Source organism: Semicossyphus pulcher, unplaced genomic scaffold, assembly GCF_022749685.1.
Source record: "Semicossyphus pulcher isolate SPU_LCO1_2020_fin unplaced genomic scaffold, fSemPul1.0.p SCAF_15, whole genome shotgun sequence".
NCBI lineage: Eukaryota > Metazoa > Chordata > Actinopteri > Labriformes > Labridae > Semicossyphus > Semicossyphus pulcher.
In genome coordinates this window covers 19232903-19304991 of record NW_027211659.1, presented here as the reverse complement: position 1 = coordinate 19304991, position 72089 = coordinate 19232903, and the positions used below count along the sequence as shown (strand labels likewise).

At 41.4% G+C, this 72089-nt stretch overlaps 1 protein-coding gene across 1 annotated transcript; it reads right to left on the bottom strand.

Moving 5' to 3' along the window:
* Positions 1 to 15264: 15264 nt before the first annotated feature.
* LOC138592806 (forkhead box protein D2-like) lies at positions 15265 to 71172 on the bottom strand. Its single transcript, XM_069663681.1, has 3 exons — positions 71033 to 71172; positions 31808 to 31909; positions 15265 to 15712 (listed from the first exon to the last, which is right to left on the bottom strand). The coding sequence occupies exons 1-3, from the start codon at positions 71047 to 71049 to the stop codon at positions 15340 to 15342; spliced, it is 492 nt and encodes a 163-aa protein (XP_069519782.1). The 5' UTR covers positions 71050 to 71172; the 3' UTR covers positions 15265 to 15339.
* Positions 71173 to 72089: the final 917 nt, after the last annotated feature.

Sequence of the window (72089 nt, the reverse complement as noted above, 5' to 3'; positions counted from 1 at the left end):
GGCCAAGCTGAGTTGACCTCCCTTGGTGAAAAAAAAAAGAATGATTAACCAATCAGGTGAGGCCATTGTCACGACACTGCTCCCCTGTGATTGGTCAGGATAGTATCAAGGGAAGCCGCAAAGTCGTTGGCATCACGCCAATCAAATCACAGTATGTCATCATCAACATCATTGAATGAAATAACGGAAGATTTGTTGATTTGTGTTGATAACTTGGTAGGCTAGCAAAATTATTAAGCGCAATGATGGAGGGTGGAGATTTGGAGTATTTAGTAAAATATAATTATACTAAACTGCCTCTCCAGCAGCAACTCCGAATTAAATCAGACAGCAGGCCAACACCAAAACTCGAGCTCCGTACTGAGAGGAAGAAAGGTTTTCGGACTTTCAATGAGTCCGCACTGAGTGGCTAGCTTGTAGCGCCAATCTTCAGCGGCTATTTTGCTGGCCCTGTCTCCTTTTTGACAAGGATTCCTGCTCTCTGAACAATCCCTGGGTTACCAAAGGGTTCACCAACCTTGCCAACCTGTCTCGGGCAATTGAAGGCACGGCAAATCCAAAAATCACATCGATTGTGCTGTGAAACAGAAGCTGTTTGGACGCGTCAGGATTAATGAGGCTCTGGATTTGGCAAAAAGTCTGAGCACAAATAGGGTGAGCAAAACGCATTTTTTTCCCTGTGTGCAGCTTAATAGTTACTGAACTGCCCAATTAGCATGTGTGTTATTTTTGATGTGATTATAGTCCTTATTGTGTCTTGCTTGCTTTGATTAAGCAGCATGTGAGTCCGCTGAAGTTGTTGTTTATTGTTGTTGTTTATGTGGAGAAAATGAGCACCACGGACAGTGGCCGTGACGGGCTGGGCGGTCTGAATACATGCACATGTCAGGTGTGCTGGTTATAGCCACTGGTACTGGGTTGTTGTGTTGCTGTATAATGAACATTTACATTTATTATTATATATATAAACGACAAGGAAAAGTGAAAAGCATTTGTGTATCTCACATAGAGCGTACAAGTCGTGTTTGACGTGGACGTAAAACTTAACGGCTTCTGATTGAGTGTGTGAATTAATTTGCATATTTCCAATATCATGTGTACTGTGCTTTAAGTAGCTGGTTGTGCTTTTGGGAGGGTGGTTGCTTAATGTGTGTGTGAGAGTGCGTGTGTGTGTGTGTGTGTGTGTAAGTGAGTGACTGACTGAGGGAGAGAGAGAGAGAGTGCACCGGTGATCAAAGTGTCTGTTAGATAACAAGTGTGTGTAAGTCCTGGTAAAATGATGCTGGGCGCTGTAATAGTTCATCTGACTACATGAAATGGCAACATATAAACTGCAACATACGATTTTCTGCCCCCACCCCCGTAGAACATACACAGTTTAGAGGTTGTGTTTCACTTGGCTTCCTCGGAAATTTTCCCCACGCCACGCCACTTATGCTTATTAGAAAGTAGTTTCTCAATGCTGTTCTATGTCGCTGAAGAAAAACTGGGAGCTGATTGTATGGTCTCACGGCAGTATATAGTCAGGATGAGACCGTGAGTGAGGCCCATCACGCAGGTGGGCGTGGACTAAAGTTTTTCAGTGCTGTGCAGTCGCGCGAGGGTTAAACCCACTAGCGATAGCCTTAAAGGGCGAAGCCTATATGAAATGGAACCCTGAAATGAGGGAAACCTCGGGTTTGCCGTTTCAGAAAGAGAGGTAACTTTAACTCTGAGTTGGTTACTATGGTAACTGTGTCTGTGAACCCAATGTTTCCCTCATTTCAGGGTTAACATACTCAGGGTTTTCACTAAACCCGCTTTCTGAAATGGACCCCTGGTCTCTGCAAAGCGTTGCCAGTAAACGGTAATCTACTATGGCTGAACATCTGGAAAGTGTGCTCCCACAATTACCATTTATCGCCACAAGGTGCTGCCATCCCCATGCATGAAAATCACAGAATCACTTCAGCAGAAGTTTATGTTTAAAAGCTGATATTGTAAAAAAGATAATTAAAACAATCTTTATTAATTTAATTACAACTATGAAATCAAAGTTGCTTGATGAATGCATACTTGCCATAAAATTATCTCTGAAAAAGAAGGTCCCTTTGATGATTCAGTTGCATGATCAATTTCTGTGGTACATTGTGATAATGTGATTGATAAAGTTGTTTTCAGAGACACTGACCAGTAAGTCGGTTGTTGTCTAATACTTTAATACAAATTCAGAAAAAGTACATCGAACAAGTACCTCAATATGGGTGAAGTTTGTGCTATGCAGCTGGAACCCATATCCCAAAGCTTTTGGCCGTAGGTGTGATCATTTTAGGAGTGCCCCCAATCCGTGCACCTCAAATACAGCGGCCTCCCTCCAGAGGCAGAGTGTCTGTGTCCCGCCCTTGTAAAAGGAATACAATATTCAATACATTTCTAATGTTTTGATCTCCTTCTCATTCTAAATTTGTTTCGCCAATAACAGAATAGATACCAATAACCGAGGTAGTGTTTTTTATTTGTAACTTAAAAAGGCTACAACAAATAATTAATTTTATAAAACAGTGGATAGCATACTTATTATAGGTTGATTTGGCGGAAGGGAGTTTTCTCCCGTCCCTGGGAAATCCGCCGGACTGTAGACAGCTGAAAAGGTGTGTTAATTTAAATACCGGTAATCCGGATACAGAAGAAACAAATTTCCCTGAATGTTTGCTAGTTACTATTTTATTTTCACAGTATAAGTAACTTACCTCAACGACCTCCGCCTCGACCGTCACAAGGTCCTTCATGTCCCTAGTGATCTGAAGTGGGCAGTGTTGCCAACTCCTCAGTAAGGAAAGTAGCTATTGGATGTCCTAAAAGTTGCTAAATGACACCATTGCCCAATTTGCATAATTGTCCATTTGCATGTAATTGTAATGGACACTGTAGAAGAGAGGAATAATGCAGTGGGAGAGACAGAAAGTGAGTAAAAAACACCCTGAATATGTTTAGAACTATAAATGAACTTCTTCTTTTGGTTCTTGGTTTGTTTGTTTTTTTTAATTTTGCCATTGAAATAGGCCATCACTTCCCACATAACTTCATGACTAATGCTTTGTCTAGACCCACATTACATAAATCAATTTTGTCCTGTATTGTTAAATGTTAGATTATCAATCATTTACATTCACATCCCCCTCTGTAAGCCAGGGCGGGATCAGCAGCGGCTTTGCACACGCGCGATTCATTTGCAGTGTGGACGCGGAGTGGTGTGGGTCTCCTCTCTGCTCTGACTGCAGCTGGGACTGATGCGTGAGGCTGCTGTGAGACTGACCGCCTGTGAGTGCTTTGGGACGGGGGAGGGGCTCACAGCAGCACCTGCTGCTCGTTGAGGACAGTAACTGTAGAACAATACGTGCTTTCTCGTCAGAGTCTCCAAAACACCAGAAAAGTCTCCAATAACACCAGAAAAAATGGCTAGATTTGTCTCTAGTCGCTTTTCACAAAAAAAAAAGTCGCCAAGAGGATTTGGAAAGTCGCCAGATTTAGTGAGAAAGTCACCAAGTTGCCAACACTGGAAGTGGGTCAGTGGGGAGTGGGGGTTCAGCAGGCGATCTGCTTCCTGCCTCAGCCTGCTCAGTTACAGCAACCGGACAGCTTGGGAAAAAGGACGCCTCCCTCTGCAATTGTAGTGTGTAGGAAGGAGAGTCCCCCCTCAGGGTGTGTCCCTTAAGGACATAGCTGCCGCTCTCTTTGACCTTACCCACAAACATCTCCATTAAAGTGACTTTCACCACTGAACTTGCGTCCTTCACTAAGGCTACAAAATTATTTTTTATTGTTAGTGGCTTCGCTTAATTCCCTGACAAGTCCCAGGCCACCACCTTGGGACTCTCCTGCATTTTATTAATGCAGTGGTGGAGGCTTAAAATATGCCGTTTTCGGCCTGGACAGCAACAAATCTGACATTCTGCAAATAATCATAAAGACAAATGAACACAGAGTGAGCTAGCCTGCTCTAAGGCAAAGTTAGACATTTCAGACAGAGTATTCAATGGTTATTTCTATTTATTGTTATTAGAAACGATTTACTGTTCTTTTCTTTGCAAATGCAGATTAGTAACCGAGTTAACAGTAAGCCCATTACAAAAATATCAGATTTTTTTTTTTTCAGTATAAAGTTTTCATTTTCTAAGCCTCTGGGACTTAATTCACACCGGTTTTACTTAAAATAAGTCAAAAAGTTGACATGTTTTCAGCACATGATGGTGTCTACTTTTTACATTTCTACTCCTTATACTTTCTTTTTTTTTTTTTTATCAAGTTTTTATTGAACTTTTCAAAGGCTTGGTACATGGCGAACCTAATATGTTTCTCCATACAGGAACAGGTAGTATATAATTAACAATTAACTCTGGCGACCGACTTAGCACATTTTTGTCTCAGAAAAACATAAAAAAGATAGGCAGCAAATACAAAAGAGAGTTGATACACAATAATATCACTTAATACGTACATGTACAGTATCTGTATACTCGCACACTAGTATATGCACTCATACCTTCATACATGCATATCTGCACACGCACACATACCTAACCTGCTTCTACATACATTATATAGACATGTTGCTGAGGTATACAGTATTGCAGTATCCCATTTGGGGGAAGCGAAACACAACAAGAAAACCAGAGTCCTAGTGGGGGTCATTATCTACTTTTATGTAGTCCCAAAACCTGTCCCAAGGGGTCACCCCCTCCCCTCTGTAATCACTTAATCTACTAAGCATACATTCATAAGATGCAGTTTCAGTCATTGCACAGACCCATTCTTTCACCTTTGGAGTTTCTGATGCCTTCCAATGTCTTAAAATGCCTCGACAAGCTGTTTTAGTACCCACCGAAATTATAGAGAAGTTACCATTAGTTATATTGGGTAACTGAGATTTATCCCCCAATAAGCAGAGCTCTGGATTTAAGGAGATTTCTGCTCCAAGCCAATTACTTAAAATATTTAGAATCTGAGTCCAGAAAGATCTGATTAAAACACATCCCCATATACAGTGGAGGAAGGTTCCAGTTTCTTCTTTGCATTTCCAACACAAATCATTACCCAGTAGTTTCATCCTATACAATCTAGATGGTGTGTAATAGTATCTATGTAATACATTATATTGCGTAAGTTTACCCCTTGCCTCTCTCACATATTTACCATAATCAGCCACAATTATTGCCCATCTGTCACTTTCAATCTCTCCATAGAGGTCCCTCTGCCAAATCATCTTTAACTGATTATAGTCATTGCCGAGAGAAGAATTAGCAATTTTGTAAAATTGTGAGGCTTTTCGTTTTCCGAGTGGAAGTTTCAAATAATCTGTCACCATATTATCAGTAATATTGTATGGCTTTAGAAAATGCAACCCCAAAAGTTATCTTTCCTCACCAAGTTAAATTTCTGTAACAGCTTGTCATCTGACAAAAACACACCACCGTCAAATAGGTCTTTGATGGTGCTTAAAGGGAACCCCGACCGTATGGACTAATAGGCATAAATATGCTTTAATGATTGTCTCATACTAAATTGTGTTGTTAAAAAAGCATGAAGAATTGTTATTTCTTTAAAAATCGCAAGTTACACATAATCTAACCTACGGGCACAGCCATTGTTTTACTAGCGCAATGCATGCTGGGTTGATGACGTCAATTGGTTGCGTTGAGCCCAGGTTGTGCCGAGCCGCCTATGTTTACTTGCTGGCTTTCAGGAGCGGGATACCATAACGATGCCACATTGCGCTGCTTTTGGGTGTAATTTTCAGTCGAAGGGAAACAAGGGGAGTGATGTCAGTCTACACAGCTTTCCAAGTGACAAGAAGAGAAGAAGAGAGTGGGAAATTGCTTGTGGACGTACCCAACTTCCAAAGGACCCGTGGCTATGTTCAAGTCACTTCTCCCCAGAGGCTTTTGATGCATTTAGCTGTCCTAAGCTGCTGAAAGAGCTCACAGGTGCTACTACTTCTAAACAGAGACTGAAGCCAAATGCTGTGCCTACAGTTTTCTTTCACAAACAGTCAAAAAGCCTTTGCGAAACGATTGAAGTCCGCTCGAGGAAACGTCAAAGGCAGGAGACGCTGGATGTACTTTTGCGAGGATGTAAACAACCCGCTCCTCCAGATGTAGCCTCTGATGGCGAACCATCGATCACGGAGGAAGCTGACGACGAGTCACCCAATCAGTCAACACAGAAGTCCGTAAGTGTCCAGTGTTCTCCAAATAAGTGTGATGCAGCAACTGAGACGGAAAAACAAACATCTGATGCAGCGGTGCAGTGGCCAGCTGATGCGCACCATCACACAACTACAGACCACGTTTATGCTGCTAATTGTGTGAATGAGCTGAAAAAACAGTTACAGGAGGACTGTCAGTCTCTGGATCTTTTCCTCTCAGATGATGACATTTTCAGTGAGGGCAGTCAGCCACAGTACAGACAGTCTGATCCGGACTATAACATAAGTTCAGAGCCTTCACAGAGCACTCAGGAATCACATGCTTCAGCGTACACGCATGAAGAAAAATTAGAGTTTGAGGAACAACTAAAACAGCTGCTTCAGCATTGTTTAAAGTGTGGCTCCTTAATAGTCAAGGAAGATGTGAAGGAACTGCAAAATGAAGGGTCTCAGCTGACATTACAGCTCACATGTACTAATGGCTGTAGTTACACATGGCAGTCCCAACCTACCCTGTATGGAACTAAAGGGGCTGGAAACCTGCTTTTAGCAGCATCAGTTTTCTTCAGTGGCATCCATTTTGCTAAGTTTCAACGGTTCTGCAATAACATGAATCTCAAAACAATCTATGGAGACACATACACAAGATTAAGGCAAAGGTTTGTGTTTCCTGTTATTGATAAAACCTGGGCCAAAGAGCAGAATGAACTGTTGACAAACATGAAATCACAAGAAGCTGAGGTTGTGCTGTGTGGAGATGGCCGGTGTGACTCTCCAGGTCACTCGGCTAAATATTGTACATACACTTTTGGATGTACAGAGTTAAAAGGTTGTTGACTTCAAGGTAATTAGCTGCACCCATGTTTCAAGCTCCAATACAATGGAAATTAAATGGTTTAAGGAAGCCCTCAAAACCATTGAGGAATCTGAAGTGAATGTCTCCACTATTGCCACTGGCAGACATCCACAAATCATCAAAGAAATGAAAGTATCCCATCAACAAAAACACCATGAATTTGATTCCTGGCATGTAGCGAAAGGTGCTTCAAAAAAGCTGACGGCTGCAGCTAAGCGGAGGGAATGTGAAGGCCTTGCAGAGTGGATTCCGTCCATCATTAACCATTTCTGGTGGAGTGCACAAACCTGTGAGGGGGATGCAGAGAAGTTGAAAGAGAAGTGGGTGTCTGTAATACACCATGTAACTAACTGACACCACTGGCCAGGGAACCGTCACTACCACCAATGTGCTCATGAGCCCCTTGATGAGACGAGCCTGAGGAGTAAGCTGTGGTTGAGGCCAGGATCTGAACCCCCAACGCACTGGTTAAGACAGTTAAGGACAAGCGCCTTTTGAAAGACCTGGGTCATCTGACAAAGTGCATCCACACAACATCACTAGAGCTATGTTTACATGTAGGATCCTTACATAAAGTTTCACAATAATATTATTAGGCAGTATTTTAATGGCACAATGTGACTCAGAATAATTCATTTGATTTTTGTTATAATTTAAAATTCTAATTTCTTTCAGGTGTACCACTCCATGTACCTCAAATACTTTCCGAAGAGAACACACTTTGGGTATGATGTGATGATCCATGCCTCCATGCTTGCTGCTCTAGATCACAACAACAATGTGAAAAGGGAACAGGTAGGTAAACTGCAATTACTCTCCTCGGTTAAGGCATGGTGTGTCACATTATTTTGTACTTACATTATTTGACATCTTTAACCCATTTTGATGTTTCTGTTTTTGCACAGGCTGTTTTTCAAGATGGAGAAAGTGTCGGTGAGCCTAAGTTTAAAATCTCCTGGAGCAAAGTCCATAAGAGGTTCAGGGCAAGACCAGTGGCTGTTGAGAAGGACTATGGCTACATGATGACTATGGTGGCCGACGTTCTTTCCTCTGTGTCAGAGTCACACCAGGACATGGACATGAGAGAGAATCAAGCACATATCATGGCTCCACAAGAGAGGCCATCCAGATCACAGATAATTGCTCAAACCCAGCAGTTTTCACATTTCAAGTAGACACAACAGCACAGTTTAGATCCACGTTGAGTTTTATTTTGAATTCCAGTCAAATAGGTCTATGTGACACACAGAAACATGAAACAGATCTGTAACATATATATTTTTTTCATATTGGCAAAACATTTTCTTTTAAACAATTAACATTTGAGGGGTCAGAGTTCTGTTTGATCTCAGAATGATTGAATAACCTCAGAACATGCAGTCTTCGTTTGTCTTCATTTTGAAGCTCATTTTGACTTGTTTCTTCAGTGTTTTCCTCCTTGCTTACGTCTCTCTCAGGTTCAAATTGGAAAGGTTGCACAGAAGACCTGGTTTTGCACCGTAGGGTAAAATGAATGGGACCGAGACCGGTGCAACCATATGACGTCACTACCCAGACAGCATTGCGACGTAAACAACAATGGCGGCCTACAAGTGAAAATATTTTTTCCAATTTTATACAAACTAAGATATCTTGAGAGATTTTAATACAGTTTTTATGTAGCTGGCACAAACATTGATCATATAGTACAATAACGTCTTGGTAGCCGGGGTTCCTTTTAAACCTCTAGAGTGCCACTGATTCCAATATACAGGTTTCTTCCCAATACAGACATCAGGATTATGAATCAAATCAAAATCAAATCAAATTTTATTTGTATAGCGCCAAATCATAACCAGGGTTATCTCAAGACACTTTACAGAAAGAGCAGGTCTAGACCGACTCTTTGTTAAGTTATTTAAAGAGGCCCAACATGAATCCACCATGAGTAGCACTTAGCAATTCGGCACATTGGCAAGGAAAAACTTCCTTTTAACAGGCAGAAACCTCAAGCAGAACCAGACTCATGTTGAACAGCCATCTGCCTTGACTGGATGGGCCGAAAATGGGATAGAAGGAGATGCAGGATAGAGACAGGCAAAGAGAGAAACAACAACATATGTTCTTGTTACATGAACAACAACAGACACATACTTATGGTTACAATGCCAATAATAGTGGTAGACTAGGGTGAAGATTAGCAAAATAAATAAATAAATAAATCAGCGAGAGAAGCAGAGTAATGATAAAGGCTGAGGTAATCGTAATTGAAACAGTTGAAGTCAACAGGTCTACTATTAGCATTAGCAGCAACAATAATGATAGCAGCAACAATAATGATACTATGGGGAGGCTTTGTAAGTAAGAAGAAGGATTTTTAATTCTATTCTAGATTTTACAGGAAGCCAGTGCAGAGAGGCTAATACAGGAGAGATGTGATCTCTCTTCCTAGTTCTTGTCAGCACACGTGCTGCAGCATTTTGTACCAGCTGCAGAGTTTTTAGTGACTTACTAGGGCAGCCTGATAGTAACGAGTTACAATAATCGAACCTGGAAGTAACGAATGCATGGACTAGTTTTTCTGCATCGTTTTGAGACAAGATGTGTCTGATTTTTGCTATGTTGCGGAGATGAAAGAAGGCTGTCCTTGATATTTGTTTTATGTGGGAGATGAAGGACATATTCTGATCAAATAGAACTCCCAGATTCCTAACAGTAGTGCTGGATGCCAGGCTGATGCCATCTAGGGCAGCTATATCATTAGAGAAAGAATCTCTAAGGTGTTTCGGGCCGAGCACAATAACTTCAGTTTTGTCTGAATTAAGTAGCAGAAAGTTTCTAGTCATCCAGATCTTTATGTCCTTAAGGCATGCTTCTAGTTTAGATAGCTGATTGGTTTCGTCTGGCTTCATAGATAAGTATAATTGAGTATCATCTGCATAACAATGAAAATTAATGGAGTGTTTCCTCATAGTATTACCCAGAGGAAGCATATATAAGGTAAAAATAATCGGTCCGAGCACAGAACCTTGTGGAACTCCATGACTAACTTTGGTTTGCATAGAGGACACATCATGAACATTAACAAACTGAGATCGATCTGATAAATAAGATTTAAACCAACTTAGTGCAGATCCTGTAATGCCAATTAAATGTTCTAATCTCTGTAACAGGATGTGATGGTCTATCGTGTCGAAAGCGGCACTAAGATCTAACAGGACGAGTACAGAGAGAAGTCCTCTGTCTGAAGCAGTAAGTAGATCATTTGAAACTTGCACAATTGCTGTCTCAGTGCTGTGGTGGACTCTAAATCCTGACTGAAAGTCCTCAAATAAACTGTTGTTATGAAGAAAGTCACATAATTGATTAGCGACTGCTTTCTCAAGGATCTTTGAGATAAAAGGAAGGTTAGATATAGGTCTATAGTTAGCTAAGGTGCCTGAATCTAGGGTAGGCTTTTTAAGAAGTGGCTTAATTACAGCTAGTTTAAAAGACTGGGGTACATAGCCCGTCGATAAAGACATATTGATCATATCTAGTAAAGAAGTGCTAATTGAGGGAAAGACTTCCTTAAGCAGCTTGGTTGGAATCGGGTCTAAAAGACAGGTTGATGGTTTAGACGAAGATATCAGAGAATTTAGCTCAGGAAGGTCAATTGGAGAAAAACAGTCAAGGTAAACATCAGGTTTTTGAGCAGTTTCCAAAGATACATCTGCACCAGTTAACGGCAGGAGGTTACAAATTTTGTCTCTAATCTTTAGGATTTTGTCATTAAAGAAGCTCATGAAATCGTCACTGCTGAGGCCTATAGGAATACTTGGCTCAGTGGAGCTGTGACTCTCTGTCAGCCTGGCTACAGTGCTGAAAAGGTACCTGGGATTGTGGCCATGAGCTAGAACAAGGTCGAGGGTGTGGTTAAAGCGGTGAGTAGGCTGGTTTACACTTTGAGTGAAACCAATAGAGTCCAAAAGGGACATAAATGCCATGCTAAGACTATCATTATCAACATCTACATGAATATTGAAGTCCCCTACAATAATTATTTTATCTGAACTCAGGACTAAATCTGATAAAAACTCTGAGAATTCAGTTAGAAAATCAGAGAATGCGCCAGGAGGGCGGTATACTATCACAAATAAAACAGGCTATAAAGTTTTCCAAGCTAGGTGTGACAAACTCAGAACAAGGCTTTCAAAAGAGCTGAAACTAAGTTTTGGTCTAGGGTTGATTAGAAGACTAGAACTGAAAATAGCTGCCACTCCACCACCTCGACCAGTGTCTTGAGGAATATTAGTATTAAGATGACTGGGAGGAGTGGATTCATTTAAGCTGACATATTCTTCCTGACACAGCCAAGTCTCAGTTAAAGAGAGGAAATCAATATGATAATCTGATATCAGATCGTTCACTAATATAGCTTTAGATGACAGGGATCTGATATTTAACAGACCACATTTAATTCTCATATTTTTTGGCATAACTTCGGTTGTTTTTCTATTAAATTTTTTTGATTTACTCCTTTTTTATTTGAGTTTGAATTAACTGTAATAAAAGGCCTGGGTTGGGGGGCAGACACAGTCTCTATAACATTAACATTGTGGCTGGGAAACTGCTCACAGGGAAGCTCAGAGGAGTGTGTAGGACTACAGCTCTGCCTCCTGGTCTCAACTCTGGTTTGTCAGGTTTTACGACTAACAAACTTAGCCATATTACGAGACAAAAGAGCTGCACCATCCAAAGTGGGATGAATGCCGTCTCTTCTGATAAGACCAGGCTTTCCCCAGAATGTCTGCCATTTATCTATGAAGCCCACATCGTTTGCTGGGCACCACCTCGACAGCCAGCGGTTGAATGATGACATGCGGCTATACATGTCATCACTCGTCAGATTGGGCAGGGGTCCAGAGAAAACTACGGAGTCCGACATCTACTTTGCAAATTCACACACCGACTCAACATTAATTTTAGTGACTTCCGATTGGCGTAACCGGGAGTCATTAACGCCGACATGAATTACAATCTTATCAAATTTACGATTATCCTTTTTCAGCAGTTTTAAATTTGACTCGATGTCGCCCGCTCTGGCCCCAGGAATACATTTCACTATGGCCGCTGGCTTCACTAACTTCACGTTTCTGACTATGGAGCTGCCAATAACCAGAGTTGGTTTCTCAGCGGGTGTGTCGCTGAGTGGGGAAAACTTGTTCGAAACGTGAAGTGGTTGGTGGTAAACCGTGTGCTTCGTCTTGCGGCTATGCTTCCCTCTGATAGTAACCCAGCCACTGCATCCCGGCTGCTCGGGAGTTGCCAGGGGAGAAGCTACGCTAGGTCGGCCTGCACCGGCTACTGGCCCTGGGGGCTTGCTGCTGACTACAGCAGCTAGCGATGCTTGTTTTTCCAAGGTGCGGAGCCGCGTCTCTAATTCCGTGATCCTCACCTCCATAGCTCCAAAAATACTACATTTCATACAAGTACCCTTATCCGTAAAGGAGGTCGAGGTAGAGCTAAACATCTGACACACCGAACAGGGCAGATCAGGAGAGCAGGAGGGAGAAGGAGAAGACGTTTCAATTGATTAAGCTAGCTGCTAAGCTAACGGCTAAGCGAGTATAAAGTTAAGGGTTTAGCAGATATGACGCTAATGCAACAACGAGAGTGCTTGATGAAAACTAGTGTCTGTTTAAGTACACAGCAGCTGAATAACCACAGTGATGATAATTACAGCAGATTAATCGATTTAGCTCGAGCTCTAGCAGCAGCTACAAACAGCACAAAACAACACAGTAGCAGCGAGAAAACAGGAAATGACGCAATACGCTCACCTGACGCAATACGCTCACACACCGCTATATATACCACAATGATTAGACCTTTTTTGTGATAATACCTCTATGGGTTGTGTATAAGAAATTAATAATCTTCAGGTCCGATTCAGTGGCTGGTTCAGATGAGTTTTATTCACTGCGCAGTGGAGAGAGATCATCACAGCAAGTTGTAGAAAACCTCTCTGACTAGAGTCCGGATTATATATCTTGGGTCACAGTAAACTAAGGGCTAACCAAAAGGGCTATGCTAATTGAGATCGAGCAACAAAGGGCAATACACAACCAAGATGAAAGAAGCTACGGTGTCATTCTCAGAGGGGGGTGCCTGGGGGACCAAACTAACAAGAGGGTTCAAGCTAGCTTCTCGAGGCTCATACAGTGGTCTTAGGGGTGAACAACTCACAGCCTGATGGCTAAACAAATGTATAGAAGGAAGTTAATCACAGGGGTTCCTTTGGAAACATCAAAACCTTGATTAACACTGATTTGATAGCAGGAAAGAAAAAGAATACACTCTGATGTTGTTCAGCTCTGAAGTTACAATTTGTTGAGACAATTTAACTAAAAGTAGAAAGGTGGAACGAATTGTGAAGAAAACCATAATTATTTAAGATGTTAACAAATACAGAATTAAAGCCATAAATTCTGTTTCCACAGTTGGAAAGGCAAGCAAATCTCCTTTTCTACCTCCATCCAACCTACTTTATCCTCTGTAGCTTGCCAGTACCTTGCTATTTTGGCCATCGCAAAAGCTTAATAATACAATCTAAGATCTGGGAGGCCCAGCCCTTCCTTCTCTTTATGTGCACATAACTTTCTAAGTTTAATTCGTGGTCTTTCCCCACCCCATAGGAATTGTTTTATTACATCATCTAGTTGTCTAAAAGTGGTGGATGGTATCTTAATTGGTAGCATCGTTGCCACGTAACTGAACTGTGGGGCAACTATCATTTTTATAACATTAATTTTTCCCCACAATGTTAGTTTTAATTTTCCCCACTTATCTTGGTTTGTTTTTATCTTTTGAAGTAAGGAGTTAAAGTTTAGTGCTACTATTTTGTCTATATCCTCAGAAAGTTTGAAGCCAAGATATTTTATCCCCTCTCGTACCTACCTAAAATTGAACTTCTCCACCATAGATGGAATACATGACTTGGAGAGTGGCATTGTCTCAGATTTGCTCCAGTTGATGGAATAGCCTGACATTTTTGAAAAGGATTGTATAGTGTCCATCAGATGTGGCAGTGAGGTTAAAGGCTCGGCTACTACTGTTAAAATATCATCAGCGTATAATAATAGTTTATGTTCATTGTCTCCTACCCTTACTCCTCTTATTCCAGAGTCTGCTCTAACAGACACTGCTAAAACCTCTAAAAAGATGATGAACAATGATGAGCTCAATGAACACCCCTGTCGAGTTCCCCGGGTCAGATTAAAGAAAGGAAAGATTATTCCATTTGTCATCACTGCTGCCTTAGGTTCTTTGTACAACATTTTTATCCATTTAATGAAGTTAGAGTTGAAGCCGAAATGAGATAGGGTGGAGAACAGAAATTGCCACTCCACCCTATCAAAGGCCTTCTCTGCGTCCAAAGAAATGGACGTTACAGGAACATTTTGGGATTGACTCAGCCACATTAAGTGTTACAGGAGTCTAACATTATCAGTTGAAGTTCTATTTTTCATGAAACCAACCTGATTGGGGTGAATGATACTTGGTAAAACCAATTGTAAATGTGTTGCTAAAATTTTTGTAAGAATCTTACAATCAAGATTAAGCAGACTTATAGGTCTAAAATTGGAGGGATCTGCTGCGTCTTTACCTGTTTTGGAATCACTGAGATTACGGCTTCATTAAAAGTTGGAGCTACACGACCCTTATCAAACATCTCTTGATATACCCTGCGTAATACTGGTATAAGCTGCAAAGGCTTTATAATATTCTGCTGGTAGTCCGTCATAACCCGGTGACTTCCCATTTTTCATTGAAGAAATTGCCTTCCTTATTTCCGCCTCGGTTATGGGGGATTCCAGTCCAGCTGCCTGAGGTTGGAGCTTGGGTATGTCTTTATTATGGAGAAACTGTTCTATATCTTCTTGTGTGGTGTTAGGAGATATGGAAGATGTGTATAACTTAATATTGTTGGAATATACTATTTATATCTTTAGCAGCGAAGAATTGTGCGTCCCCCTGTTTTATAACTGGTATGATATTCGCAAAGATTCTTTCCTTTAACCCTTGGATTCATGACCTACCAATACCTACACTCTTCCATGAGTGGGGTCAAAAATGACCCCAATTAGAATCAATGCGTTTTTGCAATAAACTTAAGAAATGTCTTTAATTTTGGTTAAAGATGATGATTTTCATTATATTTTGGTCAACAAAAGAGTGATTTCATTTTTGACATGTTCATTTATTACTTTTTATTCACATTTTATCACAAAACAATCAATCAATCAGGTATTATCAGTGATAAACAGCTTCCATGCATCTATTGGGGAGACAGTCTAAACCCAGGTGCAGGCCCTGACCGACTTCTCCGAATATTGTGGCTTGGTGTTTTAGCCTGGCTAGGAGGTAACTCTGCCCGGTAAGAGCCCTTGTGGCTCATTCTGTTGGACACAATATCCTTTTCCTCTTCCTCTGTGTCTGACTGATCTTCAGTGGGGGGAGGTTGATTTCCAGGCGGCCTGACATCTCTAGGTGGCCTGACATCTCCAGGTGGACAATAGTCTGGGTCCTCTACATCTGAGATTTCAGATCCTGAGTCAAACCCTCCGATGGGCTCTTCATCCCATCCGTCCAGGATCATTTGTCGGGCAAGGTCCTCAGGAATCCTAGCTGGCCTCCTAGCAGCCATGATACTTTAGATAAGAAAACATAAAAAGGACAATGTTTGAATGGCACACAAAACTATAAATCAATATGTAGCTATGTAAGTAAATGTCTGTGCATTTATAGGTAAGTAAATGTCTGTGCATTTATATGTAAGTAAATGCGCGAGCGCACACACACACACACACACACACACACATACACACATCATTAAATAATCAATAATCGTATAATAGGCTACCTAATGGGTTAGCTTTTATTACAAGGAAGTTATAAATATAGTAAGGGTCTCACTCTCTACACAACAAATACTGCTCTGTGTCTCTTTTTCACTCCCTTTCCACCTCCATTATTTTCATCTCATCCTCAACCTTTTCCGTCTCTCTCTCTTTTCTTCTCTCTTTCAGTTTAACAGAACCAAACACAAAGATCCCTTTTTACATTTCAATATACTACTCTGTAAGGACATTTCTGCTTGCATTTTACTTATTTCTGCCTTTTATTTCTTTTGAATAAAGTTTTTTGAGCAATTTTTAATAAAATAAGCCAAAGTAATTAATTGTTAAATCCTCTTCAATCCAGACCAGCAACAATTCTCCTCATAATTTCATATAAGACTTTTAAGTCTTAAACAGGTTAAATGGGTTTAAATTATTTACTGAGGCTGAGAGTGAATTGTGTTTCGAAGGTTTAAATGCTTAAGAAAGTAAAGTAATCACATTAAATCCAATTTTCCAATGGGTTTGCGTCTGACACCAGAATCTCTGAGTGTCCCTGAATGCCCCACTCAAATCTGCGCCACTGACAGGAGGTGGCGGTAATGCCCTGGAAACTGCTTGCAACCGAAGAAAAAGAAGGAGTCACTTGGGCATGCGCAATAGATCAGACGGAGACACGAGAGTGACGAGCGCTAGGACTGAAAATTGTTTGGCGGATTGCATAAACTGTACTTTGACTGTAGCATCATGTCTACTACTTCTGATGGTTATAGTGACAGGGAAATGGAGTGGATGTTGCCTCGGTCTGTGAGGCTGAAAAGGGCGCATAGAGAAAGACGGGAGAGAGCGAGAAGTAGGTCTAATGAGAGTGAGGCTTGGCCTTGTACTTACAAGAAATTAAGGGATAGCCCGAGAATGGGAATGCAAATGAATCAAATACAGACGTATGAATGGAAAGTAATGATTGATTTTAATCGTGATGGTGTACACTATCACCTGATCAAACTGACAATTGAGGATGAAATCGGGAAAATCAAGTTTGCAAGGTTTATGAGCAACAAATGAGTGCTAATACATGTAGTTAAGCAACAGCAACAGGAGAAGATTCTCCAGATGACATAACAGTTAGGGGAGAGAATGAAAGCTTATGTCCCTGGGACATTAGCTAAGCTGAGAGGAGATATCTCAGGAATACGCCTGAGAATGTCAATGGAAGACGTAAAGAACGAAGTTGAAGGAGGCAAAAGCAATTGAGGCCACCAGGATTAAGAGCAAACGAGATGGAGTTCTAAAAGATACACATTAGTAATTCTACTGTTTGAGAAATCTCTCCCTAAATCAGTACAGGTGGGATACATGAACTACACTGTAAAGGAATACATCCCCAAACCACTTAGGTGCTATGCATGCCAAAGAATGGGGCACACTGCCAAACAATGTAAAGGAAATCTAAGATGCTTAAGGTGTGGAGGTTAGCATGTGTATGGAAAATGTGGAAAGATGCTAAGGTGAAATGCTGTAACTGCGGGAGTGAATACAGTGCTGCATTTGTAGGCTGTGTATTGCAGAAAGAAGCCAGAAAAGCCCAAAGAATCAAAACAATGGAAAAAGTCTCATATGCTGACGCTTTAAGGAAAGTAAGAGGAGAGGGAGTAAATAACAGAAATGACAGGGAAAGGATTCAAAGAAATACAGAGCAGAAGGAAATTAATGCACAAGAAAATCAGGCCCAGATCCGTATGGATCCTGCTCCCATGACCAGTGCCTGTACACACAAATGCAAAATTGATGATAGAATAATGACAGTAAAGAAAGGGAACTTTGTGGCTTTTATCTGCCATACCATGAATGTCGCTGCACAGACGACAAAGAAAAATGATAAAATTAAGACGATAGTGGAGGCAGCTGGAAAGTTCCTTGACATGAAAGACATTTAAGCAGATCACATTCATGATCTGCTGACAACAACTGGAGTAGAAGATTTAAGATGAGGATTAAAGTATTAATCATGGTTTTGCACATACTCCAGTGGAACGCTAGGCTCATAGCCAATGGTCATGAACTTAAAAAGTATATTTATGAGCTAGAAGTAGTTCCTGGTGTGATCTGTGTGCAGGAAACCTGGTTGCGTCCTCATTTAGATTGTATAATCCCTGGGTTCAGCTCAATAAGGCATGACAGAGGAAATAAGCACAGTGGAGGGGGATGTGCCACATTCATCAAAGACGGGCTGTCATATCGGGAGATTTTCTTCCCCTGAAGAGGTAGAGTGTGTTATTGTTGAGCTCTGTAGTTCGGAGAAAGATGGTAACATTAAGGTTATCAATTTTTATAACCTGTATAAAACCTAACCAGCGACATGTTAAAGGAAACAGCAGGGACAGAATATAGAAGGGAAATATGGTGTGGGGATTTTAATGCGCATAACAGCTTAAGGGGCAGCAATCACACTGACAGTAATGGGAATGTTGTTGAGGATATGATGGATTACATTAGTCTGCCTTAATGATGGACAGGGTACACAAATTAATGTAAATGGAAACACAGTATCCTGTATAGATATTAAACTGGTGTCAGATAATTTAGCAAATGCTTGTGAATGGTCTGTCAAAGGGGACTATAATAATAATACATTTTATTTATAAGCGCCTTTCAGGACACTCAAGGTCGCTGTACAAAAAACACAAACAAGAGTAAAAACACCAACAAGAGTAAAACAAACCAGATAAAATACATTAAGAGTGGGTGAGGGACAGTGCTTAGAGTTGGGGAGAGTAGGTGAAGCGGAACAGATGAGTTTTGAGATTCGATTTAAAGATGGGGAGGGTGGTGCAGTTTCGGAGGTCAGGTGGTAGAGAATTCCAGAGCTGGGGAGCAGAGCGGCTGAAAGCTCTGGCCCCCATGGTGCTGAGGCGGGCAGGGGGTACCTATACTCTAGGTAGTGATCATTTCCCAGGTAGTCACTATCATAAATAAAAATGTATACAAAGAGGAGGGTCGCACATTTACAAGATGGTGTTTTAATAAAGCTGACTGGCAGAAATATAAGACATGTAGTGAGGAGACAGCATACCTGATAACAATAGAGGGTAGCGTAGAGGAATGTACGAGTCAAATAACTGAACAACATTTTAAATGCTGCAAATCAGAGTATCCCAAAAAGAACAACTAAGGGGGATAACAAGGTGGTTCCTTGGTGGAGTGAGGAGTGCAACAAAGTTATTAAAGAACGAAACAAGGCTTTCAGAGAGCTACGGAAAATTATGACACCTGAGAATCTTATAGATTATCAAAGGAAAAGGGCAGTGGCTCGTAGAACAATTAAAGAAACAAAAAAGAGGGCTTGGAGAGAATTCTGCTCAACCATAGGTAGAGAAGTTAAATTGAAAGATGTTTGGTCCATGTTTAAGCAAATGAGTGGGAAAAGGAAGTCAATTAAAATGCCAGCACTGATTAGTGGACAAAACATAGTTGTGTTAAATAAAGATAAGGCAGATATGCTAGGCAAGGCATTTGCAGCCGTGCATAGTGGTGAGCATCTTGACATCCCTCATAGACAGCAAAAGGAGGGGGTTCTCAGAGAGAATGTAGATGTTAGGGAGAAGAGGAAAGTCTTTACATCAACACTAGATACCGAGCTAACAATGGAAGAATTTAAAATAGCCTTAAAAGGTACTGGATATACAGCCCCAGGAGAGGATCAGTTATGTTATGCCATGTTCCGGCAGCTCCTAGATGCATCATTGAACAAAATATTAGAACTCTTTAATAAAATCTGGAGAGATGGGGTCATACCAAGCTGTTGGAAAAGAGCAATCATATTACCATTCAACAAGCCAGGGAAGGATCCTACTAATCCTAATAATTATAGACCCATAGACCTGACATCTCACATGTGTAAGTGGATGGAGAAAATAATAGTTAACAGATTGACATATATATTAGAACAGAAAGGGATGATTAGTAACTATCAGTGTGGATTTTGGAAAGGTCGATCCACAGTGGATGCTCTAGTCAGAGTTAGTAATGAGGTTGAAAAGACACTGAAAATGAAAGAGTTAATGGCAATTGTGTTTTTTGACATTGAAAAGGCATATGATTCAATGTGGAGGGAGGGGTTGCTTATTAAGCTAAAGCAAATGGGTGTTGGTGGGAGGATGGATAACTGGAACTGGATAATGGATTTTTTGACTGATAGGAAAATAAGAGTTAAGGTTGGAACAGATATCTCGAAAGATTTTTGCATTAAATCTGCATTATATGCAGATGATGGGGCCATATGGATGAGGGGAAGAAATGTGTCACATGTGATAGAAAACGTAAAGAAAGCCATAATTAAAGTAGAAAAATGGTCTCTTCTGGTTGACTACGAGATGGAGTAGTCACACTTTTCCATGCTCCCACCTCGTCTATTCCTACGTTTCTGTATAGTTCTACTGAAAGTTAAAAACTGCTGCTGACACTCATTTCCAAGCAATAGCAACTCCTCGCGCGAAAAACATGTCCAACAGATCAAAGAAAGAGGAACAAAAGAGAGAAGACTCGGCGGCTAGCGCTGTTATGGCTACGCTAACAACAATGCTAGCGGACCATAAGACTTCCCTCTTGTCAGAGTTTAAGGCTGCTTTCTCCAAACTCGAGGAAAGGCTGGATAACATCCAGTCCACACTTTTGGACCACCAACTTCGCTGGAGTTATCTGCCAACACGACCAGCCAGGAAGTGCTGGATATGGACACAAAGCTAACAACGGTGGCCGAAGAGAATGCTAAGCTAAAAGCCAAACTCATAGATTTGGAAAGTAGGTATCGCCGTAATAACATAAGAATTGTTGGCCTCCCTGAAAACATTGAACAGCCTTCTCTTCTAAACTTCTGGTTGAAGTCTTTGGTGAACAGTTGTTAACATCAGCCCCGGAGCTGGACCGAGCTCACTGCTCGCTAACAGCTAAGCCAGGCCCCAGTGAGAGACCCAGAGCAGTCGTGATATGCTTTCACAGATTTCAGATTCGGGAACTGGTGGTGCGAGAAGCTCGAAAGAGGCAAACTAAAGTATAATCCACGTTTTCCAGGACTACTGCCCGGAAATATTGGAGCATTGGTCCGTGTACCGGGACGTCATGAAAGAGCTCTACAACCTCGGCCTCAAACCAGCCCTCCACTACCCGGCTAAGCTACTCATCATGACCAAAGAAGGGAGAAGACAGCGGCTCGCATCTCTTAGAGAAGCCCAGGATTTCATCTAATCCTACCATCGGCGCAGCCCGGGCACTACGGATGACTGATTTCATTTGGTATGACTGTTTTGATACGATATTAAATGCTGACTACTCTACATTACGAGACCGGATAACTTCAGCTCGGCTGTTTGTTTGTAGCCGCTAATCACGGCTAGTGCTAGGCTAGATTTTAATCCAGGGGCCACACTGCAAGCATTAGCCTTGCAGACTGATAAACAGGCCTGACAAAAGTGCACATAATCCAAGTTTACTTAATGTGCCTAGTTATGTTTTAAATCTTTGTTTACTCTGCTTCCTTTTATAACTTTTTCATTTTATATATTATGCCAAAATTCTAATTTAGCCTGTCGTTGACGTCACTATCAGTATTACTATCTATTCAATAAGTAATACTATTCCTTTTGTTTTTCTTTTTCTTTTTTCTTTTCTTAATGAGTGCTCAGGACATCGTGCACCGTGTTTGTGGAGTTGTTATGTTCTCACTTTGGGTGCACTTAAAAACTGTTTTGGTTTTGAACTGAACTGTTATTTTGGGAGGTGGAAATGCTGGAAGTCAAGTGAAGACATCCATGCAGACACGAGGACAGTGCTCTGCTGTGAAATGGACACATACGATTCGATTTGGACATTTGGGTTTTCAGGTCAGGTTTTAAGGTTAAGTAAATGTTCACGTCGTTCCCCATACGTGACATTGTTGTTTACTGTTTATATGTGTGTGAGAGAGTGTGTGTGTGTGTGTGTGTGTGTGTGTGTGTGTGTGTCTGTGGGTTTGTCTGTATTTCCTCGTTTTTTTTTTTGTTTGTTTGATTGTTTGTTTTTTCTCTCTTCCCTGTCTTGCCCCCCCCCCCCTTCTCCCCCATCATTGCTTTCTGCAGCTGCCAGATACCCCACATCTGTCTTTTCCCCTACCTGCTTGCAGTAATACAGCCCACCCTGCTCACCTGTCTGGACATGACATGGTATGACTAACAACACCAGTAACACACTTAGATTTATCTCATGGAACGTGAGGGGGTTAGGCCGCGCTACCAAAATTGACAGGATAATGACTCATATGCAACATCTCAAAGGAGATATATTCTTCATTCAAGAGACCCATCTTCGCCACAGAGAGATACAACGATTAAAAAGAGGCTGGATCAGCCACATATTCCACTCGAAATTCAGTGAGAGGGACAGGGGCACAGCTATCCTGATTCGTAAAAATGTTCTGTTTGAACTTGACCAAACCATAGAACCCCCAGCTGGTCGTTTTGTTTGTTTCCAGCAAACTACAAAACTCTCCAGTTATACTCGCCAGTCTCCACGGTCCCAACTGGGATGACAGTTCGTTCATGACAAAATTATTTACATCTTTTCCGAACATTGAAAATCATCATATCATTACGGGTGGAGATTTTAATCTGATCCAAGTCCCTATACTGGATAGATCGTCCAACAAACCACTTCCTCTGTCCAAATCTGCTTAGGCGCTGAGTACTTTCACCAAACAGCTGGGACTTACAGACCCATGGAGGTATAAATTTCCTACTGCTAAACTTTTCTCGTTCTTCTCCCATGTACATCACACTTACACTTGTATAGACTTCTTCCTACTAGACAATAGACTACTCCCCAAAATCAACTCATGCGATTATCATAGTATTGTAATTTCAGATCATGCTCTGACGTCAGTCGATCTCTTCATGCACACTCAAAACAGACCCTTTAAAGAATGGCGATTCAACTCTGTTTTACTGGCAGAGGACCACTACAAGCAGTTCCTGCACGACCAAATTAAACTATTCTTTGAACTGAATGACTCGCCAGACATAGGAAGAGGAACGCTGTGGGAGGCGTCTAAAGCCTACATCAGAGGCCAACTCATTTCTTTTGTTTCAAATCTGAATAGGACCGAAACTGCCCACATTACTGACCTACTACAAAATATTAAAGATATAGATGATAAATATGCTTCAAAACCTGACCCTACCCTGTACAACGAACGCCTTAGGCTACAAACAGACCTTGACCTTGCATCGGTCAATAAAGCCAAATTACAAATACTTAGATCCAGACAACGCTTTTTTGAGTCTGGTGATAAGGCTGGGAAGCTCCTAGCCCAGCGGGTCAGAGCGGAGGCGTCCTCGAGACTAATTCCAACTATCCGTTCTAGCATGGGAGAGACTTATACCGATCCTACCAATATCAATGAAACATTTGCCTCATTCTATACTAATTTATAGACTTCGGACTGCCCCCCCTCCTTTAAATGATTTGTTTGATAATATGGCCTTCCCCCAAATAGACATTGAAGCTGCGAAGGACCTCGGCGGGCCCATTACTGTTGCGGAGATTCAAGAAGCCATCAAATCTATGCAGAGCAGTAAGTCGCCTGGCCCGGATGGCTTCAGTGCAGAATATTTTAAGACCTTCTCTGGTTGTTCTTGCTCCAGTGTTAAGAGACATGTACAATGAAGCGTTTTTACATCACCGTCTTCCAGAAACCTTGTCGAGGGCCACTATCTCTCTCATCTTAAAAAAAGAAAAATATCCCCTGCTCTGTAGTAGCTACAGACCAATTTCGCTCCTAAATGTAGATCTAAAAATTCTCTCCAAAGTTCTTGCCCTCCGCCTCCAGCGAGTAATGCCCTCCATCATCTCACTGGACCAAACAGGTTTTATGTCAGGCCAGCAGTCTTCTTACAATACCCAACGTCTTTTAAATATCATCCATTCATCAAGCCCTGAGATAGTGATTTCCCTCGATGCCGAAAAAGCTTTCGACCGGATTGAATGGAAATACCTATTTGAAGTAATGGCAAAGTTTGGTCTTAGCAAGGACTTCATTCTCTGGGTCAGACTATTGTATTCATCCCCGGTAGCGTCGGTGCAAAGAGATTACAACAGATTACCCCCCCCTCGGAAGAGGTACTAGACAGGGATGTCCATTGTCGCCGCACTTATTTGCCATCGCGATAGAACCCCTTGCTCTCTGGTTGCGCGCAGAGGAGGGCTTTAAAGGTATCACCCGGTTTAACACGCTACACAAGGTCTCGCTATACGCGGACGATCTGCTCTTGTACATATCTGATCCAGTTAACTCTCTTCCGGTGGTCCTTGATATCTTGGAACGGTTCGGTGCATTTTCTGGCTACAAACTCAATTATCAAAAGAGCGAGTTGTTTCCAATTAACTCACTAGCTAAACAGCTCCCACGTTCTTTAGCGCCATTTAAATGGGCTGAGAACGGGGTTCGTTATTTGGTTGTTTTCATTACTCCTTCCATGTCTGATATGCTCCGTGCAAACTTTGTACCTCTGGTTGAAAGGTCTGAGAGGGACTTTGACCGCTGGTCCGTTTTACCACTGTCCCTCGTTGGTCGGGTCAATTTAATTAAGATGATCGTCCTTCCAAAATTTCTTTATCTCTTTCAGCATATCCCCATACTCATTACTAAATCATTCTTTGATAAACTAGACAAATTAATATCAAAATTTTTATGGGGAGTCAAACCGGCTCGAATCCGTAAGTCAGTTTTACAATCTTCCAGGCGTGATGGAGGTCTAGCGCTACCTAATTTTAGGCGATACAATTGGGCGGCTAATGTGCAAAAACTCCTTTACTGGATGAGTGATGGATCCGATTCCCTTCCGGCCTGGGTGAACCTGGAGATGGCAACCCAACACTTCTCACTGCACTTCGCCTTATGCTCTTCACTCCCCCTCCCTTTAAAACTTGAGAGTGGAAATGCAATTGTGTCATCCTCACTAAAAATATGGGGCCAGCTCAGGAAAAACTTGGGCTTACAGGGCCCCCCCCGCTCTGACCCCTCTACTTAAAAACCATGTGTTTACACCTTCGAGCACGGACCCTACATTCAAAACCTGGCACAATCGTGGTATCACTGCTGTCAAAGACTTTTACAAAGAAGGAATCTTCTCCTCCTTCACTGAACTCTCCTCCAAATATAACTTACCAAACTCCCACCTTTTTCGTTTCTTCCAGGTTAGAGACTTTGTAAAGAAGCAGTTCCCCCATTTTCCAAACCACCCTCCCGAAACTTTGACTGATACCCTTTTAACTATGGACCCCAATCATAAAAAGTGCATCTCTGTGCTGTACAACTCCCTAGGCTCAACCACCACAAACTCTCTTGCAGTAATAAGAGCTTCATGGGAGAGCGAGTTGAACATTAACATAACAGATTGACTATGGGACTCTGCTCTAAACCTGGTCCACTCCTCCTCGATATGTGCCCGCCACAGCCTTATCCAATGCAAAGTTCTCCATAAAGTTCATTATACTAATGCAAAATTATCCCGAATTTACTCATCGATTAGTGATACCTGCAATAGATGCAAACAATCCCCAATCACTCTCTCTGTGGCAATAAAACGTGCCGTTGCCTATACGACCTTGTTGGCCAGGCGATTGATTCTGTTGGATTGGAAGCTGTCTCGCCCCCCATCACATGGCCGTTGGATTAAAGAAGTCCTCTACAATCTGAAACTTGAGAAACTCAGGTTTTCACTTAAGGGCTGTACTAAGACATTCCAAAGCTCATGGAGTCCTTTCCTGGCATACGTTAACTCTCTTGCCTTATCTCCAGACTCAGATTAAGTCTAAATTGCTCTACTAACCCCTTTACCTCTCTGTGCAAGCTGCTATCCCCCCCTTTCTTTTAGCTTTATTTATCTATTTATTCATTCTGTCTTTTTAAGTCCTGTGAATGTATGCATCCATGGGTTTTTGGGGGTTTTTTTTAAATATTATTTTTATTTTATTTTGTTATTATTATTATTATTATTTAATTATTATTATCTACTTATTAATTTATTTTTTCTGATGTGTGTGGGTATACCGGTTGCCTCTTACTACCATTTTGTTCTATCATTTTCGAGGATTGTCTGTCTCAATATTCTACTTCTTCTTAAGACATTCAACAAAACTCAGTTCAAAGTTTCTTCATAAACATACTGATTGATCCGAATTGAGTTGGATTCACTTTAGGCCTTCATCCAATCCAGTGTGGCACCTGGCCTTGAACCCATGCTTCCACTTCCTTTGTTCCATTTGCTGGGTTCATCCAAAGCTCCTTTTCATTCCTTTCATCCATCCAAGGTAGTTCTTTGACTAATGTATCAGCAATTTCCAGTTGACTTTTGGTCCCTTTGTTTCCTTTGGTGGCTGTGTTGGACTCAAGGTTTGACACGTGCAAATGAAAGATGAGGAGAAGAAATGTCTTCCAGTCGGTCCCAGTGACCATTTATTACAGAAATTTGCTCAACAGATAACTTGAAAACAAACAAAAATGACTTAATATAGTGTATAGCTATGGCCAAACGGTCAAAGAACTGTTGCCTCTCTCAGCCACCCCGGAAGCTGTGAACTCTGGGTAATTATAACTTTTCCCTTCTTGGGCTCCACCTCTGAGGTGTCCACCAGATGGGGTTAGATCCACCTATGGCCATACTACATCACTCACACACACAAAACACACACACTCTCACATACTAATGATAAAGAAACAAGAAAGCGTTAGAATAAACAAAAATCGAAATTTGGCTCCTACAAGATGTATAATATTGGGTGATACCACTTCATCCGTTTCTGAGGTGAATCCCTACATACAGTCGTTGGAAGACAGAAGACAGTTCCCCACTCAATAAACCTTGTATGAATTGAGGTCAGGATACAATATTTATTGAATTGGGGTTTAGAAATGACATTAATTTACAGTGACGTTATTAAAATCGGCATTTTTGTACTGGTTACTTATCAAGGAAAAATGTAGCTCGAGTACTTTCATTTAATGTGGTGTGCTCGCCTACACGCCCACTAGATGGCAGTATTGGAGTATAAGTGGCAACCTGTTGAATTTAGAATACATTGGAAGGGGGTTGATGCTCTGCATGCCCGGTGTACACTTGTTAAGATCTTTTCTGATTAATGCCGACATTTTTAGTGCAGCCAATGGGTATGTTTTTAATGTTATGGTCATGTGAATTATACATTGTGACTATTATGTAAAAAAAAAATCTAATTTAACTTTTATCTTTTCATGAACAGACTGTTAATTAGGAATCTGCTTTCTTGTGTCAGACATCACATTTGTGTTTAGAAAGAAATTCTTGTATAATTGAGACTGGATGAAAACGTGTGTTGTTAACCTTCTGGATGAGAATGAGAACTAGCAGAAAATGTGGAGTACAGTGTCTATGACTGGAAGCTGTGGACCTATAGCCACCCATGGGTTCTGGTCCAAAATGTTAGACATAATACTCTCTATTAGCCTATTTGAAAAATCCGTAGAAAATCAAATAAGCAATATGAGTGCCAACAAACAGCTTCAAGTGTGATCGGACACTGGTGCCGACAGGCAGAGCAAAGTATGTTATTTTGTTTGTTTTTATAATAATCATCGTCAGCAACATCAACAAGGTCAGTATAGTCATCATCAGCATCATCATCATGAATATCCTAATCCACATAATCCACATCCTTAATGTCATCATCATCAGCAGCATCAATATCATTAAGTACAGAGGTGTTCATGAAAGAGCTGGGTCAGGTAGGCAGGAGCCGTTTTTTTCGCCGTTTTGTAAGCAAGCAACAGGGTTTTGAATTTGATGCGAATTAAACGATTTCAACAACCACACAGATGACGACCTTAGTTGTTATGACAAATATGTATACCTGCACACATACATTTTATATATATGCATCTGTATACCCTTTTGTACACCAAGTGAGTGAAATAACTTTATCAATGCTCCCTCTGCCACAGGAACGTGTCTGTGTCCTGTGACGTGCAGAGATGCTCAGAGAGATCTTTCAGGCAGATAAATTCACACAACATACAAAACACAGGAAAGGCAACCATTGTCAATTAGTGTCCTTATCAACCGATTCTTGTTGATTCCCTTTGTTTTGTCTGAGGGTTGTTCAGTCGATAAGAAAGTGTTTATTTGTTAATCCCTTTTTAGGGGTTCCATGGTATAAGAGGTAGAAGGGTTGTTGCTTTTTAACCCCTTTATCTTCTGAAAGGTCATTTCCTGAGGTGTCTGGGGACCTGGGATATCACTGGGAAGCATCACTTTTGTCATCTTTATGACTTTGAGTGCAAAGACCATGAGGAGGTGTCAGGACGTCTGCTCAAACATCCTCCCTATGCCATACATTAGCTGGCTTCACTTGTCGTTATTGACCCAGAGGTCATGTGAAGAGGAAGAAAAAGATTTCTTTTGTTAAGGAGTTAATGATTTTAATTCTTCATCATCAGATCATCCGCTACATCTGTTATGGCCGATATAACTAACTAAATGTTAGCTCAGATCTGCGCTGGTTTCTATGTTAGATTGATAAATGAGGGCCATTGACTTTCATCAGAGTACTATTCTATCAGATACATGCTTAAACATAGTATCTCTACATCTGTGTGCATATTCCCACAGTAGGCTATGAACCGGCAACAGAGGCTGCAAGCTTTGGCTGATCGATATCAGCACCTTGTCAATCGTCAGAATTCAACCCAAAATGAAGGCAACGGAGACAACCCTTCGAGTTAATTTATGCTTGAATGGCACTGTATTAAAATTTAAGTAGAATATTGTATTTAGTGTTTAAAAGTGGATAACAATGGTTATAGGCTGTGATGTTGGAAGAAAGACAAACAAGAAAATGCCCTGATTCTTGTTTAATGGGTTACAATAATTCATATAACATGGGACAAGCTTAATTACTGTTCCACATTAGCTTGTCAATAACATACGGTAATGAGATTTATTTATCTTGGTGTTGAGTGTCTTGATACATAGTAGCAGAAATCCCATAACCTGTATGCCTGTATGTTATACTCATTTTTCATTAAGACTTAGAGGGTTTAGGAGAGCTCAGGCTCCCAGGAGGACAGAACCAGTCAGACAGCGGCTCACCACCATAAGACTGGCTGTTCTTCCAAATGGCCGAGACACTGTATTCATACAAAGGCGTAAGTTGGAGGATCAGGACAGCGTCAAAGACAAGATTGCTTATAACTTCTGTTCACTTAGGCCACCCATCACAAAGACACAGAACCAAGAAAAACACAAGTAAGACAAATTTTATATAAATGAAATGGTTGAACAATGTAGAGTAGCCTTAGTTTCTAAAGGATATTTGCTACACTGAGTAGTAAACTACTTCTGAGTATTATGACATTTCCAAAAAAACAAACGGAAGCGCTTTTTATTAAGGTCATTGTAATAAGCGTTAATTAACAGTTAATAAGACCTTATAAGTCCTTATAAGATGCTTATTAACATTAAATATACATTTATAAGACTATATAAGTGTTGATAATAGTATTATTATCATGTTTTTTTATGAGATTATTAGACATTTATAAGCACTCATAAGATACTTGTAAACAATTTATAGGCAGCTTATGAGCATTTATAAAAGCCTTATAAGTTTATTAGAATTGTTTATAATAGCATTACAAACATATTCATTGAGTCTTACTCACTTACCTATTATGCCTTTGTTAAGACTTTACTATGCTTTACAGTTGCTTTATTATGATTAATACATACTTTACCATGCAGTAATTAGCAATTAATTATGCACTTATTAACAGTTAATTATGCTTTTTGCAGCTCCCATGTGTAATAAGCACTACATGGGGGGCAAAGGTTGATAACATGTAAAAAAAATAAAATTTAAAAAACACTTTCAGACAGCTCCTCTGAATTTTTAAATTTTTCAACAAAGCATTTCACTTGCACATTATAAAACACTTTTTAAAAAGGTAATACCAAAAATGACTAATTCCGTCACCAAAACAGTGGAATTGTTACATAGAAACTGAATTAAACGCTTTAAATATGCATTGTTTGATACATGCGGTGACAAAGTGAATTAGCTAAAACAAACCAAAACAGACCGTGCACTAGTTACATCAACAAAAAAGTGCAATTGTTACACAAAAACAACACTGTGGCAGTCATGCCTTTACCTTATGCTTTCTGTTCTCGCGTGAGACCGTAGCTGTTGCAGTAAGAAGGAAAGAGGAGTTGTTTATGTTGATGTAACTAGTGCACGGCCTGTTTTGGTTTGTTTTAGATAATTCACTTTGTGGCTGCATGTATCAAACGATACATATTTAAAGTGTTTAATTCAGTTTCTATGTAACAATTCCACTGTTTTGGTGACGGAATTAGTCATGTTTGAAATTACCTTTTGAAGAAGTGTTTTATAATGTACAAGTGAAATACTTTGTTTAAAAATTAAAAAATTCAGAGGAGCTGTCTGAAAGTGTTTTTTAAATTTTATTTTGATGTAATAATTTTTTTTTACATGTTATCAACCTTTGCCCCCCATGTAGTGCTTATTACACATTGGAGCTGCAAAAAGCATTTAACTGTTAAGTGCATAATAAGGATTTATTAACCTCAATAAATCACTGTTCTCGCTTTAGATCCAGTTGCTGCAAAAAAGCATAATTAACTGTTAATAACTGCATAATAGAGGATTTATTAACTCAATAAGGCTCTGTTCTCACTTTAGATCCAGTAGCTGCAAAAAGCATAATTAACTGTTAATAAGTGCATAATAAAGGATTTATTAACCTCAATAAGGCACTGTTCTCACTTTAGATCCAGTAGCTGAAAAAAAGCATAATTAACTGTTAATAAGTGAATAATTAATTGCTAACAAAGGCATAATAGGTAAGTGAGTAAGACTCAATGAATAGGTTTGTAATGAACAATTCTAATAAACTTATAAGGCTTTTATAAACGCTCATAAGCTGCCTATAAATTGTTTACAAGTATCTTATGAGTGCTTATAAATGTCTAATAATCTCATAAAAACATGATAATAATACTATTATCAACACTTATATAGTCTTATAAATGTATATTTAATGTTAATAAGCATCTTATAAGGACTTATAAGGTCTTATTAACTGTTAATTAACGTTTATTACAAGGACCTTAATATAAAGCGCTTCCAAACAAATAAGCTCTGTTGTTTTTAAAAACTCCGTCTGATCTTTGTAAATTGGGAAAAGGATTGAAAATGGAACCTGTAAACCATTTACAACATTTGTTGCTGTTTCTCAACAGCGGGATCATCGATAAAGAAAATTGTGCCACTCTCCATGCCAGAGAGTGCATTTATTGAAAAGATAAAGGCAGAATTCCCAGATTTACAAGGTGACTTCTGCCTTTACAGAGCCAACAGACAGAGGAGAATCCACTGCCTGGTGCTCTGTCCTCTGCTGAGAAAATCAGCTGTTTACATCAGACCAAAGGTAGGCTACTATCAATTGAATCAACTTCCAGGGCCTCTCAAAAATCACATAAGCTTTAACATTCTACATGTAAATGAAACATGGAATCTCTTACATGGAGAGGTCAATTGCAGAATCTTGTAATTTCTAAAACATATTTTTAAACTGCATTGTCCTCTTGTTCAGGGCCGTGCAGAGACCTTTGGAGAGGCAGGTGCTCAAAGTTAAAAGGGGGCACATGGAGCACGAATTTGAAACACCATACAGAAACATACCTTACAATATAACTGGTTGAATTGTAGCAACCCATATTCATAAAGAATGTAACATGGAATCACAACATAATATATCATTGTCCACACCTCCTATATTTGTTAGAGGCCGGTGCAAAGCAAAAGTAGTATATGTTTTACCTGATTGGGTACACTGAACAGCTTCTGTTGAAGGGGTGGGTGAGGAGGCTGCTGCTGCTGATATTGCTGGAGGTGGGCTGTATTGATCTGAGAGTGTAGACACTAAAAAGAGCATGGGAGAGATAGTAGCTGATTAAACAAGTGTTATGTGATCATGACAAGATGCAAAGATAACTAACATTGAAAATGGCTCACTGTGACTGACCTGCCATACTGCTGATAGTTTGGAGGAGACTACTTGCTGAGAGAGGCTGCAGCCAAGGCTGACTGCTTGAACTAAACAGAACACGTTGCTCATTCGTTAACTGAAAGGGGAACATTAATGGGGGGAAGAGAATAAAGGAGGGGTGGAGGTACAGCCTATATCCACAAAACCTTAATTCAAGCTGTGCATTAATTTAGGACATATGAAGATAATGTATTAAGTTGAATTTAGATCACCTTTAGACACTGGACTGTTTAACTGTGGCTACTCTTCCTGGAGTCCTTGCTTTTCAGTTTTAATCAAATTGGAGGACAAAAATTAATCAATTATGACACCTCTTAATTTTAATTTCACAGCTTTATTTTTGCTTTCTAACGTCAGTAAAACCAAATGCAACCAATTGTTTTGACACAAACATGACACTGTATTTATTAACAGACATGTATTCATATTGTATATATAACTAACTGTAACTGTAACTGAAAGGGGAACATTAATAATGGGAGAAAGAGAATAGAGGAGGGGTGTGTGTGTGTGTGTGTGACTATCTGTGTCTGTATCTGTCTGTCTGTGTTTGTCTGTATCTGTCTGTGTTTGTTTGTGTCTCTGTTTGTGTCTGTCAGTGTCTCTCTGTGTTTTTTACACATCACAGTGACATTTCATACCTTTTCAAAAATTGTACTGTATAGCCACAAATTTAATCCATTCATAATCTGCCCTTTATTATTCCTAGTGCTAATAATAAAGTAAAAAATAATTGAATGATGTATTTAAATATTTTTGTGCTTTTATTCAGTTTGACTATCCACTTTGCGCAAGACAGCAAGGTTCTAAAAGTTATATATTTTGTATGCATATTATATTTAATTTGTGTGTAAATGTTATAAACAAACAAGTACTGATATGTTTAAATGAGAGGTTGAGAAAATCACAATTCAAATTCTTCTAATTATTATTGTTATTGTTGTTGTATTGACAGTGCATACGGAAAGTATTCACAGCGCTTTACTTTTTCCACATTTTGTTATGTTACAGCCTTATTCCAAAATGAATTAAATTAATTTCTTTCCTCAAAATTCTACACATAAAACCCCATAATGACAACTTAAAAAAAGTTTGTTTGAAATTTTTGTTAATTTATTAAAAATAAAAAACAAAGAAATCACTTGTACATAAATATTCACAGCCTTTGCTAAATACTTGGTTGTGGCACCTTTGGCAGCAATTACAGCCTCAAGTCTTTTGGAATATGAAGCCACAAGCTTGGCACACCTATCTTTGGCCAGTTTCGCCCATTCCTCTTTACAAAACCTCTCAAGCTCCATCAGGTTGGATGGGGAGCGTCGGTGCACAGCCATTTTCAGATCCCTCCAGAGATGTTCAATTGGATTCAAGTCTGGGCTCTGGCTGGGCCACTCCAGGACATTCACAGAGTTGTCCTGAAGCCACTTCTTCGATATCTTGGCTGTGTGCTTAGGGTCGTTGTCCTGTTGAAAGATGAACCGTCGTCCCAGTCTGAGGTCAAGAGCGCTCTGGAACAGGTTTTCCTCCAGGATGTCTCTGTACATTGCTGCATTCATCTTTCCCTCAATCCTGACTAGTCTTCCAGTTCCTGCCGCTGAAAAACATCCCCACAGCATGATGCTGCCACCACCATGTTTCACTGTAGGGATGGTATTGGCCAGGTGATGAGCGGTGCCTGGTTTCCTCCAAACATAACGCTTGGCATTCACGCCAAAGAGTTCGATCTTTGTCTCATCAGACCAGAGAATTTTGTTTCTCATGGTCTGAGAGTCTTTCAGGTGCCTTTTGGCAAACTCCAGGCGGGCTGCCATGTGCCTTTTACTAAGGAGTGGCTTCCGTCTGGCCACTCTACCATACAGGCCTGATTGGTGGAGTGCTGCAGCGATGGTCGTCCTTCTGGAAGGTTCTCCTCTCTCCACAGAGGAACGCTGGAGCTCTGTCAGAGTGACCATCGGGTTATTGGTCACCTCCCTAACTAAAGCCCTTCTCCCCCGATCACTCAGTTTTGAGGGACGGCCAGCTCTAGGAAGAGTTCTGGTGGTTCCAAACTTCTTCCATTTTCGGATGACGGAGGCCACTGTGCTCATAGGGACCTTTAAAGCAGCAGAAATTTTTCTGTACCCTTCCCCAGATCTATGCCTCAAGACAATCCTGTCTCGGAGGTCTACAGACAATTCCTTTGACTTCATGCTTGTTTTGTGGTCTGACATGCACTGTTAACTGTGGGACCTTATATAGACAGGTGTGTGCCTTTCCTAATCATGTCCAATCAACTGAATTTACCACAGGTGGACTCCAGTTAAGCTGTAGAAACATCTCAAGGACAATCAGTGGAAACAGAATGCACCTGAGCTCAATTTTGAGCTTGATCGCAAAGGCTGTGAATACTTATGTACAAGTGATTTATTCGTTTTTTTTTTTAAATAAATTTGCAAAAATTTCAAACAAACTTTTTTTAAGTTGTCATTATGGGGTTTTATGTGTAGAAATTTGAGGAAAGAAATTAATTTAATCCATTTTGGAATAAGGCTGTAACATAAAAAAATGTGGAAAAAGTGAAGCGCTGTGAATACTTTCCGTATGCACTGTATACTGTAATAGTCCAAAATTATGTGAATATGCATATTGCATAGTTTTAGTGAAATAACATAGTCTATGCCTCATTGCCTCTAGAAACATAGGAAAAACACTGCTTGACAGTAAAATAATACATGACATCTCTCTAATGCACTGTTCCCATGACAAGAGAAACAAAAAGAAGCCTGACATACTTTTTCCCCACAGCACGCTGTGTGCTCTAGCAGCTTAGCAGCGCTTAGCTACAGGGCACGTCAGGGCAGTGAGGGCAGAGTGAGGGCACGTCATGGATCATGTGACCGACCAAGGTAGATCTAAACTATTATTATTTTGTTTTATTTATTATTATTTTGAGCCACACAGACGGACTTTCACACACAAACACACACTAATAAAAAAATTAAAATAAATAAATAAATAAAAATCACTTCACAAAAGGGCACTTTGGGCATCAAGGGGCAAAGTGGCAGGTGCTCCAGCACCCTCCGCCCCCCCTCTCTGCACGTGCCTGCTCTTGTTACAGTTTGAACAGGCATGTATGGTGTGACTTTTGTCAATTACATAGGAAAACGGGGAGGAGGAGGTCGGGAATATGCAAGGTGTGGGGGAAGGAAATGGAATGGAAGAGGAAAAAAATGAGATGTTGGAGGAAAGAACTGGGTTGGAGGAGGAGGAACAAACCAGGTTGGAGGAGGAGGAGGAGGAGGAACAAACTGGGTTGGAGGAGGAGGTATGAGATGGGTCTTTTGTTGGTATCCATACTATGACTGTCAGTAGGATCTAAGGCAACTTACCTTATGTGACTGCTCATTACACAGGGTGCCCTTTCAAGGGTAAAGAGCTTCCAAATCTATTGATCTATTCGGTTCTGGTTCGGGAGCAGCACATTGTTGGAATTAAGTACGCTGTACATGGAGGGAGGCCAATGGGTTGCCTGTAAAGCCAATTGCAGCAGGTATGGTATGCTTGGTAACACTTTCTATGAAGACCACATGTATAGTGTGTTATGAGGTTATTCATAGCTCATTCAATGCTTTCTGATGCCCAATATCAACAGTCTTAAAAGATAATAGAGTTCCAAGTGTCTTATAGATGCTCTTGACTAGTTCTAAAATAGAGGGCGACTGATACTGTGCTATAACAGTCCATGCAGTGGACAATTATATTCATTGTATGTGTTAAATAAAGTGAAGTACATATTTATGCATCTATAATAATGCTTCATCATGTTTCATTGTTGGTGGTAAGTAAGTATATATTTGTATATATATACACTGAACAAATATATAAATGCAACAGTTTGTTTTTGCTCCCATTTTTCATGTGCTGAACTTCAAGATCTAAGACTTTTTCTATGTACACAAAACGCTTATTTCTCTCAAATATTGTTCACAAATTTGTCTAAATCTGTGTAAGTGAGCACTTCTCCTTTGCCGAGATAATCCATCCCCCTCACAGGTGTGGCATATCAAGATGCTGATTAGACAGCATGATTATTGCACAGGTGTGCCTTAGGCTGGCCACAATAAAAGGCCACTCTAAAATGTGCAGTTTTACTGTATTGGGGGGGTCCAAGGGGGTCAGAAAACCAGTCAGTATCTGGTGTGACCACCATTTGCCTCACGCAGTGCAACACATCTCCTTCGCATAGAGTTGATCAGGTTGTTGATTGTGGCCTGTGGAATGTTGGTCCACTCCTCTTCAATGGCTGTGCCAAGTTGCTGGATATTGGCAGGAACTGGAACACGCTGTCGTATATGCCGATCCAGATCCCAAACATGTTCAATGGGTGACATGTCCAGTGAGTATGCTGGCCATGCAAGAACTGGGATGTTTATAGCTTCCAGGAATTGTGTACAGATCCTTGCAACATGGGGCCGTGCATTATCATGCTGCAACATGAGGTGATGGTCGTGGATAAATGGCACAACAATGGGCCTCAGGATCTCGTCACGGTATCTCTGTGCATTCAAAATGCCATCAATAAAATGCACCTGTGTTCGTTGTCCATAACATACGCCTGCCCATACCATAACCCCCCCGCCAACATGGGCCACTCGATTCACAACGTTGATCAGCAAACCGCTCACCCACACTAAGCCATACATGCTGTCTGACATCTGCCCTGTACATTGAAATACGGGATTCATCAGTGAAGAGAACACCTCTCGAATGTGAGCATTTGCCCACTCAAGTCGGTTACCACGACGAACTGCAGTCAGGTCGAGACCCCGATGAGGACGACGAGCATGCAGATGAGCTTCCCTGAGACGGTTTCTGACAGTTTGTGCAGAAATTATTTGGTTATGCAAACCGATTGTTGCAGCAGCTGTCTGGGTGGCTGGTCTCAGACGATCTTGAAGGTGAATGGTAAATGGTAAATGGACTGTACTTATATAGTACTTTTCTAGTCTTTGCGACCACTCAAAGCTGCTTTTACACTACATATCACATTCACCCATTCACACACACATTTATACACTGATGGCAGAGGCTGCTACGTGAAGTGCCCAACAGTCAATCAGATATCACATTCATACCCTTTGGCTATGCCACCGGGAGCAATTTGGGGTTCAGTGTCTTGCCCAAGGACACTTTGACATGTAGCCTGAGGAGCTGGGGATCAAACCTCCGACCTTCCGTTTGAAAGACGACCGACTCTACCACTGAGCCACAGCTGATAGATAGACTATAAGTTCGACCAACTCCCCAACAGCAGCACTTGGCTGTGCAGTGTTTTCCTGCAGGATGAGCTGGTGGCGCAGGCAACGGGCTCAAAAAAAAACCTCAAAGCTTGAAGATGCTGGATGTGTAGGTCCTGGGCTGGTGTGGTTACATGTGGTCTGCGGTTGTGAGGCTGGTTGGATGTACTGCCAAATTCTCTGAAACGCCTTTGGAAACAGCTTATGGTAGAGAAATGAACATTCAATTCACAGGCTCTGGTGGACATTCCTGCAGTCAGCATGCCAATTACACTCAAAAGTTGCGACATCTGTGGCATTGTGCTGTGTGATAAAACTGCACATTTTAGAGTGACCTTTTATTGTGGCCAGCCTAAGGCACACCTGTGCAATAATCATGCTGTCTAATCAGCATCTTGATATGCCACACCTGTGAGGTGGATGGATTATCTCGGCAAAGGAGAAGTGCTCACTAACACAGATTTAGACAAATTTGTGAACAATATTTGAGAGAAATAGGCCTTTTGTGTACATAGAAAATGTCTTAGATCTTTGAGTTCAGCTCATGAAAAATGGGAGTGTTGCGTTTATATTTTTGTTCAGTGTATATATATATAATATATTTTATGACTGTTGATATAGTGAGTCAGAAAGCATTATGTGTGTTTATGAGTGTAGTCATGAAGCATTATAAATGCATTATAATTCACTATGAATGCATTATACATGTGGTCTTCATAGAAAGTGTTACTGAATGTTTTATCCAGGCATATTTGCTGTCTTCGTCAGGATTCTCAAAATTACTGCTGCCTTAATAAGTTCTAGTAGGTGGCTTACTGAATGAAAGCCAAGATCGGTTTCACTATCCAAATTCTTATTAATACATTGATTATTGGGCATCACTATACAATAACTGGCAATGCTGATATATTCCTCTGATTCCATCAACCAATGACAGTGGCTTTTAAAAATGTAATTTCTCCTTTCCCAAAGCACTCATTGCATCAACCTCCTCTTTTATTCAGAGACCATCGGTAGTCATTAAAACTAACTAAACTTAATATCCATATTTCTGCTGTACCTTTAGTGTCAGTATGTAAATGGCCACCTGCCACTGTGGCTGAAACAAGCAGCCCCGTAGTCATACATATCCATCTCACTCTTCATGCCTCAACCTAACCAACGAAGGCAACGACTGGCCAGTCGGAGGCAGAGTAGGGCATGCAAACTATCCCCATATCATTAAACTATAGGCAGCCATTCTCAACTGATTCAAACAGGGCAAAAGGAATCACTGCAGAAATTGGTACATTTATAGCAATGCATATGAGACCATACTCTGGAAAACGCAGGCTTTACTTCTTGCTTTTAACAAAAAAAAGTCCAAATAGAGAATCAATTGTCGGAAGCATAAACAATATTTTTGTGTTTGTTTTATATGCTGCTAAGATGACACCCCACAAGATTTGGTAACTTATTTTATTTATTTTTATACCCTTATGTACATACATTGCACTGCACTTGATTCTGATTTCTGCTTAGACCCCTAACTGTATTTGGGTGCAAACCAATGACAATAAAGTTGAATTTAATCTTCTTCTGTAATCACATTATTTACAGTAATATTGATTTGTTTATAGGTCATAAATACAAGGAAGGAAGTTGTCGAATCTATGCCAGAACCTGAAAATGGGGAAGACTTTCAATTCAAATATCCCGATGGTGGCTTGAAAAGGGGGCGCTTCCTGCCTAGTCAGCCTTTCCAGGTTATTTCTGTACCACCTTCTTCTTCTCATCAGTGTTCACAGATATCTGCACTTTTTTAAGGTATTGATATACAGTTCACTTTTCAGGATATACAGTCATGGCCAAAAATATTGACACCCCTGCACTTCTGTCAGATAATGCACCACTTCTCCCAGAAAATTGTTGCAATTACAAATGCTTTGGTATTCACATGTTTATTTCTTTTATTTGCATTGGAACAACACAAAAAAGCAGAGAAAAAAAGTCAAATCTGATATAATTCTACACAGAACTCCAAAAATGGACTGGACAAAATTATTGGCACCCTCAACTTAATATTTGGTAGCACACCCTTTGGAAAAAATAACTGAAATCAATCGCTTCCTATAACCATCAATGAGTTTCTTACACCTCTCTACTGGAATTTTGGACCACTCTTCTTTTGCCAACTGCTCCAGGTCTCTCAGATTTGAAGGGTGCCTTCTCCCAACTGCTGTTTTGAGATCTCTCCACAGGTGTTCTATGGGATTTAGATCTGGACTCATTGCTGGCCACTTCAGAACTCTCCAGCGCTTTGTCTTAAACCATTTCTGGGTGCTTTTTGAAGTATGCTTTGGGTCATTGTCCTGCTGGAAGACCCATGACCTCTGACGGAGACCCAGCTTTCTGACACTGGGCCCTACACTGTGCCCCAAAATTCTTTGGTAGTCTTTAGATTTTATGATGCCATACACACAGTCAAGGCATCCGGTGCCAGAAGCAGCAAAGCAACCCCAAAACATCTGTGAACCTCCACCATGTTTGACCGTAGGGATCGTGTTCTTTTCTTTGAAGGCCTCATTTCGTTTTCTGTAAACAGTACAATGATGTACTTTACCAAAAAGCTCTACTTTGGTCTCATCTGTCCACAGAACGTTCTCCCAGAAGGATTTTGGCTTCCTCGGGTAAGTTTAGGCAAACTCCAGTCTGGCTTTTTTATGTCTCTGTGTCAGCAGTGGGGTCCTCCTGGGCCTCCTGCCATAGCGTCCCATTTCATTCAGATGGCGACGGATAGTGCGAGCTGACACTGTTGTACCCTGTGTCTGCAGGTCAGCTTGAATTTGTTTGGAAGTTGACTGAGGTTCTTTATCCACCATTCAAACAATCCTTCGTTGCAATCTTTTATCAATTTTTCTCTTCCATCCACGTCCAGGGAGGTTAGCTACAGTACCATGGGCTGTAAACGTCTTGATGACATTGCGCACAGTGGACACAGGAACATTAAGAGCTCTGGAGATGGACTTGTAGCCTTGAGATTGTCCATGCTTTTCCACAATTTTGGTTCTCAAATCCTCGGACAATTCTTTGCTCTTTCTTTTCTCCATGCTCAGTGTGGTACACACAGACACACAACACAAAGGTTTAGTCAACTTTTCTCCATTTTAACTGGCTGCAAATGTGATTTCTATATTGCCAGCACCTGTTACTTGCCACAGGTGAGTTTAAATGCAAATTAAAGGAGCATCACACGCTTGAAATACAATTATTTCTTAAAATTTTGAAAAGGTGCCAATAATTTTGTCCAATCCATTTTTGGAGTTCTGTGTACAATTATATCAGATTTGACTTTTTTCTCTGCTTTTTTGTGTTGTTCCAATGCAAACAAAAGAAATAAACATGTGAATACCAAAGCATTTGTAATTGCAACAATTTTCTGGGAGAAGTGGTGCATTATCAGACAGAAGTGCAGGGGTGCCAATATTTCTGGCCATGACTGTAGTTTCCTTTGCAGGCAGTGAAGAAATGAAATATTTTCACTGCAAAAAGCTATGTCCCCTACTTCACTCCTTAGCACTCAAGGAATTTCACTGGCCGACAATGGCATCACTGAACCATGTACTCTGTACATTAACTGGATGTCCGGGGGTGCAGTGGAGGTGAGTGCTTTTGGTGTGCGTCAGCGCTGTTCTTTGAGGGCATCATTACTGTAATATTGTATAAATATGCTCTGCATTGTGACCCAAGAAACTTTGAACGTTGCTTTCAGTTTGGTTAGGCTTCTCAAGGAAAACAATTTGTCATTTCCCTGGGATGTTTAGCCAATTTGGGTTGACTTCCTCAAAACTGCTTTGGCAAAATCTTGCCATCAATTTGGATGTAAAATTGTGGGTGGAGTTGTATGAGATTTCACAGGCATGTTAACATTGTTTATCAATTCATTTCAGGATATTATGTCAAACTCCTCCATAGTAGATGACCAAACTCCAGCTGAACCACCCACAACAATCCCCACCTTTTCGCCTGCTCCCTCTCCACCCATCTCAATCCCCATCTTTTCGCCTACTCCCTCTCCACCCATCTCAATCCCCATCTTTTCGCCTGCTCCCTCTCCAACCCACAGCCCCTCATATATCTCCATTCCATCGAGCCCAGAGCAGGAGTATATTTAAGGGCAAGTTCCTGCACACATTTTATGACGAGGCCATTATTTGGGACATTGTAGTTGTCTTATACAAATAATATCTTCCAACTTTTAAGTAATATCACATGAGAGGGAGTGATGTTGTACTGAATATCATCACAGCTGTGATTCGGTCGTAGATAATCACAGCCGTGATGATATTCAGTACAACATCGCAACCTCGAGTGTGATATTGCTTTTATACAACAGTTATACAAGCGGCAAATAGAAGTAACAATCAACAGCCGATTATTTTTGTTCCCCCAACTGAACAAGTTCATCAACTTAACTGAAACTGAACTTTTGTTGCCAAGCAACCCAAACATTCTCCTGCACTCTGTTTCTACGGGTTACCACAAATCAGCTGTTTTTATCATGTACATTTATCTGTTTGTTTTAATTTATCATCAACCAGTGAAATAAGAGTCTGCTGTGTGATTCAGAGGTAAAAGCTTGATCGATGTAGACATACACGGTCTGCTGTAATGCTAATGAACAGTATTCAGCAACACCTGGCTGAGGTTGAGTGATACACACAGTGAAAAGTTCCAGTGATGTTGTTCGTCGTATCGTCAGTCATGGAATGCCTCTTGTCCAATCAGATAACTTGGTCGGAACTCACTGTTGTATAATCATATATAACACATTAAAGCTGCTCAATTTGAGATTTTCAGCCACTAGATGTCACTATCCAACTTGCCTTAGACCAAAAAATACAAATACAATACAATATAAATTTGGCCTTTCAGATCTACAGTGAGTCAAGATTCGGCAACTGCATTGCCCATTTTTCACCTGAAATGCATTCAGAATCAGATTTCAGCAGACTGTTTAGGGAGAGCTTCTGTCACCAGTTTTTTAATGAGGAAATGGATGGTTTGTAAACTTTTCTCCTCAATAGCAGAATGAAATCTGATAGTGCAGCAGATAATTGCAAATTTCAAGAGAATCGTTCAAATGGTGATGCAAGCATGAAATTTGGCACAGATACTCTCGAAGGGCCACTCTTTTGAAAAACAGTCCGTGCCACGCAAAAATTCAAGATGGCGGCCATTTTTCAAGATGGCTGCCACCTTGTTCGAACAATTAAGTGATGTAATTCTTTAGTTGGTGATATAGGCATGAAAATTGGCGTAAGCAATCTCCATGAGTCACTTAACAAGAAAATGTTCCCAGCCAATTCAAATTTCAAGATGGCCGCCATTTTTCAAGATGGCCGCCACCTTAGTGGAGCAGTTAATTGATGTTTAGTGAGTGATACAAGCACAAAAATTGGCATTAGCATTCTCCATGGGTCACTTGACAACAAACTGTACATAGCCAATTCAAATTTCAAGATGGCGGCCATTTTTCAAGATGGCCGCCACCTTACCAGAGCAGTTCAGTGATGTAATCATTCATTTGGTGATACACACATGAAAATTGGCATGAGCAGTGAACATGCCATTCAGGGGCCACTCTTCTGGAAAAAGGCAATGGCCTCTGAAAAATTAAAGATGCTGACCATTTTCCAAGATGGACGCCATTTCTGTTAAATGATCTATATGTATGTATAAAATGCGGAAACACATTTTTTGGTCTACACTTACCTAGGTTTTGGGGGTTTGTAAATTCCAATAAACCTATTGGTTTGTTATCAGAGCACAATTTAGTTGGTTTAAGATTTGTTTAATAGAGTGATTGTCACTACACAACCAGGGCACAATGGTGAAATCGCTGCTGTGGAACTCAGCATGGGGTTCAATGTCAGCTAATCTAGTTTTACTAATAATGTAGTATAACTTAGTTTAGTGTCCCAAATGCTGTCTAACAGCCCCTCATCAATTAGCTAGTAATAACAGTTAGATGTAGTTAGATAGCCGCACCTGAATTGACAGGTTGTGCCAGTGCGGGAGAGCCGAGCCAAGGGTAAGCGGGGCAATACATGACTTGTTCATGTATACTTACCCGGAAGGTGTACAGATCACACGGGACTTAAATGGCACTGGATGAATGATCGGGCTAGGTGTAGGTGACCCGAACCTAGTTGTATCCCATACCTGAATGTGTGGTATTACTTTGATTAAGGTGGTAAAAGGATAACCCCTCGGCCTTCATCCGACATCAAAACCAAAAAATGGAAAATGAAAATCACCCACCCACGTTAGCCAAGAAGAAAACCAATTGGGAGAAATGTTGTCTTTGTCAGACAGACAAAGATGAAGACCTCAAATCACCGACATATCATGTTCCCCAGAATGACGGCTACACCATGCTTGCCACCAATCTTCCACTCTTTAATGAGATCAATGGAATGCCAATGATCCTGGACCTGGAAAGGCTGGATGAAGGTGGTGGTATAGCAGCTACGTTGAGAAGGAACCAGGCAAAGTATCATTTAAGTTGTCGAGTTCTGTTCAACAACACCAAATTACTTCGTGCAAGGAAGCGACAATCCAATGTAGCTCATTGTAGTGAAACAGATGAAGGTCACACAAAGCAACGTAGAACCACGATGCAGAGAAGTCATGATAATCAAGCTTGCATTTTTTGTGAGAAGATATCCCCTGCATCTGACCTAAGACAGGTAATGACAATGCACATGAACGACAGACTTCATGAATGTGCACAAACACTAAATGATGGTAAATTATTGGCTAGACTGAGTGGTGCTGATGCCATAGCACAAGAGCTGAAATACCATCGTGCATGTCTCGCTGTTCTCTACAACAGGGAGAGATCCCACCTCAGAAGGCTTGAGAAAGAGTTGTCTCAGAGTGAAACAGAACCTGATATATTTCCTCTGGTTCTCTCAGAGCTGGTCAACTACATTGTAGAAACCAGTCTCAGTTCTGATGGTCCTACCGCCTTCTGTCTTGCAGATATGAGCAACCTGTACCAGCAGCGTCTGGAGCAACTGGGTGTAAACTCACCTACAGTAAACTCTACTAGACTAAAGGAAAAACTGTTGGCAGAGATCCCTGAACTCACAGCTCACAAACAGGGCAGAGATGTACTCCTGGCTTTCCAGGTAGATGTTGGCTTGGCTCTCTCTCAAGCCTCTGAATACTCAGAGGCACTTATCATGGCCAAGGCTGCAAAAATCCTGAGAAGGCACATTCTGGACCATGTGTCCAGATTTGATGGAACATTCCATGAGGGATGTGTCAAAGATGCCATCCCTCCAATTCTCCTCCAGTTCATTGGTATGGTAGAACATGGAGCTGACATCAAATCACAGCTGAGATTTGGCACATCACGGACTGACCAGGTGACCAGCTCCCTTACCACCTTGTCGTGGTAAGGGAGCTTGTATACTTCACTGAACCCTGAGAGCTATGCCATTAGGAGGCAACTCCTGGCAGGTTTTACCAAATTGGACAGGTCAAGGACAAGGAGTTAGACAGAACACAGTCAAAAAACACCCTTTTTTAGGAACTCAAACTAACATGGTAAAATATATTATAAAGATATTATTTAAAGATTTATTATTATTGAAAGAATGTTTGTCATCTTGAAATTTCAAGTGGCTGTGTGAATTTTCTGGTCAAGTGACACATGTTCACTGCTCATGCCAATTTTCATGTGTGTATCACCAAATGAATGATTACATCACTTAACTGCTCTAGTAAGGTGGCGGCCATCTTGAAAAATGGCCGCCATCTTGAAATTTGAATTGGCTATGTACAGTTTGTTGTCAAGTGACCCATGGAGAATGCTAATGCCAATTTTTGTGCTTGTATCACTCACTAAACATCAATTAACTGCTCCACTAAGGTGGCGGCCATCTTGAAAAATGGCCATCTTGAAATTTCCTGTGGCTGGGAACATTTTCTTGTTAAGTGACTCATGGAGATTGCTTACGCCAATTTTCATGCCTATATCACCAACTAAAGAATTACATCACTTAATTGTTCGAACAAGGTGGCAGCCATCTTGAAAAATGGCCGCCATCTTGAATTTTTGCGTGGCACGGACTGTTTTTCAAAAGAGTGGCCCTTCGAGAGTATCTGTGCCAAATTTCATGCTTGCATCACCATGTGAACGATTTTTACAGTTATCCGCTGCACTATGATATTCAACGCATTTCAGGTAAGAAATAGGCTATGCAGTTGCTGAATCCTGGCTCATTTTTCATATAAAACGCATTATCTAAAAGTTTTTGTGTGTTCTCTCTGTGAGCTCTATAATTGTGGCTTTAAAACCGGTGCCCTTGGAACAGAGCGCCAGGATATCAATAGAATATTATTAATATATTAATGTTCAAAATCTCAAATTAAGATCCTTTCATTATAACAAAATTAAATGTTAATCCTAGCTGTATTGAAAATAAATCTAAATATAGTAAAAACATGACAGCCTACAGGAACATGTGTAATAACCTGACATTGCAGAACTTTGTGTTTGTGCATATGACAGTAATAAAAAGTTATTTCTCCCTTTTTTCCTCCTCTCACCATACAGACCTATAGACATTACTGTCAAACTGAAGACTCTGAGGTCAAGGGTTCACCATCTTGCTCCCACAGCCAACCAGTCAATGTTCTTCATGGTGAAGAGTTTGATTGTGCTTCAAGAGCCTTCAGACGGCCAGCCTTTGACCCGGAGTCAAAACTGGTCATAGTTCTTATTGATGAGTATGGTCAGGGAGAAGGGGCCATAGATGATGGCGGTCCCACCAGGGAATTTTGCAGACTCCTGATGGGACAGCTCCAAAGGCACCAAATATTTGAAGGTCCTGAAGAAGCACGCAGCCTGGCTGTTGACAGTATTGGTAGGTTTAAACACGTGGAACATAGATATTTGATTTAGATTTCTCTTCTGTTCATTCGCTGCATTTTGTTCATTGATGAAAATAAACTATTAACACTTCCATTTTTGAAAGCATTCTTAGTTTACAGCATTTTTTCACACCTGCCTAAAACTTTTGCACAGATGTGATGTGTTATTCATTAAACAATCTGTACAAATAAGATTATTTTTTCAACAATGTCAGAAAAGATGCTTGTTGAATTTATGCATGTCCAACACAGCATGATTTTGACATTACTATGATCACTGATCAAATTTCTTGTTTTCTTTTCCAATTGTAGCCCTTCACAACAACACCTACAAAATTGTGGGCCAAATGTTGGCTGTTTGTCTGATCCAAGGGAGGGTGTCACCTACCTATTTCTCAAAAAGGCTTTTCAGCTAAGTCTCTGGTATACCATCTGGCCCAGCAACCATTGAGGAAGTAGGAAACCATGGTCTCAGGAATAAACTCGAGAAGGCAAGTTTAGAAATCCTTACACAGCTCTAGCATGTTATCTTTTGTTTTTAAATACACAGAGTGTCAGAAAGTTTTGGCATGGAAGATCTAAGTTCTTGAATGCTGAAATGGTGATAAAATGATGTACATTTAACTGGGCATTTAGAAAAAGAATCTTAGCTAACTACCAGGGAACTATCTAACATTGTTCTTGTTTCCTCATGTATCAAAAATAAAAACACATTGAGCATACATTAAGGTTAATATTATAATAGCTATAATACCTTTTTTTACTGAGATTATGGCTACTTCAGTAATATCATTGGTGAGAGGCCCTGGAAAGGTCACATCCCCATCCTGATCTTACTAGTATAAAAACAATGTATTTTTTTATGTGAGCGCTGGGATAAACACTTTCATCTTTAATGATTGATTGTACTGATTTGAAAAAAAAAAAAAACTTATTCAAGTCATATTTTGTGGACTCAAAGAATTGACTGACAGCAAGCTTTAGAACAATACTGTATGACTGTTTATTGTTATAAAACAATCAATCAATCAATCAATCAAATTTTATTTGTATAGCGCCAAATCATAACCAGGGTTATCTCGAGACACTTTACAGAAAGAGCAGGTCTAGACCGACTCTTTGTTAAGTTACTTAAAGAGAGGCCCAACATGAATCCACCATGAGTAGCACTTAGCAATTCGGCACATTGGCAAGGAAAAACTTCCTTTTAACAGGCAGAAACCTCGAGCAGAACCAGTCTCATGTTGAACAGCCATCTGCCTCGACTGGATGGGCCAAAAATGGGATAGAAGGAGATGCAGGATAGAGACAGGCAAAGAGAGCAACAACAACATATGTTCTTGTTACCACAACAACATATGTCCTTGTTACATGAACAACAACAGACACATACTTATGGTTACAATGCCAATAATAGTGGTAGACTAGGGTGAAGATTGGCTAAATAAATAAATAAATAAATAAATTAGCGAGAGAAGCAGAGTAATGATAAAGGCTGAGGTAATCGTAATTGTAACAGTTGAAGTCAACAGGTCTACTATTAGCATTAGCAGCAACAATAATGATACTATGGGGAAGGCTGATGTTAGTAGTTGTTGCAGTCGAGCAGGTCCACAGCAGCAGGTGGTCTGCAGCAACGATCCTCAGGAACCTTCAAGACAAGGGAGCACAAGAACTCCCGGGAAGATATGTGGTTAGTAATGTTAATGGGACCAGAAGATACAGAGTTAATGAGCTGCATTAATATGACAGAGAGAGAGAGAGAGAGAGAGAGAGAGAGAGAGAGAGAGTCAGAGAGAGAGAGAGAGAGAGAGAAGCTTGGTGTGTCAGATCCCCCCGGCAGTCTAAACCTATAGCAGCATAACTATGGGCTAGTCCAAGCCTGAGCCAGCCCTAGCTATAAGCTTTGTCAAAGAGGAAAGTTTTAAGTCTACTCTTAAAAGAAGAGAGGGTGTCTGCCTCCCGGACCTTGACTGGTAGATTGTTCCAGAGGAGGGGGGCCTGGTAATTGAAGGCTCTACCTCCAACACTACTCTTAGAGACTTTAGGTACCACAAGCAGGCCTGCATCCTGGGAGCGCAATGTTCTAGAGGGGTAATATGGCACTATGAGCTCTTTAAGATATGATGGTGCCTGACCATTAAGAGCTTTGTAAGTAAGAAGAAGGATTTTAAATTCTATTCTAGATTTTACAGGAAGCCAGTGCAGAGAGGCTAATACAGGAGAGATGTGATCTCTCTTCCTAGTTCTTGTCAGCACACGTGCTGCAGCATTTTGTACCAGCTGCAGAGTTTTTAGTGACTTATTAGGGCAGCCTGATAGTAACGAGTTACAATAATCCAACCTGGAAGTAACGAATGCACGGACTAGTTTTTCTGCATCGTTTTGAGACAAGATGTGTCTGATTTTTGCTATGTTGCGAAGATGAAAGAAGGCTGTCCTTGATATTTGTTTTATGTGGGAGATGAAGGACATATCCTGATCAAATAGAACTCCCAGATTCCTAACAGTAGTGCTGGATGCCAGGCTGATGCCATCTAGGGCAGCTATATCATTAGAGAAAGAGTCTCTAAGGTGTTTTGGACCGAGCACAATAACTTCAGTTTTGTCTGAATTAAGTAGCAGAAAGTTTCTAGTCATCCAGATCTTTATGTCCTTAAGGCATGCTTCTAGTTTAGATAGCTGATTGGTTTCGTCTGGCTTCATAGATAAGTATAATTGAGTATCATCTGCATAACAATGAAAATTAATGGAGTGTTTCTTCATGATATTACCCAGAGGAAGCATATATAAGGTAAAAAGAATCGGTCCGAGCACAGAACCTTGTGGAACTCCATGACTAACTTTGGTTTGCATAGAGGACACATCATGAACATTAACAAACTGAGATCGATCTGATAGATAAGATTTAAACCAACTTAGTGCAGATCCTGTAATGCCAATTAAATGTTCTAATCTCTGTAACAGGATGTGATGGTCTATCGTGTCGAAAGCGGCACTAAGATCTAACAGGACGAGTACAGAGAGAAGTCCTCTGTCTGAAGCAGTAAGTAGATCATTTGAAACTCGCACAAGGGCTGTCTCAGTGCTATGGTGGACTCTAAATCCTGACTGAAAGTCCTCAAATAAACTGTTGTTATGAAGAAAGTCACATAATTGATTAGCGACTGCTTTCTCAAGGATCTTTGAGATAAAAGGAAGGTTAGATATAGGTCTATAGTTAGCTAAGGTGCCTGAATCTAGGGTAGGCTTTTTAAGAAGTGGCTTAATTACAGCTAGTTTAAAAGACTGGGGTACATAGCCCGTCGATAAAGACATATTGATCATATCTAGTAAAGAAGTGCTAATTGAGGGAAAGACTTCCTTAAGCAGCTTGGTTGGAATCGGGTCTAAAAGACAGGTTGGTGGTTTAGACGAAGATATCAGAGAATTTAGCTCAGGAAGGTCAATTGGAGAAAAACAGTCAAGGTAAACATCAGGTTTTTGAGCAGTTTCCAAAGATACATCTGCACCAGTTAACGGCAGGAGGTTACAAATTTTGTCTCTTATCTTTAGGATTTTGTCATTAAAGAAGCTCATGAAATCATCACTGCTGAGGCCTATAGGAATACTTGGCTCAGTGGAGCTGTGACTCTCTGTCAGCCTGGCTACAGTGCTGAAAAGGTACCTGGGATTGTTTTTATATTCTTCTATGAGGGAGGAGTAGTAGACACCTCGAGCATGCCATAGGGCCTTCCTGTATTTATTAAGACTATTTTGCCAGATTAAACGAGACTCTTCTGTTTTGGTGGATAGCCACATTCTTTCGAATTTACACGACATTTGCTTCAAGTTACGAGTTTCTGAGTCATACCATGGAGCTAGCCTCTGTCGTTTAATAATCTTCTTTTTTAAGGGGGCTATCGAGTCTAGAGTACTTCTCAGCAAACCTGCAGTACTATCAACAAACTGATCAAGCTGAGAGGGACTAACATTAGCATAAGAGCTTTCTGTAGTAAACAGATGTGGTAAAGAATTAAAAGCAGCTGGAATTGTTTCCTTAAATTTCGCTACAGTCCTATCAGACAAACATCTTGTGAGTACATTTTTGTTAACTGGAGAGTAGTCGGTTAATAGGACATCGAATGTTACTAAATAGTGATCTGATAAAAGAGGATTTTGTGGGAAGACAATTAAGTTTTCGGTTTCAAGGCCATAAGCTAGAACAAGGTCGAGGGTGTGGTTAAAGCGGTGAGTAGGCTGGTTTACACTTTGAGTGAAACCAATAGAGTCCAAAAGGGACATAAATGCCATGCTAAGACTATCATTGTCAACATCTACATGAATATTGAAGTCCCCTACAATAATTATTTTATCTGAACTCAGGACCAAATCTGATAAAAACTCTGAGAATTCAGTTAGAAAATCAGAGTATGCGCCAGGAGGGTGGTATACTATCACAAATAAAACAGGCTGTAAAGTTTTCCAAGCTGGGTGTGAAAAACTCAGAACAAGGCTTTCAAAAGAGCTGAAACTAAGTTTTGGTCTAGGGTTGATTAGAAGACTAGAACTGAAGATAGCTGCCACTCCACCACCTCGACCAGTGTCTCGAGGAATATGAGTATTAAGATGACTGGGAGGAGTGAATTCATTTAAGCTGACATATTCTTCCTGACACAGCCAAGTCTCAGTTAAAGAGAGTAAATCAATATGATAATCTGATATCAGATCGTTCACTAATAGAGCTTTAGATGACAGGGATCTGATATTTAACAGACCACATTTAATTCTCATATTTTTTGGCATAACTTTGGTTGTTGTTTTAATTTTTATTAAATTTTTTTGATTTACTCCTTTTTTATTTGAGTTTGAATTAACTGTAATAAAAGGCCTGGGTTGGGGGGCAGACACAGTCTCTATAACATTAACATTGTGGCTGGGAAACTGCTCACAGGGAAGCTCAGAGGAGTGTGTAGGACTACAGCTCTGCCTCCTGGTCTCAACTCTGGTTTGTCAGGTTTTACGACTAACAAACTTAGCCATATTACGAGACAAAAGAGCTGCACCATCCAAAGTGGGATGAATGCCGTCTCTTCCGATAAGACCAGGCTTTCCCCAGAATGTCTGCCAGTTATCTATGAAGCCCACATCGTTTGCTGGGCACCACCTCGACAGCCAGCGGTTGAATGATGACATGCGGCTATACATGTCATCACTCGTCAGATTGGGCAGGGGTCCAGAGAAAACTACGGAGTCCGACATCGTCTTCGCAAATGCACACACCGACTCAACATTAATTTTAGTGACTTCCGATTGACGTAACCGGGAGTCATTAACGCCGACATGAATTACAATCTTATCAAATTTACGATTATCCTTTGTCAGCAGTTTTAAATTTGACTCGATGTCGCCCACTCTGGCCCCAGGAATACATTTCACTATGGCCGCTGGCTTCACTAACTTCACGTTTCTGACTATGGAGCTGCCAATAACCAGAGTTGGTTTCTCAGCGGGTGTGTCGCTGAGTGGGGAAAACTTGTTCGAAACGTGAAGTGGTTGGTGGTGAACCGTGTGCTTCGTCTTGCGGCTATATAAAAAGAATCAATAAAAAAGAAAACCAACTACTGTTATTAATTCTGTACAAAAAACTTAATGTGTAAAGCAACATGCATAACATTGACTATAAAAAACATCATAAACTATTTATAATTAGGATTTAAATTACATATCCACACTTTTGGTGATGTTAGAGGCAGGGAGCCCACTAACAGGGGTTCTTGGTTGCTCAATGTGAAACCAGTACATTTCATCAGACCCACTAGTCTGTCTGCTATTCTTTCCACATGATCCATGCCCAGGACGTTGTGCTCATCTGCAGCCTACAAAAGGACAACAATAATAATCACTTGTTATGTAAAGTACATACAATAGGATCATTACATTTTGGATATAATTTTCCGCTCATGTTCAAGCCCCCTTACCGGCTCTCCTTGGTAGCACCAGCGGGTTTAGGAGAAAGAGGAAAAGTCTGGATGGAGGCTGAGGTATAGGCGGACACAGTCTAGATGGAGAGAGTGGGGGGTTGCAGGCCAGGTGGAGGCAGGGACTGCTGTGGGCTGTATGCAGGGAGAAGAGGCTTCTAAGGTGTGGATGCCACCTGAGATTAAAACAGAACAGGGTAATGATAAGTAAAAAATTAGGTACTTAATGGTGTCCTCTCATATCATTATATACAATAAGACATTACTTTTGAATTAGATTAGATAAAATAAATATATATTTTCCACTCTACTATGACATTATTGATGTGTATATTCTATCTCTCATCTACAGGTTGCTTTGTAACGAAGAGCCCATCGTTGGTGACTGATGGCTTGGTTGCCATGTAAATATTGCACACTGGGTTTGGTTCGATGCAAAACTTAAATTATGAATGGCACTTGGCACTTTGATAGCGGTATTTGCACTTTATTAGCGATCTTTGCACAGTACATTTTGCACATTGCATATTTGCACATTTTGGATTTAACAACATTTATTGATTATTTACCAACAGTATTTATTCATGTTTAAGCCCATGATTGATGTGGTCTTCCGGCAGGTGCTGGCTTGAGAGCGCCGCTCCGCCTAAAAGAGAGGGGAGTTAGAAAGCACCGAGGATACTGTTTGTTTACGTGGGTTAATAATTTACTAACGGTAACATGTGTTCCATTTAAGGTGTGCAGTATATTGTATGTGTTGATCGTGATAAGTGTGTGCCAGTGCCTTAAATGTCTCACCTGTCTTGTCCTGTGTCCGCCCCAGGGTGTTCGGGCCAAAAGTTACCCCAGGGGTAACGGACACCCACATAAACGTTCCAGGAGGGACCAAGTGATAAGATAGGCAGAGGGGAGGTAAAATAGTGGGGTGTATATTTATATTTATTGTAAGTGCGTGTAATGGGTTAATTTGGTGTTAAATAGCAGTCTGTGTTTATTGTAAATATTATGGATAGGGGTATAATATATACATATTTTCTCTGCTCATTTTGTTAGTTAATATTTTGGAGAGCACCTCCTCATAGGTTAGTCCAATGTGAGTCTACCGGTGGCACAGTATAAAAGACGGCATGTATCATCTGTCAGTGTTGCTGGTCAGTAGAGATGGCAGCTCTCGTCCACTTCAGTGACCCAGATCTTCGGATCTCGTTCAGCTGAAAGATTTGTTCATTACATTCGTTCACCAGGTCGTTCAGTGACATTTCCGGTTTACCCAAAACTCACTCACTCGCTCATGAACGATACGGCTCCCATTGCATTACTGGTCTTCTTGTTCAATCATCACAATATAACAGTTCCTAGCCACACAAACACCAAGAAACACATCACACAACACCAACACAACCACAACAATCAAAACATGAACACACCATCACCAAAACACACCAAAACAATGTAAACATCAACAGTCCCATAATGCTTTGTGCCTCACACGACCCCCCCCCGGTCGCTACATAGCCCCCATCTGAGGGGTCAGTCGTCCTCGACGATCCCATCACCCAAAAGATAGTCCCTCAAATGTGGGCGGTATGGTATGAAAGCCTGTCCTCGACACCGTGTGTCGTAGGCCCTCTTCTGCTGCACTCCAGAGTTGGCTTGAGCCTGGCGGGTGTAGTCGTGGACCACTTGCAGGCGATCCTTCAGCCTACGAAAGTAGTCTTTCCCCGGCAATCTCTGGCTCGCGTGGAGCCCCAAACACCAAATCCACCGGTGTCCGGAGCTCCCGCCCAAACATGAGGGCAGCAGGTGTGCACTGACTGGATTCCTGGACAGCAGTCCGGTAGGACCACAGAACCAAGGGTAGGTGACGGTCCCAGTCCCGCTGGTGTTGGCTGGTGAGGATGGCGAGCTGAGTGGCTAGGGTGCGGTTGAAACGCTCCACCAGCCCGTCGCTTTGAGGGTAGAGCGGTGTTGTCCTTGTCTTGTCCACCCCCAGCCGCTGACAGACCTCACCAAAGACCTGGGACTCGAAGTTTCGCCCTTGGTCACTGTGGAGTTCAGCTAGGACCCCGAAGCGGGCAAACATACTGCATACGCCTCGGGCCACTTTGTGAAATAATCCATAGCCACAAGGACGTAGCGGTTGCCAGCGTCTGTGACAGGGAAAGGCCCGAGGGCGTCCACCCCTACTAACTCCATTGGAGCCCCCACCAAGTACTGCTGCAGTGGGGCGTGGGAGTGCTGGGTTGGTCCCTTCTGGGCAGTGCAGGGGTCGCAGCAGTAGAACCGCCCCCTGAGGCAGTGAAGTGTCATGGCATTCACGTAGTGTCCCGCCCCCACCGAGCCATGGACAATCTGGAGAACTTGGGGACGGAGCACACGAGGCACCAACAGCTGCAGCAGGTTGACCACACGTCCTGGAGCTTGCCACCTCCGGTAGGCCAAACCGTTGTGAATCTCGAAGTTGCCCCATTGAGAATGGTTGGCCTTTACCTCAGGCCCCAGCGCTGACACCTCTGTCCACTCGGGACGCCGCCCTGTCTCCAGCCAGCCTCTCACCAGTGCTAGGGTCACGTCTGCCTCCTGTTGTTGTCTCAGCTGCTGCGTGGTCAATGGGAGCCACCCCTCCCCGTGGCTGTCGGTCTGGATGACGGCCAACGTCGTCGTCATCTGGCCACGTTCCTCTTGCCATGGCAGTAGCGGCACTCCAACGCTGCACAGGGGTGCCTAGAGAGCGCGTCAGCATTGCCACACTAAAAAATGTCTGTAGATTTTACGGTGAAAAACTGTCAAACCATGACAGTAAAAGACTGTAAACTCTTAAACGGCTGAATACAGTTTTTGTAATAGTGAAACACCGTAAATATAAATAACAGCCAAGACTGTAATTTGTGCATTTACATTTTGTAAAAAATACATATTGTCACTGTTAAATATACTTACCATTGGGTTGATAACGGAAATATACCGTACTATATATAACAGTCAAAACTGTAATTTTTGCAATTACTTTTTGTAAAAAATACATTTTATCACTGTTTAATATACTAACCATTTTGTTGATAACAGAAATATACCGTAATATATATAACAGCCAACACTGTCATTTTTTCAGTTTTTTTTGGTAAAAAATACATTTGGTCACTGTTTAATATACTTAATATTGTATTAATAACAGAAATATACCGTAATATTTATAACAGCCAACGCTGTAATTTTAGCAATTATTTTTTGTAAAAAATACATTTTATCACTGTTTAATATACTAACCATTGTGTTGATAACAGAAATGTACCGTAATATATATAACAGCCAACAATGTAATTTTAGCATTTAGTTTTTGTCAAAAAAACATTTTGTGACTGTTAAATATACTGTGTTGATAACAGACATATACCGTAATATATAACATTCAACACTGTCATTTTTTCAGTTGTTTTTGGTAAAAAATACATTTGGTCACTGTTTAATATACTTAATATTGTATTGATAACAGAAATATAACGTAATATATATAACAGTCAAAACTGGAATTTTTGCAATTATCTTTTGTAAATAATACATTTTGTCACTGTTAAATATACAAACCATTGTGTCGACAACAGACAAATACCGTAGTAAATTTAAGAGCCAACCCTGTAATTTTTGCGTTTATCTTTTGTATAAAATACATTTTGTCACTGTTAAATATATACTGTGTTGATAACGGACATATACCATAATATATATAACAGCCAACACTGTTAGTTTTGCATTTATTTTTTGTAAAATAAAATACATTTAATCACTATTAAATATACTGAATATTGTGTTGACAACGGACATATAACATAATATATACAACATCACAAAATTATACATTACAATACTTATTGTGCGATAACAGGATGTAACTGGTCAAACTATACTTCGTCTTTACTTTTTCAGAATAAAAATAAAAGTTTGACCTTTTAATGCAAGAACTTGACCCTTTTCATCATGACATTGCATCATTGACTCAGATGATGGGTGTGGTGCAATCACATCACATAATTTATCATGTTATTTTGTCTTGCCCACTGTGTGTTTGCAATTTGATATACAAACCACTCAAGCTTTGCTACTGGCCCACTTTTCTCTCTACTAGACTGATGCTGTAGGACTGCTTGCCCAAGTTACATCCATCTTACCTGATATTCACGATTATTTTGGAGTAGGGACGTCACTGAGTGACCAATGAAACAGGTTTTCATCACTAACATTAATGTGAGAGATAAAACTATGGCCCTAACTACTTAATTTTGCTCTGATGTTAAGCAAGGGTGTCATAATGGAATGGGGATAGGGTACTGATTCAGGGGACTCTGACATGCCACGGACTATAGATATTTGTTGTCAGTTTTAATGAATATTAGGCTATTACATTAGACAGCCATTACGCTACATTTGCTAAATTAAATGATTATGCAATGTGTGTCTAGCCAGCCCCTAATCACAGTCACACTGGGCCAGGCCTAGACAATACAGCTACATCAGTAGCTGTATCAACACTCTAGCTAACTAAGCTACTGTTGAAGGAAAAAGTTATTAGCCTATTTGACGTGCCAATTCCATCAGCTAACTTTGCTTTGTTACAGAATTAGTGTTTCCTGTGTCCTGTAAGTACTTTTTACGAAGCCCCTCTGGGGTCACAAATCTGTGCCCTTGGATTCACAGCCTACGCACAGTTTTGTGATACTATAAAAATACAATACAAATACAAATATAATTAAAAAAACAGCCCAGTTTTCAGTTTTGTCACAATGCATTAGTTGATCGAAGAAGCTTTTTAAATACTTAATTTAGCTTAAGAGGTATAGAGAATTAAGGAACATCATTTTTCAGTAATTCAGATTCAGATACATGGTTGTCACTGGAAAGGAAGGGTATGACAAAATGCAATCTTTTACCCAGTCCACAGGTATTTTTGAAATGTTGCTTTTTTGCCTTTCGTACACAAGCAAACTGTGTTTTAAAACTTTAAGAGCTTTGAAAGGTTACTGTTAATAAAGTATGAATAATATGAAAAAGTTGAACCTGAAGAAAGCTGAAAGATGTTAAATTTGGACATCTTGAACATTTTTCCCATTAATTCAGATGGGATTTTTTGGGGGTTGGGGAAACGCTTTCAGCATTCACACCAACTAAAGAAATATATTAATAGTTTGAATTTTCTGACTTTTGTTTCACTGCCCTTCTCATTTACTACTCTGAGGTAAAGTCATTGTTTTAATGATAACATATCACAATGACTTTTAATGCATTTCAATTCAAACGGTTGTGGACAGAAAATGCGCCTGAATTCAAACAGTAACGTTTGCATCGCTGACGCGCGCACGCGCACCTTGCATTTGGCTCCCAAGTGCCCAAGGCCACAGGTTACTTACCTGGATGCTCTAATTCAAATATATTTAGAGTCCAGGAAGGTACTGTTTCCAGGTATCAACTTGAGACCTAAACATCATTATTTACGCCACTATCCAGGTTTGATCCTGAAATTTGGCCCACTGATGAGATTATGGACTATGCGCTTTGAAAGCAAACATAGTTACTTTAAAAGATGTGCAAGGAATCTGAAGAATTTTAAAAATCTGTCTCACTCTTTCAGAAAGACATCAGCTGTTTCAGGCCTATCTTTCAGCTGGGTCAGTGAGTCCTCCAGCATTGCAAATAAAAGACAGCTCGCCATTTTACTCTGAGCTTTACAGTGAACAAGTGAAAGATGCAGTCTTACAATTTGACTTCACTGAAATAAATACAAGCATCCTTGTAGATGTGCAATATCACGGGATAACGTACAAGAAGGGCCAATTTGTTGTCACTAGAAATGATGAGTCAGTGGAATTTGGTGAACTCATCCTGATTGTAGTAAAAGATGATTCTGCACTTCATTTTCTGATGAGAGTATATTCAGGTGAATTTCTTCCACACTACCACATGTACTCAGTGAAAAATGAAAGTGGAAGATTGCAATGCCTACACATTAATGAACTGATTGACATGTGGTCCAGGTAAGATATACAAGTCTATAAAAAGTAAATTATAAAATAGTAATAAAATAAACAACCTTTTTGACTTTTTCTCACGTGTTAGGGCATTAAGCTGGGTCCAGTCAAAAAGTTCCATCCAGCATTGTCCTGCTGCTGGAAGTTCTCCTCCCTGATCCTTCAACACAGACCTGTTTCTGCATTCAGCCAGAACTTTAATGGTGAGTGATTCCACACAAACAGGTTTTCTACCATACACACTGTCAGTAATGATGGACTGGTATATACTGTAGTCTTTTGGAAATGTGTCTACCAGTATAGATTTAGTAGCATTGTTTCTACCGCGACCTCTCATGCTCAAGAGGGGTGCCTTTTGGGTTATACAATAAAAAATACCTCACAATATTGTATTTCTGATCACTACATCTGATTGTGGACGAGTTTTAGAAAATAATGTTTCCCACCTGAGGCATGAAATCCAATCATTATTAGAGATTTTGTCTCAGTAAAAGTCTTTTGATTTTAACCCTGTTAAAGATAACTTGGACCCTGTGTGAATATAATTTTAATATTACTTTATAATATACATTTTTCTGATTATTCTGTAATTTGTACACATTTCAACTAATTTTAACCTCATATTTCTTCTTATCAAAATATTAATAAAAAACTATCAAATAACTATGGAATGCCATTTCAGTCAATATAAGATAAATAAATATTTTACAATTCCATTCGATTTTCGAACAATTGTTTTATATATTTTTTTGTTGGCACTGAAGGTTATACCGTTAGGCTACCTAGTTTTGATTTGTAAAGATCAGCAGATCAAAGTTTTATTGACATGACAACTGTCATTTACATTTTCAAATTGTTACTTTAAAAAGAGGCTACATCTTATTAAGTGCGATATATAACTGCAAAATTTTGGGGAAAATGTACCACACAGGTCAAATGAACAAATTTAAATAATTTATTTAAAATGTAATAAAAGAACAATAACTTACAGTCAATCGAACAAGCTCTTACAAAAACAAAAAAAGAGCTTGACGAAAAAATGCCAGTTTTTCCCCAGGTAAGCTGTTTAAATTAGTCTTCTACCATCTAGTGGCTTTCTTTAAGCTGCAGTGTGCACTCTTAAAATCAAGCAACAGCGGATAACATTCAAGCTCTTCATAGCAAAAGAAAAACCCTGTAGAAGGATACTTGCATAGTTAACAAAGCCAAAATTATTAACATTATTAACAGCCTGATTGTAATATCCAAATGGACTTAAAGAACCGCCATATTTTTAACATCTTTGAACAGTTAAGACCTTTAACAAACTAATGATCTAAATAAAAAGTTGAACATGTACCACACTATAACTTTAGACATTTTGTATGCCCTGAAAATTCTACATCTTTAAGTTCCTCTGTAAAGCCCTGTCCACATTTAACATCAACATGTGGTTTTTGTGATCGGATCACAAGTTGACAGCCTTAACTACAGGTCTGAACACACCCGGGACGGATTGAAGATGCATTCAGATCCAATCACTCTGGATCTGCGACGCATTCATCCACATGTGTCTGGTAGTGTGAAGGCACATGTGTCCTGGGCCACATTAAGCACCGCCCACTCTCCTTGTATCTACAGCAACGATCACATGGATAAGGGGGACCACTCTCCTCTCATTCCCGTCTGATTTAACATTTCGCCGCTGTGTCTCTTAAAAGTTTTATTTTTATTTATTTCTCATGTCACTCCAGCATGTGTAAGCATAGTTTATGCATTAGAGCGGAGTGTGCACGGAAATACAGACAGATCGTGTCTGTATTTATTCAGTAAGGAGACTGCATTTAAGTTTTAATACGGGACGATCCCAAACCGACGGGGGGGGAGAAGGCGTGGGTCAGATTGAGATGATCAAGAGTGAGATCTATGAGAATTTATAACAATGTGATCCAGAAGTTAGCAGTTTATAATCATGCATCGCAGTGAGGACAGCGATCTGTACGTGTTTCTCATGCTCTGCCCCTGACTCAATAGCGTCACGATCTCTCCCGTATTTCCATGAACAAACTTTTTAAAACATGCAGTATATGAGATGGACCGGAAGTGATCCACGTGACCGGAGGTGATCCAGGCGTAGTTTATCAGAGTAATCATGCCGCGTGGGGAGGAGACAAGTTAGGAGCGGCGCAGATATGACACAGACCTATGTGTGTGTCTCATGCTCTGTACCTGGCTCAAAAACGTCATGATCTGTCCGTATTTCCGCACAGGAAAAGTGAGATCTGATCACAAGTGGTCACTGAAGACACATTTAAGGGGCTTGTTAATGATAGGTGTGAACTGCTGTGCTTAGAGCTGACCACTTGTGATTGGATCACCCTGGACAGATGTGATTATGTGGATAATACCAGGTCTGAACAGGGCCTCTGAATATGAGTATATTCGCATTCTCTGGAGAGAGGGCAGGAAATGTGGGTACAGATGCTCATTTTCTTTCCACCTTTTCAGTGGATTTGATTCAGATGGATGATTTTTGTCCATAGTGTAGAGCTGCATCTCCTATTCCATATCAGGCCATGGCTTGAGTGGTGACGCTGCAGTGTGGGTTGTGCTGAAGAAATCGCCAAACAGTTCGCTGAGCACAGTTTTCTTTGATGGGGGGGGCACAGCACTCCACTGGTTGATGCAGTCTCTTAATCTTCTACAAGGCTCTGGCTGGTCCCTTCGCCACAGGCTTGGGTCTAAAAAAAGATAAGGTTACACAAAACAGCAGTTTTAATGTCATGGAAATGCACATATGACATCACATTTAGGTAAATCAACAACAACACAAAAAGTTATTGTGATAGTGTGCTATATGATTTCATCTTTCATGAAATATTAAAATTTCTAAATGGAAATTTATGAATAAATAATAATTCAACAACATTATTAAATAAAAGATTTTAATGATTCACATAATTATTACTTCTGAAATCTTGTTGCATAAATTGACCATGTACCTGGGTGGGAGGCTCTTGCAGGATTTTCTCAGCCAGAGAATTGAAGATCTCACTCCAAGCTAAGTCATCCAGGTGTGGTAGACTTGAACCTAGTGCTCCGCTCTCATTGAGAAACTGCTGAAGTGTTGGATCAGAATACCTCTTCTCAAAGTTATCTGCTATAGCAGATTTAGCATCCTTCACAATATGTGAATCTGTGTAACTGTGCCTCTTGGATGTCAGGATTGTGGGGGAAGGACCATAGACAAAGTTATGACTGTTTCAGGGGCTTCAGTACCTGGACCACCTCTTCAGGGAGAGTCACGTCTTGATAGGAGACAGTAAAGAGGTCCTTGGCACTTTTTTAAATGTTTTTTTTCTGTGAGCGCAGAATAAACAGCAGCTTGTTGCTCTTAGTACCGTGTAAGCATGTCATAACTAGAGTTCCACCTTGTGATTACATCTTGGATCAGCTTTCGAGGGGGAAGTTGAAGCATGTCTTGGTTGGCCTTTAAGACAACTGCTGCAGTCTTGCTGCGGTGGAAAAAAGTGAACACCCTCCTGACTTTGCCTAAAAGACGGACATGTGGTTTATTAACACCTTATTTTGAAAAGCAGACATAGTCACATGTATCCTGGGCCGTTTCGAACTGGCAGACGATTTGACCATGGGGATACGAGACTATAAAAAGATAAACAATCTAATTAAATAATAACACATTTAAATATACATGATAAAGGAACATTATTTTAACCTTAACAGTGAAGTTTATTTCTTAACTATATATTTATCTATTGTAAAAAAAATGAATGAATGAAATAGTTCCTCTTGGGTCAGGCGGGGCGGGCTGCCCCCCCAATATAATGCTAGGAAAAACCCTGACTTTAGTTTCAATGGAACAACTTTTGATCCTGTGATCTCTGCTCACAGGGAGAGCCCTGATGCTGGTGTTAGGTCCTGGGATCCCGATCCATTGCGGAAACTCATTCCACCCAACCTGGTGGGACCCTTGATGTCCCTAGCTGTCCCTTGCCTCAACAGCTACAGGAAGGCATCACCCTGGAAACATCTGGACAGCTTGCTGATATATTAAAGGGTACTTTTATGCCAATGGACTATTCAATACTTCAAGATTTCTGTCTGCCTAAGGACTGTGGGAGGAAGCCTGGTCAATCTATTCAAGATCTTTAACCCAAACTGCCACCTTCACATGTAGCCGAACTATCTTGAGCCAATTCAGTTTAATTACTCCTAACCATCAAGCTAAGCCGTAAGTATCAAACTGAACACTGATGTATCTTTATTTTATTTTTCAAAGAAGCATTTCATGTTCATGAGCTTTGATCATTAAAATATTAAATACAATCTTTACCTTTCTTTTTTGGTGAGATAGTGTAATATAACCAAAAAAGTGTAACCTCACTTATTAACCGAAATTAAAAGTAACCACTTTAATAGCAAAACCTTGTTTTCCATATGTTTTAGGCTATAGATGTGAAATAATTACATTACTTTTAATTGCACTCATATTTCATGGCGAAACCTTTATTTATATAGCATTTTAAGGTAATTTATACTGTATAAAGTAGTAATTTGATATACAGACTGTTAATTGCACAGTAGAGTGCTGTATTATTTAATGACAGAAACTGTATTTATACTGCATTCATATGGTATTTTAATGTTAGTTATATGGCAAAACAGTTTATTTCTATAGTAAAAAAAAAAAGTATTTATACGGTAAAATATGGAATCAAACTCCCAACGTTTACCGTTAAATCAGCAGTACTAATATCCTTTTACCGTAATAGTAGGAAAAGCTATACCGTATTTATTACGGTGAAATTCTGGCAACCACAGCTGCCAGTATTTTACCATAAAAATGACAGGGTTTTTTTGTTGTGTATGGTATTTTCATGTTAATTATATGGCAAAATACCTTTTATTTCTATGGTAAAAACCTGTATTTATACAGTAAAATATGGAATCAAACTCCAACATTTACCGTAAAATCAGCAGTACTAATACCCTTTTACTGTAAAAGCAGAAAAAGTTATACTGTATTTGTTACGGTTAAATTCTGTCAGGCTCAGCTGCTGGTATTTTACCGTTTAAACGTTTTTTTTTTTACAGTGCATGGTGTCGCCCTGCCTGATGCTCGATTTCAAAGTCATATCCTTGAAGGGCCTCCAGCCATCGGGCCACCTGACCTTCAGGGTATTTAAAGTTCAGGAGCAACTGCTGGGGCTTCAGTGAGGGTTGCCTTGAGCTGGGCGAAGGCTGCAGCACAGGTGTCATCCCAGTCAAATTGTCAGCCCTTGTCAGTCAGGCGGTGGAGTGGACTGGCGATGGTGGTGAAGTTCCGGACGAAACGGTGGTGGTATGATGCCAGGCCAAGGAAACTCCGCAGCTCGCTGACGTTGGCGGGGGTTGGCCAGTCTCGGACAGAATCCACCTTAGCTGGGTCAGTGGCTACACCACGATCACTGACCACGTGGCCCAGGAATGTTGTCTCCCTCGTCAGCAGGCGACACTTTGCAGGGTTCAGCCGCAGCCCGGCTTGGGGGATTGCAGTGAAGACCTCACACTGGTTAGACAGGGCTCAAAATCGTTGGCGTGTACCAGCAGGTCGTCGAGGTACACAACACAACGACTCCGAGGGACATCTGTCAGCACTCTATCCATCAACCGCTCGAAGGTGGCTGTTGCATTGCAGAGTCCGAAAAGGCATGACGTGGAACTGCCACAACCCCTGCCTGATGGTGAAAGCGGTCTTTGGTCTTGTGTCAGGGGCTAGCTCAACCTGCCAGTAGCCACTGCGCAGGTCAAGGGAGCTGAACCAGCTGGACCCTGTGATGTAGTCAAGGGCGTCGTCAATCCAAAGGAGTGGGTAGGAGTCTTTTTTTGTGACGGCATTAAAGCGTCGATAGTCCACACAGAACTGCCAGCCGCCATCCTTCCTCTTCACCAAGACCGCTGGAGCTTCCCACGGACTGTCAGAGGGCTCGATCACACCAGCTGCAGCCATCTCACGGATCATGTCCTCCGCCGCCTGTCATTTAGTGAGGGCCAGCCGATGGGGGCGCAGTCTGATGGGCTGGGCAGAGCCGGTGACGATGGCATGTTGGACCAGCCCTGTCTGCCTGCAATCTTCATCTCTAGCTGCAAAGATGTCCTTGTAGTCATCGAGGAGGCATTTCAACTGGTGGCGCTGCTGTGGGTCAAGGCCATCGCTGCTGCGTTGCCATAAGTTGTGTATGGCCTCAGTCGTCTCGGCAGAGTGAAGGACAGCAGGTCAACTGTCAGGGCTTGGGCAGGCTGTGGTGGTGTAGGGCTTCTGGTGGTGGTGTTGGCGATGGGTGTGCTGTTGGGCAGCTTGGACGGTGGTCCGGGCTGCTGCGCTGTTGAAGCACAGGGGTTCGGTGCCTGCAGGGCTGGCGCCGCTTGGCGACTGGCACGCTGGTCTTTAGGTCTGGTCGTCTTCTCTTGACCGGACTCAAGTGCCAATGTCTCTGTGCCAAGCATGATGGTTTTCTTCTGCACATTAACTATGGCTCCCCAGCGGGTCAGCAGATCCAGACCAATGATGCACAGATCCTGGATTTTTGCAAGCCAGAACTCATGCACCAGCTCCTGGTCTCCAGCCTGGACTTGCAGTAACTTCTTCCCTCTCATGCCAGCTTTTTGTCCTGTCACTGTTGTCATCTGGGTGTGGGTTGGAGTCCATGCCCCTGAGAGTTGCCCGGTGGTGCCTGGGAGGATACCAGGTCGCACCAGGGAAATGGTAGCCCCAGAGTCTACCAGGGCCCGGCAGGGCTTACCGTCAAGTTGGCAGTTCAGATACAGTCCTGAGGTGTGACCTAAGTGGCCAACCTGTGTGCCTTGACCTTGGAGGGGGACTGGAGACTGGAGTGATGGGCCCCTCACTAGACCACCCCGCTGCCATTTCCCGCCGGCTGGGGGGCTCTGGCTTTCGGTGCTGGTGCTGGGCAGTTGCGGGCTATGTGGCCAGGTTCATTACATCGGTAACAGCGGTCGTTCTGCCGGGGTGAACGCCGCCTGGATGGTGGAGGCCATTGCTGAGACTGTCGTGGTGAAGGCTGAACCTGGCAAACCTCTGCTGCCTCATCCTCGTAGTCGACCAACCTGACATGTGGCCGGAGTGCAGGGGCCCTCTGCTGGGTAGGTTGAGTGGAGAGTACAGCCTCGGCCCGTTCAACTTCACGGAGAGCCTCGCTGAGAGATTGGGGCATGGCGAGGCGAACATGCTGGCGCAGTGGCTCTGGTGTGAGTCCCTGCAGGAAGGCTGGAGGGCCAGCTCCTCTTGGGCAGTGTGAGGGAAATTCTCCTCCTGTGTGATATTTTGTGAAGAACAAGCAAACTCAATGTAATGAATCAAGTCTCATTTTACATGCAGCATGGAGAGAAGTACAGCAGTTCTCTCCCTTGCTGTTGCAGTGTTCAAGCTTATATACAACATCAACAACCCCCTACCCCATCCCCACATGGTACTTCAATCAGTCACCTGGCCTTCATCAGCAAGATCAGATGATCCTTCTCTGCTCTCCAGGGGTAGCCAGGGGAAACCAGGGTTCACCAAGTCAACGTCATAAAATAAATTGCCCCCCCCATATAAATTTAACTTTAGACAAGTTACGCCGGGAACACACCGGATGCCGAAGCGCTGCGAAGCGCTGCGCAACGAAAATCGCGCAAGCTGGAGCACTTCCGTTCACACCAGACGCGCATTTCTCCGCGCCGGTTGACAAGCGCCCCGTTCCTCAGCTGTCGTTTACTCACATTTGGAGCTGTTTTTTAATCATGCTCTCTCTCTCTTGCTCTCTCTCTCTGTTTGCGTGTGTTTTGACACAATCGGTTAACATGGGTGCCGAAAGGAAACGGGCTCCGCTCCGCGGCTATTCGCGGCGCTTCGGCGTCCGGTGTGTTCCCGGCGTTATCCCCTTGATGATCCCTGGAAAAATTCCCACAGCAGCTGTGCTGAACTGCGGGTAACCATGCTGGGCATTCAGCTGCACATCTGCGGCTAAGGTGCCCAGGCTCTCTCCCTCTTGACGCCGGCGACTGGCTAGTTGCTCTCTGCTCTGCTCAGTGAAGAGTCTTTGTCCGAATCGCCTCTCCAGCGCCATGGTCAGGGCCTCTAGATTCCACTGCTCTGCTGGGGCTAGGTCGAGGAGCACCTGCAGCGCCTTTCCCTCGAAGGACAGAGCCAGGTGAAGAGCAGCTTCTTGCTCCAGTAGCTGTGCCATGCTGCTATTTGTACGGCTCCAGCTGCGTCATCCCATTGTACTTGGGCAGTTTGGCTGGTGTTGTAGGCACAGCGGCAGGGCGCAACAGGCTGGGCATGGAGAGCTCGTTAGCAGCAGCCGCAGCGATGGGCAGTTGAAGCTCAGCGTCGGCAGCAGGTAACAGCAATCCTCTGGTGTTATCATTTTCATCCTGTAGGGGGCGATGGAGCCGTGGTGCACTGGAGCCATCTGGACGTGCCCGGATACTTCCACCTCTGGTAGACTCCTTCTGTAGTCTTCCCAGTTGCTGACGTGTCTGCTCAATAGCTTTAATTTCTTTAATTTCTCTCTCCATTCTGAAGTCTGACAAGACTGAAATACCACTTCTGATAACAATGTGGCGAGCTAGCGTGGACAACAAAGTTGGGAGACAGAGATTTTCTCGCTTTGAACAACACCTGTGCCCCATACACGGTTTGACTACAGGTGTTGCTGTTTTATTCAAGACAGAGCCATACAATACATGGACACAGGTCACAGTCTTGGTCATGGTGGCCACATCGCCAGACAAACTGCAACGCTTTCCTAGCCACACAAACACCGGAAACACATCACACAACACCAACACAACCACAACAATCAAAACATGAAAACACCGTCACCAAAACACACCAAAACAATGTAAACATCAACAGTCCCATAATGCTTTGTGCCTCACGCGTTACATATTAACGTCGAACTTCCATTACAAAACATGACGACCTTCTATTAATAAATTGTGTTTGTGTTCATCAGTGCTGTAAACATATGTGAACTGCTGATGTGTGCAAGATATACCCCCGCTGCCTTAGTTTGTCATGGTCGAGGATCAGAATGTCTGACCTGTTGGGACTCATTTCGTTCGTTCACGACCGAGAGATGACCTGGTCATTCACGCGTCCTCGGCGCTCAAACTGTATTTGCTCGTGTGAAGGTTCTCAGTAATCCAGGTCATTGTAATTTTAATATCCTTCTAATATGAGAAAATCATCCCTGTGTTCAGATCTGTCTGTCTGTCCGTCAACAGAGACTGCAGTCTGCTGTGTACTACATATATTTTACACAAAGCTGTGGATGATTATCAGGCTTCATGATCAAACTTTTATATTATGTCATCACTTCAGTCCGCGATGACCCGCTCCCTCCCTCCCTCCCTCTGTGCAGGTGCTCTCTCCCTCTCAGCGCTGCGAGTCTGCGTCACCATTTTTATTATATGTTGTTTTTAAAGTTTAATGCAGGTGAATGAGGCTCCTTGTGTATTCACAGGGCCTTAGGATGTAATATATTTAATCAGTCTCCCCCAACACTGCTGTATGAAAAAAAATTAACAAATGATACCAAAACAACTGTATTTTTTAAACCAATTAATATCTGTATTACTAATATAAGAGGCCTGTGCCAATTAATAAAAATATCATTAGATCTCATGCACATCTTACTCCTCCTCACTCTCAGAGCTACGTTGGATGTTGATAAACTGGTAACTGCTGCTGTTTTTCTTTGTTGGCTAAATAAACCATGACTTTTGGTACACCTTACCACCGACTTGGCATCGTTTTCCACCCTGAACACTGCATTATCCAGCCGCTGAACGGGTCATTCTAACATGCTTATTGGGAAACACTCTTTTTTTCTGATGACAGGGTCTTAAAGCTTTAATGAGGCTTATTATTGTTTTTATTATAAGTACTGTCAAATAAAATGATAAAAATGTGAGTGTTAGTTTATATAAAGCAGCCTAATATCCAACCATACGTTTGTAATATTAACTGTTGCATAGCCACTGCCAGCATTACTGTATTCACTTAACTGTACATACAGTGCATGCTCATGTTATTGCCAAGCAAAGTGAACGACAACGAAGGATTTCAGACTAATAAATGACCTAATTAAATTATAATATGACAAGTTTAATACACAAGATTTACCAGTGTTATGAGTAATGTAAACGTTAATGAATTACAACGGTAAGGTGTGTTTTTAGCTAGCAAAAGGAACCACGTCGGTATATAAATGAATAAATCAGTCGAACATTAGGCATTTTAATAGCAGACAATTTGCAGTTCTGAAATTAGGTCAGAAATGTAAAGAACTTTTGATTTACTTGATTTACTTACCGTGAAATGCCAGTGAGGCGCTTTCGTCTTCTTTTGCCTGCACTGAGGTACCAACAGCCATCTGATTCGTCGAAAAAGCGGGGGCGGGAATTAAAGCTGAAGGGTTTTTGTGATTGGTAAGAAATGGAGAGGAGGTCCCATTTGATTGGCAAGAAATGGAAGCCGGGGACAGCAGCTTTCATTTGATTGGTAAGAAATGGAGAGGGGTGATTTTTGGATTGGTAAGAAATGGACTCCCTGCTCCAGTTTTTGTATGTCAGTTTTTTATGTCTTTCTCCCTGTATAAAATAACAATACAAACGTGGCAAAAGATTATAATTCTGAGCCTGATTAAACCTCCTCAAGCCATATTTTTTTTAGTTACATTGACAACCCAAATTCATTACAGATTGTCTTACTTGTGTATTGGTATTCATCTGTGTCTGTACTGGATGCTCTAATGTAACATTCTGACTCAAAGGGGTAGTCCACAATTGTCATCCAAAACCCTTTTGTCAAATTCAGTGAAAATCTCCTTATTATCCTCTAGCTGTCCACTCTGTCTGCTCAATTACACTCAATTACACTGTCTGTTAATAAATTATCCACTGATCTAAACCAGCACGCAATTTTATCTTTCATTCCAGGGGTACCAAGATCACAATAGTCAGTCAGTTGGTGGTACTTTTATGCAGTTTGAGGCTTATATTGAACAGCCTGCTCTGGAGCCCCTCCCATGTGACATGAACAGAATATGCTCCGTCACTGACATAAGCCACGCCCCCAAAACAAGCCCCGCCCATGTGACACAAATAGGCCACACACCCGTCACAGACATAAGCCACGCCCCCAAAACAAGCCCCTACCATGTGACATGAACAGAACACGCCCCCGTCACAGACATAAGCCATGCCTCCAAACACAAGCCCCGCCCATGGGACACGAACAGGCCACGCCCCCGTCACAGACATAAGCCACGCCTCCAAACACAAGCCCCGCCCATGTGACATGAACAGGCCACACCCCCAAAATAAGCTCCACCCATTTGACACAAAAAACCACGCTCCCAAACCAAGCCCCTCCCATGTGACACGAACAAGCCACGCCCCCAAAATAAGCCCCGCCCATTTGACACGAACCGGCCACGCCCCGTCACGGGCATAGGCCACGCCCCAAAACAAGCCCCTCCCATGTGACACGAACAGGCCATGCCCCGTCACTTACATAAGCCACGCCTCCAAACGCAAGCCCCGCCCATGTGACACAAACAGGCCATGCCTCCGTCACAGACATAAGCCACGCCTCCAAACGCAAGCCCCGCCCATGTGACACGAACAGGCCATGCCTCTGTCACAGACATAAGCCACGCCTCCAAACACAAGCCCCGCCCATGTGACACAAACAGGCCACGTCCCCAAAACAAGCCCCACCCATGTGACACGAACAGGCCAGGCCCCGTTACAGACAAAAGCCACGCCTCCAAAAAACAAGCCCTGTCACAGGCATAAGCCACGCCCCCAAAAAACAAGCCCCGCCCCGTCATAGGCATAAGCCACGCCCCCAAAACAAGCCCCACTCATGTGACACGAACAGGCCACGCCCCCGTTACGGACATAAGCCACGCCTCCCAAATCAAGCCCTGTCGCAGGCATAAGCCACGCCCCCAAAACAAGACCCGCCCATGTGACACGTACAGGCCACGCCCCCGTTACAGGCACGAGCCACACCCCAAAACGGGAAACGCCCCCGTCACAGGCATGTTATTCGAAGTGGAGGCTGGCTTGACTGTAGTGCTGGACAGGACGAGCACAGGTAAGGACATTTTCACTAAACTTGACGATAAACTTTGGGATGATTGCATTGGTGTGTATACAGACAGCAAGAGTCTCATAAGTGGCACCTCACGTAAGCTTCAGACACTGTATTATTCACAGACTGCGCAAATTGAAATGGGCAGGATTCATATGGTTTCTATAAGATGGAAGACTTCATGGAGGAAAATGCACCATGTGTTAACACGAGTGTGTAACATCTAGAGAGGAGGGCAATAGAAGAAAGTCCGGGGAGGGTGGAGCCGACCCTGTAGGAGGTGTGTTGGCACAGCCGGTCGTTTGCAATATATGCATTTTCGTTTCGATGTAAAAACATATGACACTATCAAGCCGTCAAGACACGCCAAATGAAGTTTACTGTACACTGCAGGCTTAAGGTGCCTAAAACATCGCCACTTAAAACTTTCAAGGCCGTCCAAATGGCGTGGTCCTCGGCCCTCAACTCAACTGCTACCACAACTTTCTGTCATGAATATTCAGATAGTAACACGTTTTTCTTTAACTATCATTCCCTCCCACACACAGCTCAGCTGCCACTTGACATGAAAATGATCACAAGCAACATAGTCAGCAAACCCTCAGCAAGAACGACGTGATAAATAAAGATTTAAATAATGGTTTTAACTGCTTTTCCTCACCTTGTCAGTGCTCGCATGATCGTTGAAGTGTATCCTTTCTTCACCAGACATGTTTTTCTGACTGCAGTGAGGTTTAATGATTGATCCAGATCCAGTTACGTCTTCTTTAAAGTCAGCTTTGCCCAGAGTTGTCAGAAGTAAACTCGCCTTCAATCCCACTAGAAATGGGATTGGAGGCTATCCCAGGCTGGGGTGCTCCTGAGAGAAAAGCATTTTGGAGACTCAGGATGTGGTTTTAAACATGACCTCACTAGGCCTATATCTGTGAAGTATTATTTGTGAAGGACAGCTTATCTCCTGCACGTAGACAGAACATAGCCTACAGTATCAGCTAGAATGGTGGAGTAAAATTTCCTAGTTGGGGCTGTGCCACATCAAGCAACATCAGCAGACATCCATAGTATTATTTAAAGCAAAAAATAGTAAAGGTATAAAAAAAATCATTTGTACTCAGTAGTTAAAACTATTATTTTATTCAACCGTGTCAGAAAATTTTATCACCCAAACATGCAGATTATTTACAAACCATTATATAGTAGTGAAAATGAAAGCAGTAAGGAATTATAATAATTCAATTGATATAGGCATAGGAGTCAAGTGCTCTAAAGTGCAAAATAGTGAACTCCAGCAAACCTGAGCTTTAAGAAAATTCTCACCTTACTCAGAGGCACGATCTGTGTCTTTATCAACAAATTTACTATTCAAAAGCAACCAAGTCTTTTAGCAGTAGAATATATAAAGTGTATGGATAGCTCTAAAATTTCACTGATTTCACTGTTGTTATATAAGAGTTGCTTATTGCTGATAAGAGACAACTATTTTCAGGAAAGACAATGTGCTGAGAAACCCTGCATGTTTTTCCATTTGTGGTGTATTCCTGAGAGCTAAAAACCTCTCAATAACCCTCAGATTGGTGTCAGGAATGTATAGCCAGAGCATTCAGACAATCGAAGTGTCATGGTGTTTTAAGGAAAGTCTTGATGCTTTTCAAAGTAAAGAGGCACCTCTCGAATTCTGTTGTTTTGTGAAAACTCTGAGAAAGTGCTCTGTTGGTCCA

Excerpts from the sequence above, each read along its gene's own strand:
- LOC138592806 (XM_069663681.1), bottom strand. Across the intron at positions 15,713-31,807 it reads TGTTCAGTGTACCCAATCAG|TATCATGGCTGCTAGGAGGC; the intron begins GTAAAACATATA and ends TCTTATCTAAAG.